At 28.9% G+C, this 72,089-nt stretch overlaps 1 long non-coding RNA gene across 1 annotated transcript; it reads right to left on the reverse strand.

Moving 5' to 3' along the window:
• Positions 1-30,186: 30,186 nt before the first annotated feature.
• LOC123301654 lies at positions 30,187-49,721 on the reverse strand. The gene is made up of 3 exons (XR_006535442.1): positions 49,710-49,721; positions 40,883-40,886; positions 30,187-30,245 (listed from the first exon to the last, which is right to left on the reverse strand). It is a non-coding gene; the product is annotated as an uncharacterized LOC123301654 (long non-coding RNA).
• Between the last annotated feature and the right edge of the window lie 22,368 nt (positions 49,722-72,089).

Genomic DNA, 72,089 nt, shown 5'->3' on the forward strand with positions numbered 1-72,089 from the left:
ATATCCTGGTTTTCGTGGGATAAATTTGTTTTAATTTTCATAGAGCAATGGATCGGCATGGTTTGGATTGATAGTGGTAGTTAGTGTTAGAAAAAGACATAGACTAAATTTTATCGATGCAAAATTCACGGTTCCTCTGGAATAGCATTCAGGAACCGTGCTTTTTAAAAAGTTTTGTAAAAGTTCGTGAAATGGATTTTTAGCGCATTTTTCTCAAGAAGGCTTGAATAACACCATTCTCTTTTAATCACGAGTAACATCGCGGGTTGCAGCAAGTATGCTATATGTGGCCCACGAAAATTTTAATAATAACATTCTTAGAAAAAGTAGTTTTGAGAAATCATTTAGAAATATTTTTAATAAACTGACTAATAAACTCAATATTAACGCGTTATTAATTGAATGAAATCATGCCAATTTTTCTGTCATGAACTCCTGCCAGGCATCTACCCATAATTTTAAAAAGAATAACGAAAAAATTGGGGTTCAAAATTTAAAAAATCAGTAATTTACATTATATTCATAATTTCTAAAAAATAATGCAATAAAGCTGCGTTTTACTGCGAAAGCAATTAATTTTTATAATAAAAATGTTTGTATATATGATTATAAATCATTTATCTTGAAATATTTTTTAAAAATGGAACATATTTTGCTACTTATTTGTAACAAACATCCTGTCAACATTGAAAATACATTAATTAGAACATTTGTCTATAATTAGTTTCAAGTGGATATTAGGTCATTTGAGATAAACAAAATGTGTTATTTAATACTCAGTAATAAATACCAGAGAAACATGTAAGCCAATTAATAAAATACATATTACTATATCCGGTAAATTCTATGATTACCAAAATTCACCGCAAACATAATTTTTTAATTATTGCGTTTACATATTTGCTTCTTCCACTCGGGATCAAAATCGAATAAGTTTATATATTTACAAGTTATATTGATAATTTTATCTTTTATACCTAAGTCGAATGTCAGATGTTAGTAGCACATTTTTGAACTGTGTTTTGTATCCGACATCGACTGACTGACACTTTCACAAGTTATTCTCTTGAAATCGTTTTATGGTTTCGAAGCCCGCTCCTCATGTGAAAGAATTTAATAATAAATAAATAAATAAAAATAAAAATACGACTTTTCGACAAAACCTCGCGCTCTGTTTTTTAAGTAATGAATTGCTTCAAGTATTTCCTTTTTTGCTTAACAACAGCTTTAAAAATATGATGACAAATTGTCCCGCACAAGAATAGAATCATTTTGCTTTTAAACAATAAAATTGAAATGAAAGCTTGGTCTTACTTTTCAAATTGTTTTTAGAGGTCGATAAAAAATTACGGTGTACGACACGGCGCATGAGTAAGTTCAACATATTAACTCATAAAACTTACGCGTTTCAAAAGTTTTATGACAAGCGTACCTAGATTTTTTACTGCATGCATTGAAATTTTTCCTGACTTTGAAATGAGTCACTTTTTTTTCAACATAATTCTCTCAATTTAATTTTGAAATACATAGTTAGTAATGAAGTTGTTTCAGAATTATTGTTAAGCATAAAAATAAATTTCAAAGGTTCAGTCATCATGTCAGCTGCTGTTTCATAATGCCTTCTCCACACTCTCCTCAGTTGTTAATTATGGTGTCTGCCCTGAAAATTTCTTTGAGTTCAATCTTTTCGCATATGTGCATAGCCTACGGAACATAAACGATACTTATTTCTAAAACTATATTTTAGTTTTTGAAAAAAAATTTGATTTATACATAAAGATAAAACATAAAAATTTAAAAAAGGTGACAACTTAATGTTGTAATTATAATTTTTAACATCAATGTCGTTTTTTAACAAATTATAATATACATAATATTTTTTGTTAAAAAAAATATATATATATTTATTTTAGTTAATAAATTTTATTAACAAAATTAAAAATATTTTTATATATTCATTTTATTTTATCACACTATTTTAATCTCAAACGTATCATAAAAATGAATGAAATATTTTAATAGTATTTTTGGAATTTTTTTGTTTATAGTTTAAGTGTGCGCATACCTAATATAAAAATGAAATATGATTTTCATTTATTTGGTATATTTATTTTGATTTATTATACGTATGTATGTCTTTGAGATGCTATGTAAAATTATCTTAAAAATTTACAGTTACTCATTCGTACCATATCTTATATTTTGTAGGTAATGTAACAGTTTAGTTCAGGCATGGGCGAGTTATCACCAAAGTCAAAGTGACCATTGTGATAAGTTTATTGCGTACCATAAACTTTATTGATTGTCTCTTTATCCAAATAGGCATTTCTCATAGAGGAGGAAGCGAGACAGATATATGATTCTTCTACCTATCTCAGTTTCTCTAATAGTAATGGGATAGGTAGAAAAAAAATGTTGTCTCTCTGTCTTACTCGTATTTTTGGTTGTCACTGGTTAGGTTATCACTGTCTTACTCGTATGTTAGTTACAGAAGTATGAGGGACTTCTGTAAGCCACGTTTGCCCATGCCTGGTTTAGTTCATTCTATAATTTAATTAGCCTTTTTATTGAAACCAATGCAAAGAATATGGAAAAAAACCGAAAAAATTTCATATTATTTGTTTCGATAAATTGTCAGGAGGAATTTTTTTAGTGGTAAGAAGGATGTGTAACTTAGAGAGAAAACATGCGTTTTCTTTTAACAAAAAGTACCCGGAAATTAAAAAAAATATTAAAAAATTGTTATGATCAACTATTGTAAAAATTAATTTAATAAAGGGTTAGGACCTAAATTATAGTTAAGTTGACTTTCTGCAACTTTACTAAAATTTTCTGAGTTTTTAATTCTCTCGTCAAACAATTTTTATGCGTTACTCGCGTCAGTTTTTTCCACACTTCTTGGTGTTACAACACAACGATTGGTGCAAATCGGAAATGGTTGTCACCTACCATTCACAATGAATCGTGAAATAAGAATTGTAGAAAATCGACTTGTAAGATTTATTTTACAGAAAGAAAGTGTTACACAGAATTTAAGTTAACACTTAAGTCAAAGTACAAAGTAAATTGCGTAGAAACCAATTATATAATGTAAGATGAATAAACTGTTGAAAGTGCTCCTTTTTTTCGCTTTTTCCTAAGAGTGGGATGAAACTTATATTAACTTTTGGCCAGAATGAGATAACATATCCATGAGGCTGGCATGCTAAAGTCAAAATTTTGTTTTTTTCTTTTCATAAAATCTACGATTTTGTAATCCTTATGGTTGATAAAGAATTTTTGGAAAACGATATACATAAAGGGTCACAAGTGGCATAAGGGTTGAATTAGGAACATTATTTTTCTAGAGAAACAATTTCTGTTTTAGAAGTTATTTAAAACTGTGCGGCCAGTCAATTGTAAGAAATATGAAACCGTAAGACCCAGTTAAATTTCCATAAGTTCAGTGACAAGTAACATTAAGGAGGATCTCAATAATGTCAAAATAAAATTTCTGTATGATATACACAATTCACATTAGTATTTTGATTCATTTTGGTAATAAACTCGAATACTTTTCAGCCTCTTAAGAGAGGTGAGATAATGAGACACTAAAATTGGGCAACATCTAACAGCTATGTTTTTTTATTTAATTCGAGTTTCCTCGAACATACTCGATTTGATCTGACCCAGTTGTTGTATTGTTAATTACGACAAAAATCTTTTAGCTTTAGTTTTAATTTTCATAAAGAAATGTCATAAATTTCCGGACAACTTTATTTAATAATTATTCATATGTGACACATATATTACTAAATCTCAACAAATATAATAATCAGAAAAATTATTCTACGAAATTCAGTTGGATTAATAATACAAATGTTATGTATTTATAAACTTAACACAGAAATGATTTACTATAGACTGCGACGTTTATTATACCAAGTGTTTAAGATATAACGTAATATGTATATATATAAATAACCACAAAAATTATCTGAGGAACTGTGGGCTAGCGGTAGGAACTACGATATTTTCGATATAATTTATGTATTTTGATTTGTTAAAACAATTTTTATTATTTGTAATTAAAAATTTTTATAAACAATCTATTGACGTGAATGGGTTTTGAACTGATGACCTACCTCAGAAGGAGCCGGAACTATAAATACCAGACCGTGGGTCCATTAATACTAGTATTAATATTTAAAAATAATATACTATAAAAAAGTCGGTCGGTGTTACACACTTTTACAAGTTTCTACAAGTCACACATTTGAAAAATCCTTACATATTAAATAAGTTATTAATCATCGGATCATAAAGTCATTTTGTCATCGGATATAATTTCTGTAAGTGTCGATTTCTCGTAGCAGAAATGAGCTAGCACTTATATGTACTTAACTTTATAAGAAAAACTAACTACGTTAAATTTGACGTACATTAATATCTCATTTTTAACGCTCGTGTGATCTCAGTTTAAGAAAAAATAATACGAGAAAATATGAACAAAATCAATCCATAATATTTATGTTAATTGTGAGAATATTTCATTCGTATAAAAAAGCTGAAGCCAAAATGAAAATTTACGCTTCATATACCTTACATGCTAATTAGGTTTGGTAATTTAGTTTGAAGCAACAGTAAACATTCTGTGTCATACCAATTACAAATTTGTATTTCTCATTAAATTTACAGCTAAAGGTTGATTCAAACTACGAGTACAATTCTCGTATTAATAACAATAATATTTTAGGATTATTCATGAAAAAGGAAGAAAATAAATGAAATTTTTTTTTAATTCCTCGCTTCTTAATTAACGGTTTATCAAGTATGACAAAACAAATAAAAAACTTGCCACATGAGAACAACTTTAAGGATGAAGGAAATATATCACTGATAAAGGATTTTTTCACGGATACCTGAAGAGGTACTGAGAATACCGTAGTCGCACTTCGTCAAAGATGTGTAGACATAATACTGCAGTGCTGAATAGAAAAAACTTGGGGATAAAATGATTTCTTCCTTCATTTAAATGACAGATGTGTCTTCGCATCGAACTTGCTCCGCCGTCGCGTAATAGACATGTGTAAATAGATCTTTATAAGCATCACTTGAATTCAAGACTAGCAATGTAAGTCTCTCAACTGTTATTACTAAACAAAATGTATTTTATTTAAACTGATTAAAATAATTTTGGTTTTTTTTTTTTGCTTCTGTAAGTTTTGAAATGTTGATAAATAAATCACTTGAACGAAATATTTATTAAATATAAAACATATCTGTTTGTATGTTTGTTATGATATAGTGCACCAAAATATTCAAACAGGAAGTTATTTTTAAAATTATTTTAATTGGAATTTTATTTACGACCAAAAAATATACAATTAGTGTCCTGTGTTAAATCCAATTTTTTGAGTGCCATTGGTGATCGAAAAATTTGATACACGTGTTAAATACAAATTAATTATTAAGATATGGATAGAACGAAGGTAAAACGAAAAATAATGTTTGCATTCTGCAAGTTTCTTATTGATTAATAATCAATAATAATGGATGAAGAATCTCAAGGTCTAATCTAGATGGTGGCAATTGAGACGCTAGAATAAAGATAGGAAAACAGGAAAAGCAGTTTATTTTATAGCGAAAATAATCCTGTTGATTAATCTTGGGCTTGGCAAAATAACGATACTTTATGTTTTTCACATCGGGTTATCACAATAGGGGCCTCCTTGGGTCTAATAGTCCAGATACGTACTATAGGTAAACCCGCACTCATTTATAGTCGGGTTCTGATATCATTCCTAATCTCATTATTAAGCCCATTTTCTACTCCTTTCGTAAAAAATTGTCTGCAATCGAGTTGAATGGAGGTAATAAAATATAATTATTTTGGTGATATCAATAGCAATCATGTGCGTCTTTTCGTAACTTCATAGACTAAAATTTTATCTCTTGAACAACCACTTACGCCTGTTCCGATGAAGCACGTACAGTACAAGTAAGTAGCTTTTTCATCTACTTATCCTAAGTTTTATAATTTTTACTGAGTGCTGTCACTGAACCACAAAAAGCTCCAGTTCACGGCAGTTTTAGGTGCAGCTATGAAGTTTTGCGCGAAGTTCTTGGAACCATAAAATCAAATTACACCCAATTTGATCAAATTATTTTTCTTCGGTGAAAACGAATAAATTTACTGAAAATAAATATTCTAACAAACTTAGATAATAAAATTTATACATAAATTAATGGTCGAAATATGACTTTAGTATATTTTGATCGTGGCAACTGGAGGGGATCCTAGTTTGGCTCGGAGATTCCATTTTTTGGTGAATTTTAATTTTTTTATTATAGTGTAAATAACTCAACGAACCATTAGCAGAATTGAAATATGCGTAAATGATAATTCGATCGTCAGTATAATCCTTTTTTCTTAATTTGGCGAAATTTCATTTAATAGTTTCATCGAATGAATTTCGTTGTTTCTGAAAGCTCTATGCTCAGTTTTAGAGATATACTCAAATATGCAGTGTCAAAAAATCTACCGATTGCTCTATTTCGTTCAGATTTAATTACGAGATCAACTTTTTTCAAAAAAAAAAAAAAATATTGCACCTTACTTTCTGCTCCTGTTTGTTAAATAACAGTCTTAAATTTTTTCTTTTTCAAATTGTATACTTGATTTTATATTTATAATAACGAATGTAACAGCGCTATGCAATCTTAAAACAGAATTACTGCTCAATAATTGAAGCATAAACGTAGTATTTTTTGTAAATTCTCTTATCTACCAAACACATCACTTCTATGTATACCAACATAAAAAAAAATAACAAAACAAAAGAAAAGAAAGTAATAAGGAAATAATGATTTTTGTAATTTATGGTTTTACATTAGGTACTTGTTTATGATTTTTAACTTTCTGATAGAAGGTTTTTGTTTCCATTCAATATTTTGTACATCATTTTTGCTGTGGTTACAAAAACGTAATAAAAAATAGAAATATATATCTCATCGTTTAGTTTTTTACGGACGAAAAGTAAATCACTAAGGCTCAGGTAAATTACAACAAAAAGAAGAAGAGGGGGGAAATACAAATATTTAAAAAAGAACAAATTTATTAGAATTATCAATTTTCAGTAACTGTCTTAATTTAAGTTAGACAGTTTCATCTAATCCTTATGGGGGATGGAAGTGTCCAATAGACAAATGCACAAAAAAGTAAACAAGTGAAATTTACAAAATTTAAAAAGCACCGACAAATGTTTCGCGTACGGAAAATTCGTAAATTTGTACTTGAAACATTGCTAAGAACACTCTCCATTACACTATATTTCAAACAAATCATAAAAAATCCAAATCGATTCATCCGTTTTACAGACACAACACACACATAAAGCGGTTAAAGTGGTTAACATCTCCCTTTTTGATTCGGGGATTAAAAAATAATTTCAACAAGTGAAAACAAACAATTGACAGAGTTAATTGTTGAAATACCATGTATAGAAAGTGCAATCGTTTTTTTTTTTACGTCATGTAAGTAAAGAAAGATAGTCACTCATAGATAGCTACAGTTGTGTAAATATAGCACGACTGTGGTGTCACACACATATAACTGATATTCCCATATAATGTTCTAACCTAATTTTCACGAGTAAACGGTGATGCTTACGAAAAAAAGCTTCAAACAAAAGTTGTTAACTTTAGTTCTATCTCTAACGGTTTACAAAATGAGTCTACGGACCCAAGATCCAATTGAACTAACTATGTTGCTTATTTAAAACTTCAATCTCACTTTTTACATCCTGAAATTAACTCTTTGGAAAACCAGAAATAGACTCTTTAGGGGATGTTATGAACAGCTATACCTATAAGTAGTATGAAAGCCGGCACCGATTGAGTGATATGTTGATGAGTGTGTAAATAAAACGTAAGCTGTTCTCCAACATATTCGCGTACAGATACGCATCCCATAATCTAAATCTAGAATAAATTTAAGTGCGTTGCTTTGCGTATGAGATCCATAAAAATAATTGTCGTATTTTTAGGAATAAATTTTCCGACCATAAATTAAAATTTTCAAACCATAAACTATTTTGAATATTACTTTACAACCTCCGTAAATATGAGTCGTCCGTAACACAAAATTTTTCTTCGATGTAATAAATATTATTAGATAATATATTACCATACTTACAAAGGCTTTGTTAGAATAATGATGCAATACAAACACCTACGCTTCTTTTTAATTTTGGTTAATCCATAGATTAAAAAGAATGTTAATCCTAAATTCTAATCAGTTAAAAGATTTATTTGACGATAGAGCAAATAGTTTTCACACCCACACCCACACCCACACCTTCACCCACACCCACACCTTCACCCACTCCCACTCCCACTCTCACTCTCACTCTCACTCTCACTCTCACTCTCACTCTCACTCTCACTCTCACTCTCACTCCCACTCCCACTCCCACTCCCACTCCCACTCCCACTCCCACTCCCACACCCACTCCCACTCCCACACCCACACCCACACCCACTCCAACACCCACACCCACACCCACACCCACACCCACACCCACACCCACACCCACACCCACAACCACACCCACTCCCACACCCACACCCACACCCACACCCACACCCACACCCACACCCACACCCATACCCATACCCATACCCGCACCCACAACCAACCCAACCCAGCCTAACCCAGCCTAACCCAGCCTAACCCAGCCTAACCCAACGTAACCCAGCCTAACCCAGCCTAACCCAACCCAACCCAACCTAACCCAACCCAACCCAACCCAACCCAACCCAACCTAACCAAAAATTACAAAAATTGTGTTTTTTTGAATTTTTTATGATTTTTTCGATTTTTACAAATTGCAAAAAGTGTAAAAAAGTTTTTGTTTCCGATTTCGATAAAACTAAGTTTATAAGGTAATTTTGACCCGAAAATTACAAAAATCGTGTTTATTTGACCATTAAATGAGTAATTTTCGAGATATTTTATGAAATTGTATTGAATTAAGCGATATCTTAAAATTTATTTGCTCTATCGTCAAATAAAACTTGAATATTTGGGGTCAAATAAGCCTTATAAACTAAGTAGGGTTCGTATTACAAGGCTAACTTTGGACTTGATTTTATAGGAAATAAAAGCTGATTCACAATCCAAGCCTTGGTAAACCTGGTAAACCTGGTAAACTTTGGCAAAAAAAAAAGGTCTAGTCTTGATTCCTTCGTCAGAATTACCAAATCTTGTAATGGGTATGTTCACATATGTATTTGCATCGTAATAACCGATTTCGTTGTAAGCCTTTGTGTTGTATTGTAGGTAATATTACATTTGACACATATATAACTGATAATCAAGTAAAGTACATATTATAAAATTTCCGCCTAATTGGCGCCCTCACGGGTAAACAGTGATGTTTACGAAAAAATGTTTCAAACAAAAGTTGTTTAATTTTTGATAAGGAACATTTTTTACATTTAAACTTTTGTTCTAACGGTTGGTTTGTTCAAACGGTTTACAAGATGGGTCCTACGGACCCAAGATCCAATTGACCTATGATGCTCATTTTCGAACTTGACCTCACTTTTTACGTCCTGAGTACGCTGTAAAAATCAGCTCGATATCTTTTTTCGTTTTTGAGTTATCGTGTCCACAGACTTACGGACGGACGGACGGACAACCGGAAATGGACTAATTAGGTGATTTTATGAACACCTATGGCAAAATTTTTTTCCTAGCATCATTATTTTTAATCGTTACAAACTTGGGACTAAACTTAATATACTATGTATATTTCATATATACATGGTATAATAATAATTAAATTTCTTGTGAGCAATTACGTTTTGAAGTCGACGTCTTTTTTAAAGCGTAATTGCTCTCAAGAAAATTATTCTTTACTATTTTGTTCTAGGCTGGTTCTATTTAAGGAAAGGGAGTATAATAAAAACTTGATTTTTATGAGTAATTACCAGAAAGTTACCGGAATAGCTCCCAAAGTCTACATTCACCACATCTCGTTTTTTTTTGTTCGTTGATATGTTTGCTTACCTTGGTATATATGTACATTGTCAATAGCAAATGTCGAATATAAACGATCGAACATATAATAATAATATATTCACTGTGAAATATGTCAAGATTCATTACAATCGATGTAACCATGTTCAAAACTCCAGTATATAGCTATACAGACTCTTTGTGCATCATTTTCAATCAATCAAAGATAAACTGACATTGATGAAGTAACTTACATGTCATTTTAAGCGCTTATGTTACATTGTAAATTTTGTTAGCTATATATACATACACAACATATACATATAGGGTAATGTGTAGTATTGTACTCCGAATAGAATGTACCTTGACTTACCCTATAGTTTCTTGACTGTACAAAAAACTGAGATAATGATTAAACAAGTGAATTTGTTTTTAATTACAATTTAAATAATGCAGTTTTTATTCATTTCCAAGTAAAAACATTTGCTTTACCCTTCTTTATTTGGAAAAAAACTATTATTCTTTGTGTTCACTGTAGGGTATTTGATGGGTGGGTATTTTGATATGCCCTATTTCAGTTTAAAAAAAAATAACGTAAAATCTTGAGGAGGTAAAGTTAGAGAAGAAGATGTCTCTAAGAGATACTTTAGGTTTTTTAATGTTTCAATTGCATACATTATTTAAAGCTGTTATCTAGAGAAAATTTCTTAGATTATGGTACGAAAATGTGTCTTCTGATACATTATGATAATACATCATTGGCCTCAAAGCTTGAACCGTGAATCACAGGTTCTTATCAACAGTTGCTTATCATTCATATTCTGAAAAAAATAATTGTATAACCATAGGAAGAATCTGTACGCTTTAAGGAAAGACTATTTCCATTGTTTAATCTAAAAAACGGTTAAAAGAAAACATTAATAACTGGTACTGCAGTCTCCCCTAAAGTATGTGTGCTCATAATGTAACTGTTAAGTTTATGTGTATCTGTACATATATTAATAGGGTTAGTATCCCCAAATATAACAAGTTAAAAACTTTTATATTATAATGTGAGATTATTAAAAAAATAGGCACTATTGAATTTACTGTATACTCAATGTATACTCAACTCTATTTAATGTATACTCAATGTCACAAAAAATGCTCGTTTTAAAACATTCTAAGTGTTACTATTATAACATAACATATAATGAGTACGCTTAGAATGTTTTAACTGTGGCACTTTTTCTGACAGTGAGTGTACAATAATCTATGAAATTACTTGATACTTTTTATAATTTATCGGAACATGTGTCTTGTCTAAAACACATCTTGTCTAGACTCAATGTAGTTTGTTTGTTTCATCCAACTTTGAAATAACAAACTAATATTTAATAAAATAACCAAAGATAAAGCATAATTTTTATAATACTGCATTCAGTGATTCTAGACTAAGAAGAAAGTTTTCATAAAAGTGGTTTTCTAAAGGCTTTAGACTATTTTTCTACTTAAAATAGAAATACCATTATAAATAGAATGATCTCATAAGAGTTAAGTTAAAATCACCTATAAAACCAGTTACTCTTCAAGACTAAATTAATACAAGAAAAAAAAATTGAATGATTAATGTTTAAATGTCAAAAAATTCTTCGCAAATGAAATCGTTCGAAAATAAACAACTATCGTAAAGATATTCAGCCTATAAAGTGTGTATATATTACTAGTTCACCCGTGTGGAAGTCCACAGTGATGACCAAATCGTTTTGTGGGGCATTCCATTCTTTTAAAAGTTGGGAGAAACACCATTCTTCAAGTCGATTCGTGTCAAAATATCAACAGCAATTTACTTGCTTTTTACTGCGTTTAGGCAATTTTATTACAAATATGATATAAAAATTACATAATTAACAATATTATAACTTAATAAACAAATCGGTGCGCCCCAAATCAGCGCGGTACATTTTAAGACCGCGTGCGCAATTATTCATCGATTAGCTTTAAAATGAGAGGTAAATCATGGAAATTGATAATGGAATGAGAAAAATATGCTAGACAAATAATATAAACGAAAACCACAAAGCAATTTTTTCGTAATTAATAATCCACCAATCATTGAATTTAACAATAAAACCGACTTTATTTTCAGACAAAACTATTCTAAAATTTATTTTATTCTAACAATAAAGTAACTTTTTTTCTTTAAGAATATTTTTGCCCAAGGATATTTTTTGCAAGGTTGTATTTGCACAATCTATCTTGATACCACAATCAAATCATTCCCTTTGAACCTTTTTGTAAAGAATTTGTACCCACGTAGACGTGTAGTTCGGCTATGCATGGCTTTAGTACTTTTTTGTAATTATTTGTTTTATTGATACTATACTGCCGGTAGCAATGGATTTTTCTTATTCAATTTCAATCGTAAAACTCATAGATTGCGTATGTCATGAAATTTTTTTTCTTCACATATTATAGTCGAAGCCCGATAAACGGAATTTCTTGGTAATTTAATTTATTCCAAATAGTTCTTGTTTTAGATGCTGAAAGACTTGGAATAAAATAAGTAAAGACAAGCAAATGAAAAACATTAAGAATTATTGGAGTATATATAACTGTATTATTTATAAAAACTGATGCCAAAGGCGTTTGGTGTTCCCACCCGTTTTTCGTGGTAAGAACTGGGCTATTATTGTTCATTTCAGTTCCAACACTTTTTTCTGGATAAGGACATGTAAACGCGTAAATCCAGTTATCTTACTAACTTTATCAGTGATAGTTTTCTATTTTCCCGGCTTCTTCTTGATCAATAATGTTTTCGAATTCTATGTTTTCACATTATCTGTACAATTTTCCACCAATTTTATTGCTTTCTATAAATCCATACTATAAAACTGATGATATGAAGGATTCCATTTTATAAATGTGTTTATAATAGAATACCATTATTGTTGAGCTTACATGTATAAATTTGTATACATGTAGAACGGTAACGGTGACAATATAAGCATCTTTATTGTGTACATAAGGTATACAACATGTGCATATATTACACAATAGTGAGGAGTTTGGTACGATCTTCAAAATACTGTAATATGTCTGCTTATATTTTTTGTGATATCATGTAGTTATTTCTTTTTATAAATATGAAGTTCATTGCTGAATTTATCGATAGGTCGAGCGGAAAAATTATAAATTGAGACGGCACTGCACGGTAGATAACCAATGGGGTTCACTTCTACTGAAAAATTCCTGAATGTAATACTGATAAAATGGATAAATTATTTTAAATTAAAATACTCATACACTTTCATTCCTTCCACCTACATTGTGATATCAGATGTCATTTGAAGTAACAAAATTTATTCAACCCAAGTTGGAAACTCGCTTTATATAATCATGTGTTTAAAATCTTGAAATTTTTCATTATAATGGAGAAAATAACACGGACTTCTTCAAATTTTACCATCCAAACATTTTACGCCCCAACAAATGCAAAGTTGAAATATGTTAATTTAATGACATGAATGGATATTTCGCTCAAGTGAGCATGTTTTGCAAACTTTTGATATGTAAAACTTGCTCAACATATTTAACATTTCAAAATCCAAAGAATTCTATAGGTAATAAAAATTTTTCAACAAAAATTGTAAAATTTTAGAGGGCCATAATATTATATTTACCCTATGTTATAAACTTTATGACTAGGAAAATTTTTCACCACATATATACATTCTTATAAGGCCATATAAATGTTACCCTATATAATAATTTTGAATATTAGTAATGTAATTTGGATCCCTTGAGATGCTCGGGAGGGTTTGAATGATTTGTATAAGAAGAAACATATTCTAAGCTCTCTAGGGTGTGTTGCATATGAGTTATTTAAGAGACATCAAATATCCCCTGTAACATTCAGAAAATGTAATAACAAGTATATTTGTTTTCAGGTTAATTTTAATGTTTCTAGATATATTATATAAGGAAAGAGCAGAAAAAACTTATTGGAAAATTTCTATTCAATTACCTGTAATTAAAAAAAACTAAGAAAAGTATAAAAATACAAAACAAATTATAGACTGGGAGTTCGTGACAACTATTATTACTAGCTAAACTAAAAAGTGTCACACTATAATTGAGTAGAGCCGCTGTCCATTGAAGTATTTTTCATAAGAAGCCAGACAAAAGAAATAAAAATTTTGATATGCCTGAAATTTAAACTTATATTCATAGATAAGATAGCAGAGTCATATGGTATCTATTTTGGGTTCTTGAGATCCACTCATTCAAATCAGTCACCAAAAAGAAAAATTGTTAAAGATTTTTCGTCCTTACTATAGCCTTATTTGAAGCTGGCACACTGACATACCGATACAAATTCTAAAGAACTTCTAGACGTGCAAGAAAGATACAGTTTTCGGCATTCGACCAGGAAAACTATCGGAAACTGCTTTTTTCTGTTTTACACTTATTAGAAAGGTTGGATTTCTACCAGCCGGCACGAAATAAAGTCAAATTAACAGAAAAGTTCAAAAAATCACACTTTTCACACTCATCTCCGGCGAAAATGGGATAAAACCCCAAAATTTCGTTTTTCAGTTCTATACATACTAGACAGATGGGATTTTCGGCATCAGAAATAATTTTATTTTTAAGAGAGAATGTGAGGGGGGGGGTTGATAAAATTTGTTTGGAGGGATTATTATGGTAGAGCAAATTTGGATGTGAGTTTTGAGCTGGGGATTTTTAGGAATAAATTTTTTGAGGAGGAAAAATTTTGATGGGCGGAATTTTTTTTGGGGATATATTTTTTAACAGGGGGAAACATTTTTGGAGAGAGCATTTTTAACTAGATTTAAAAACAAGAAATGGCATTTTCTTTGACGCGGAGCTAATGCTACGGGGATCAAGCAAAGCAAGTTCATTTTATATTGTTACATTTTGGAAAGCTTTTAATGCAAAATACCCCAGCCTAGTTTCCTCCCTGACTCTTGAAAAGATCTTGAATCTGTATGCAATTCTTTCCAGCCGACATTCAACTTCTCACAGTCGATTTTATGTACCGTTTGGTTAGATAGGATTTAATTCATTCTTTGGCAAGATTGTATATTTTGATATCATAGTTTCCCAGGCTAATACTAAATACACGATTACCGTACTATATTTACTTAAAAAACTTTGTAAGAAAAATGTTTTAAGAAAATTTATTTTAAAAACTTTGCTTTTTTAGAGAGAGAATATATAGTTTTCGGTAGGTAGGTATATGAAAATTGAAACGAACTTTTCTATAACAAAGTTATATCTATTTTGTTGTTTTTGTCGTTGTTTTTTTACTTAAAAAATGATGCAAAATTTTAAGTAATTTTTGTAATTTTTCAATAAATTCACGTAGATATATGAGAATATTTGAAATAATTTTGCAATGTCAGCAAAAAATTATTTAAATTTAATGCATTCAGTATAATCATTATTGGTTGTTTAGTTCAAATAAAGTTTATTATATAACGTTATGAGCATTTATATAAATATTTGAAGTTCAGTGTATGAAGATGATAATGACAATAATCAATGATGTAAACCTACAATATTGTAAAAAAGTTTTTTGCACGGTTCATATATATAAACCAAATATATGCTTTGTAGTGAAGTAATGAGTTATTTTTGGCTTTACTATACCATAGAACTACAAAAATATATAATATATTGTGTGCAAGTGATGCTTATAAATTTGGTAATATAGATATCGCTCTTCAATCATTAATACTCTAACAATTGTCGATTTTGTTCATCAAATAATGGATTTCGATAAATTCATAATTAAATTAAAATTTTGTTTTTATATTATCGGCAACCTTATATTTTTATAGTATTATTATAAACTACAAGATTGTATTATTATAAACTACACTTTTTAGATTTTTTGATATAGAAATATCCAATTAAAAAGGATAACCTATATGATTCATCATTTTTTAAGCCAACTATAAACGATAAAATAATAATATGCCGGTGACCTAGGAATTTTTTGTGATTTTTTTTTTGGAAACTTTGTTAATCAACAAATGTATTTATATAGTTTTATTGAAATCCCTATTTTTACCCAATCCTTGCATATCTTCTTAAAGAATATAGGTGTTTGGTAGTTCGATGGCCATCTTAAAAGATCGCTTATACTAGAGCTCATTTGCTACAAATTCTAATGATGGTTTGATGTAGTGAGTAAAAAAACATTATAGCATTGGCCTTTCGAAAAAAAAGTTGCAAACACTCTGTAATAACATGAATTCCAGAGTGAATTTAAAATTAAAATATATTTTCAAATTTTTACATAATAATGATTTTAAAGTATTTTGACATGTTTGATTGATCAATAATAATTTCTCACTATGTGGTACATACGATACAATCGATTAAGAGATTTATCAATATAATCGTTTTATTCATCAATTTATTATAATTCTTTTTATTTTTTTTTTTTATATTTTACTAAACATCACTCAAAATCAACAATTAGTATTTATGGATTTTTGTGTCTCATAGGAAAATAAATATTTATACTCCAACAATCACTATTAATTTCTATTTTCTATGACGGTATTATTATAGTTCATAACATATTACATCTATATACAGACTATAACGTAGTGCTGATGGGTATGAAATTTTTGTTGCTTGTAGTCCGATCCCAAGATGACCTAACAATCTTGGTCTAGGGTGCTGACAAATTTTATATTACACTGCTAGCTTTAAATTGATGAATATCTGCTTTTTTCCATAATTAACTTTCCAGCACTGTCGACTTCGGTGCGGCACTCAACAAAGGGTCTCTAGACCCTAAAATTTGAAATTTAAGTATCAGACACGGTTTCCAGTGTTGAAAAGTCGATTTGAAACTAATATTTTAACGTTTTCAAGAACTTTATACAACGCAATGCAAGGTAGTGATAAGAGTATCTTAGTGGGTTATGTTCTTCGTTGTTGGTCGTATAAGCCCGTTAAATTTATATTTTAGAATTATTTGTATATAGAAGTATAACAGAGTTTTTTTGTTTGACTTGAAGTATACCATAGTTTGCTGAAAGTATAGTTGAGAGAAGGTTTATATAATTGACAACTGGTTACCAACGAACTGAAAGAATTAAGTTAAACAAATCTTGTATGTCTTTACTTTCCAAATAATTTCAATTATTTGTAAAGATTAGTTTATTAAAAAAATAGAAAGAAATAAAGAAATTGCACAATAGTCTGGAATCGGTCTGAGTGCTTATATATTACAGGCAAACCAGTTAACACTACTCATATAAATGATACAAACTTCATATTTATTATGAAACTAAGAATATGTTTCTTTAAAATTTGTATCTACTTTTTACATATGTTAACAAATTTTAATTTGGGTTCATAATAAGAATATCAATATCAAAATTATTCATTATTGAGGATCTGTCTTGAAGTCAACCAAAGCGGCTTGATGCCACCTTGAATCCTATAAAAATGCTACTTTTATTATGATCACAAATGAAGGAAAAGGAACAGAAAAGTAAAGTACAAGAAATATATTAAACTTTAAATAAACATTCTATATTATAAAAAGAATTATGATATTTTTAAATATCAATTTATCGGTTGTAACAGTATTTAAAGTCACCTGTCTGCATTTACTAACTAAAATAAAAATATTATTTCTCAAGTTGATAAACACACCGGATGGATCATCATTTATTTCCGTGTGTTCGAACGTATAAACATATAGTCAGTTACAACACAAAATATATAATATCCCATCTATGTAACACTCATAAAACTTTTATCGAGATATGTTTTTTTCATAATATTTACGTAAAAAAAATGACTTATAGTTATTTTTAGTATATGTCATATAACTGTATTCAATCCCATAGACTTGTAAATCAAAACGGTCAAGTTCGTGTGTAGATTGAGACACAGAATTCCTATGGATGGAAGTGAAAAGTTTCACACTCGAGTACTAGGAGCGGAACATTTTCAATTAAAATCAATCCAGCTAATCTAGTAATGAATAAGAATAAAATGGTTGCAGTTGTGCACATTGTCTTTCACAAGTTCCACGAATTGAAAGCCAGGAGCCGGTTGTGAACAACTCGTATTCTGCGTACCAAACTCTGTTCTTTGACGTAATAAATATGGCATGGCTCAAAAAATATTTACTTGTAAAAGGAATATCAAAAGCCCAGTAAACAAGTTCACTTTAATCCAGTAATTTGTTGGAACTATGTTCCTTGTTGAGAGGTAAAATCAAAAAATGTGTAACAATTTAAAACGACCCCCAAATCCGACAATTTTACCCCGCAAACTTTTTTATTCGGTTCAGCTTGTCGTCAATTTAGAGAATATTTTGAAAATAATTAACAATCTGTCAATTTTTTGTCCAAAGTTTATGTTTTAATACAAAAAGATGAGTTGTAAGTTATCAGAAGAAGTTAAACATAATAGAGACTTAAAGATAATTTAAAGTAAGAACAAGAATATTTGAAACAATAGACAGAAGAAAAAAGCACAAATATCAAAGAAAATCTGAGTAAAAAAGTAAGCGCTACATTTATATTACACGAAGATACGATAGGAACATAGTTTCAACCGGGTGTTCCATGACACCTCTCTTTTTTTTAAATGTATAAAAGAAATTAAGCTAGCTAACAAAAAAAAATAATCTTGCGAAAATATACTAAAGCAACTCTGATTGAATCGCCTAAGCTCCATTCTAGTATATTACTATGAAATCAATGATATTAAAATTCTATAATTTTATAGACCATCATAGGTAATAATAGTTATACTATAGGTAGCAAGTTTATATGTACGTTACATAATGCATACAATATCGACGCCTGTTAGCCGCGACGCATCTGTCACTGAAGGGTGGCGGCAATGGCGCCCTGTCAGATACTCATGGATATCTATCTATCTCTCCATATCTTCTACTCATTCATATATAATAATAATATACACATATATATGTTCATATTCAGTTGTCAATTACGTGTTTTAAATTGTTGTTATTATTATTATATTATGTTCGATTAGAATTAAAGAATGGAATTTAATACCAACAACACATATTAAATATGTGTGTGATATGCTCAGTTTTTGAGTTCAGTCGCCAGCAGAACTTGTTAAGGGAATGGGGAAATCACGGATTTTTCTAGTTGAAATAAGCTTGTACAAGTTTTAAAGCTTTTAGCGGAGGTTTGTCTTCGAAGTAAGTCAAAAATTATAAGCACGTTACGCAACGCCACTTCTTAACCGACTTCAAAAAAGGAGAAGATTCTCAATTCGTCTGTATATTTTTATGTTGTTGTTACCTCAGAACTTACGACTGAGTGAACCGATTGTGGTGATTTTTCGTGCTTCCAGTGTGGTTCCATTTCAATTTGGTTCAGTTCTGACAATGGCATCCTTGAGAAATCCATATGTCTTATATTTGCATTAAGTATGTGCGCGACAAATGGACGAATAACTTAATATCTCGCCAACCGATTTCGATGATTCTTTTTTTAGTATAAAATGAGTGAGTTTACTTATAAAAAAAATTATTCCAAAACAAATTAATATGCACTAAAAAGTAAAAAATAACCATAATATAATGCATAGTAATATGGATAGTGCAAAACAAATTTTCCCCATTTTGTTAGCCATTTTTTCTCAAGATTTAATAATTACAAAAATGTCTAGCTTCTTAGCTTTTAAGTTTTAAAATTAGCTTAGCTTTTAAGTATTAAAATGAATAAATACATCGATTTGAAAGCATCTGTTTGACTTTTCGATATCGAATACGGTCTATAAAAGATCGTAACGATTTAGTACTGGTGGAAAAAACAAATAGACATTGGTTGACCCATTCAAGCTTATATTAATTAGCAAAATGTGGTACCCATATTTTAGATGTTGTATTCCTTCCACCGCACCGTCTCGCCTATATGTGCTATAATAATTATAGTATTATTACTTTTAATTTAGGTCAGTAATAGAGAGCATCTACTATTGATATCGTTGATGTGTGACATTGTTTGAAATAAATATAATGGTAATTGTTATTCGAATATTTGTGGCGTCTTATTTAATCAAAAATGTACATCTTACTTATTCTAGAATATGAAAAAAAGTATTCATTGTACTTGATATTTTTCTACTAGAATAAGAATGGCTCCAAAAATAAGTACCTAAAAACAATAACACGATTATTTGTTGTTTTTAGTTTCCGACGAAAAAATATATTTAATGTGATGGGGATTTATCAGGATCTTGAACAGTGAATAAAAACAAATGTTAAATTGTCAAATATTGAAACGTTTCACTGCTATTTACAACTTCATCTGGCAATATTTGAGGGTAACACTTACGTAAAAATTAAAAATAAACTTGTCTGAAAAACTTCATTATTTTTGTTTAACGATGAAGTTTTTCAAACAAGTTTATTTTTAATTTTTACGTAAATGTTAACCTCAAATATTGCCTAATGAAGTTGTACATAACAACGAAACGTTTCAAAATTTGACAATTTAACATTTGTTTTTATTCACTGTCCAAGCTCGTGATAAAGCCCTATTACAATCAGTTAATATCATGGATGAAAGTAATTTTTCCAATATATTTAATGCGCTTTATGCCTGTTTGTTTAAGGATTGGTTTGATGAGAAAGGTTTATTAGGAATGGTTAGAAGTTTGTTTGATTAACTATGATGAATGACTAAATATGATGAATGATCCAGACATCTGTAAAGTTTATAATTTGAAACACTCAACTGCAGGAGGCTTTGCGATTCACGCTTGGTCTAAAAATAAGGTATATATGCTTCTCTCTCTTAATTATGAAATTGTATATAGCTAAAATTATTTTAGTTTACATCACAACGAAGTTTGTCCACTAACTTGCTTCTCTATAACAGAGACTTACATACAGTTCTGAAGTAGATACACAGATTTTTAGGTATTACGAAGTTCTCTCAATAAAAAACATGAGTGGCGTTGTTTGTTCATTTAGGCTTGCTTGTTTTAACTTCCATTGGGAAAGGATCAAAGTGCTTAATATTAAAATTTGTTAATATTGGCAGATTGGACGAAAAAATTCAAAAAAGGAAGAACACAAAGATTGTTCTTGAAAACTTCATTGCGAATTTCGCATACTTTTTATGTATATTATAATATAGAGAATACACAAAACACTTACATAAGGAATCAACCCCCTTAAACAACACTACGTAAGAATCGTTTTTCGCCTTTAAAATATATAAGAATCGTTTTGTTCCCTCTTTTGTGTATAGAAAGACGTAAAGTATGAATAATATGTTATATAGTTCTATTCTGCTTTACCCTGTGCATTCATACTGCATGCATACATGAGCCTAACTATTCTAGTCGAATTGTAGAAAACAAGGTGACATTATCTGGATGGGTAATTTTGAAATAGCACATTACAATACTTTGTACAACGAGCTCTTATACTTAGATGAAATAGATGTCTTCGTACTGTAAAGCATGCAACGCTACTTTCTTTCACTGAAGCGATACCATTGCAATGCATTTATGTTTAAATAGTTTTATATTTGAATATAGTTGAGTCAACATTTTTTTATTTCTTCAAAGATACATTAAGATTAAATTATCGATCCGTCCTGACAGCCGTAGTTTATATTATATGTTCTCCAAATTTATTTTACCAATAATATAAAAATTTGGGCATCTTAGTCTTTTCAATATCTGTGACGTCTTCCTTCCAAATAGAGCTTGGAAGGTTCATATTCGGTTTTTCCAATGGCAGAAAATCATTGTCTCATTTGTTTCCTTATTTAATGCTATAATTTTGGATAATAATTTACATTTTCTTTTACACGAAAACCTACTTGGATATTAAAAACGCCTTCGTTAGTGGTTATCCATGAACAATTACTATTGTTCAACCATAACGACTGCATTAAAAAACGAAGTTAAATACGAATTTTAATTAGTTTTAGTATATTAGAATTATGAACAGTAAGAGCTTTGTCTTGCAAATAATAAGGTAAGACTTTGACTTGCCACTTATATAGGCTTAATTTTATTGATTAAGCCTAAGTTTTGAAACCAATGTGATTCACTGTATCCCATTTGCTTGACCACCGTAAAAGAAATTGAGTAGTATCGACAAACGTTATGAAATCTCTTCGCCACACTTTATTAGCGAAATGCCGAAGGAAATGGAGCTATTGCTTTTATACTGATGATGAAATTTTGTAAAAATTTCTTCAAATTTTCATCTTTGATATTTGAAAGGTTAATGAGAAAAATTGACGGATAAATAAGGGAAGAAGGATACGCAAAGTAAAAAATTTTGAATTTTTTTCAAAATAAAAAATGTGTTTTTTTTTTTTTTTTTATCAGTTTTAAGCAAAACAGTACCTACTCTTAGTTTTCGAAATAAAAATTAAAAATGCAATAATGCATATTTACTCAATATACAGGTTTCAACTTTCCTACCTTCAAGCCAAAATATGAAGGCAGACTTCCAAAAAAATCGGAATAATTCAAATATTTGTTATTTCATATAACTCTCGCTTGGTCTAATAATTCTGACTAAGTTGTATGCCTTGTGAATATTTGATACAAATTAGATAACCAGAAGACACATTTTATTTATTTCGATTTAGAAATTAAATTTTCGGATATGAACTATTTTTTTCTACTATTACAATATTGAGCTTGGATCTTCTATTAAACATTTACAAACCCAATGTCTATTTAACATGAATAAATAGGACATCTTGTAGAATTTTGTGGTGAATACAGAATTCATGTGTAAATATTTATGCGTTTTGAAGTGAATAATATAAAATGAATACGTATGCATAAGGGTTCTTCAAGTGTTAAAATGTTGAAAGACTATGTATATATTATATATACCGCCAATATTTACCACATCGCGTAAATGTTTTCTTTTCAATTCATTCATTTTATATGTCATTTCATCCACAGACATCCATACATACATACATACATACATACATACATACGTGTATAAGAGTGTGGGTGGACTTTGTATGTTGTTTTTTTGCTTTATACATGATGTTATTTTTGAGGGGAATAATAATAACTTAGGGGTTTGTTCAAGCGAAATAACATTATACTCATGTTTTTTTTCTACTTCTTTTGTGTGTCTTTTATTTGAATAAATAGTTAATTTTTGTTTATTTGTGTTTTGAATGTGAAGTAAATAGGATGTGCATCACTATTTTTCGTGGTGGTTTTGACTCCCTTAAAATAATTATTTACATTAAAACATCTAAACATTGTTTTAAACAATACAATTTCAATTTCATTGTTTTCGTTCCTTGTTTGGTCTCTATAAGGGCAGTTTTACGTCACCTCGATGTATATATGGATCACCACATCAATTGGTACCTACTTTAAACTGTTGATTATCTTAAAATTGATTGATTGGTTACTCGAAGACGAGAGGCTCATATATAGCCAGTATGAAAATTAACAAAGTGGACGTTACATATTCTTGTGATCGATTTCGATAATAATCATTGTTTAGGTAATTTTGACCCAACGAAAACAAAAATGTGGTTTAAATTAATGCCAGAGTTGTAGTTTTTGAGATAATGCTTCCTATGTTACCTGCCGAATGCAGAAATGTGGATTCGAAATGAATTATTCAAATTATTTTGAAAATGATTAATATAATCAACTTTTTAAGTGTATTTTCTTGATTTATAAGTGAAAATCATCCAAAAACATGATTTCTGACAAAATAGGATACAAAATAATTTTTTCGATTTTCTCGATTTTTTTAAAGGGTACCCCTTGGAAATATTGACAAAAATCGCAAAAATTCGATTTTCATCGATTTCGTTAATAATCATTTTTTAAGGTAATTTGGACCCAAAGAAAACAAAAATGTTATTTAAATGAATACCAGAGCTGTAGTTTTTGAGCTAACGCTTCTATGTTACCTGCCGAATCGAGAAATGTGGATTCGAGATGAATTAGTTCAAATTATTTTAAAAATTATTAATAGAATCAACTTTTTAAGAGTATTTTCTTGATTTATGGATGAAAATGATCCAGAAACATGATATTTGACAAAATAGGAGATATTTGATAAATTTTTCAATTTTCTCGATTTTGTTAAAGGAGTACCCCTTGGAAAAATTGAGCTCATAAATTTTTTATTTTTGATACTACACTATCACGTATACTTTTATAAGCCTATATAATAATTTTTCAATTACAATAAAAATATATTTAATTAAACTAATTAAAATCCAAAATTTTTCATTCATAACGTATTCAGTACAATCAAATTTAATGAGCATCAAAGGTAGGAGATTTTAAACATATTAAAATTAATAAAAGCTTTTTATTTTTGGAATTCCGATAAATATTTATCAATAGTATATAAAAACGTTTACTAAATTTTATCGTTAATTAATATTTCTAATTTCGTTTTTAATTTTGAAAATGCACATTAACAATAGTCAAATCATTTTTCTGTTTTAAATTTTGAAATTATTTTTTAGTATGCCACTAAAATTGTTTATACTATAGTTTGAACACTGTGAAACAGAGACCTGAAAATATAAATCGATTCTAGATTAACTCTAATATCACACAAGAAACATTAAATTTTACAAATGGCTTTTTAAACTGCTCGAAGTGGAAGTAAATATTTACATTTAAATAAAAGTAAAATTTTTGATACGAACAAATCCGAACTCCGATTTAAAGTAACTAAGCACGTCACAAGAACATATAACTCAGGACAAAGTTAGATCTTTGGCTATACGAGGCACAAATATTAAAATTTTTAATTTAAGACTAAAAAAATGTATTTATATAAAATATGGTAGAAGCGATGGGAAAATCGGGACGGCGCAAAAAAAAAATTTGAATCAATTTCATTGGTTGAAGATATCTACTTCAAAATTGAGTTCAAAGAATCCACCGTAACATACATATATACATTGCAAATTAAATAAAAACTCTTAAAAAGAAGTCGGTACGTCACATTAAACGATATGTCTTTGGAAGCATAGATTACTAATGAGAAAACTAAGCTTTATTATAATTTTGGTATTTCGTTGAATTAAAATTCGTACCTCTAACGCCAAAGCCAAATGAGAAAACTGAGTTTGGTTAAAATTATTTGATCGTATAAATTGAACTTAACTAAATGTTTACATCGTCATTTAAACGAAGAAAATATTTTACTTTTCTAAAGAAATAATATTTTCATTAAGCTTATGTATCTATGGATGAGAATTTTAACAGTCAACAAACATTATTATTATCACTCTAAAATTATGGGGTGATGTTAAGCATACACAAATACGTATTTTCGTTAGAATATTCAATAGAAACAGAATTGGTTTGAATAATTTTGAAAAGAAAAATATTTTTGAAAGTCATTTACTAAATACACACTTTATTGTTTCCTTTATCAAAATAATAATAATAATAATAATAATAATAAGTTCCAATTGAAAAAATAATTAATTAATATTATTTTTCTTATAAAGATGAGTTTTCTTGCAATTATTCTTAGAAATCGTTTTGCAAGTTGTTTACAATAAATTATTATTCATTTCTTTTATATTATTCACTTCGTTTGGAGATGAGTTAATTTCGCTTGGGTTTTTGATCTGTTAATAAAATTTTCTAAATAGTTTTATCGCAGTAGTATCGTTATATCCCTATATTCTTATTTCTATATATATTATAAATGTGAGAGTAAGGTTGTTTGTTTGTTTGTTACGCTTTCGCGCAAAAACTACTGAATGGATTTGATTGAAACTATACAATAATATAGCTCATACATCAGACTAACACATGAGATATAATTTATAAAGATTTATTAAAAAAATTAAAATAAAATATAAATAAGACGCCATTTTCCTGCGCCATCTTTGAGAATCATTTTGAACCATAAATTAGAGATTTTTATCATAATCGAAACGAAATGCAATTCATGGCCATCGTTTTTAATATACATAGGTACTCATTGAATTATGGCTATTTTACATTTAAAAAATTGAAAACTGCATGTATATTTTACCTGTGTAATCTGTTCCCCTATTTCAAGAATTATGGAAGGGAAATAAATGAGAGCAAGGCAGGTGGATGCATTAACGCGGGGATCTTTACCAATCTTTACTTAAGGGCGGGTATCAAACTAGTATAGCCATAAATTTTTAGTAAATTAATTATTTTTAGTATATAATTGTAACGAAGGGAATATAGTTCCTACCGAGTGTCTCACGAAACCTTTCACTCTTTTTAGTGGTTTTAAATTATTCTGGAGTCTTACAAAATCGAAAACAAATGTTTCTTGTGTAAGTTAATGTTTGCTTCGAATTGAAACGACCTCAAAGTACAAAAGTAGTTTGTTCGGTTTGTATATATTTATTTATATATTTACTAAATAGGTTTACCGCTCAATGACACGACATATGAATTTGTAGTATACTGATGTAAACGAAAATCTTACAATACAACAACAACACTTCCTTTATAACATGTAATAAAAGGTACTAGAATCTCATTTAAAATTCGTATACATACATTTTATATACGATTGGGTTGATACTGTTCTGGTTGTGACGACATTATAGGAAATATTCACCCTATTCGTACCTATACATAGTTTTTCTTATTGAAAATGTTTTAACTCTACACATATATTGATAAAACTGAGTAGATCCTATAAATGTTACACGGGAAGTTTGAATTTTTATTTTCAATTACGAGGTCCGAATTCTTACAAGTTGTCAAACATCATTCATTTCACTTCGGATTAAAATTGCATACAAATTCTCATTAACCTCATTAACAGACTATATTTAAACATCAAAACGTTAAAAATTTTCGACTCAATTGTTACAATGTTGAACGTATATATTGCAATTTACAAATGAATATTCAGAAAACTAAGAGCAGCTAGACATGCAGATGATAGTGTCATACAAACTGAGATTTTCGAGCTACTTTTAAATATTTGCAATAAATAGTATGGGCTTTGGCAACAATGAGTACGTCACGAAAAAATTCTTCCATTATTTATTAAAAAAACGCCCTATTAGCTCAGTTGGTTAAGGCGTAACCAATTCCGTACGTGGTGTGATTAGGGTAGCGGGTTCGATTCCCGCCGTCGCAACAAAATTAATTTAATTAATAGTTGTGACGGGCTAGTGTAGTGCATGGTATAAACATGAAGGAGGTGCACTCAGCCTCTGAAATTGAAGAGCTGATAAATGAAATTATCAGCGAAAAGTTGGTAAAACACATATATGTTATCCAATGGGCTCTATAGTCTAACTGTGTCCTTCGCGGACAGCCAATATAACCTTATTGGCTGTCCACCTTTGACCTAACGTATGAAAAAAAAAAACAACAAAACAAAAAAAAAACGAGGTATCACTAACGACACCTACAAAAATAGTGTTTTTTTGAAGTGAAAGCTTCTATGGGCGAGTTAGAAGACTTTTGGTAGGGTAAAATCTTATCGATTCGCATCAGCAATTCTACGTCATCTTCATCAACATCGTCGTCAGTATCATACTGTAAATGTAGCTAACAGATAAATTACCGTATCGTAGAAAACGACAACTCTTTAAAAATCTATGTAATAATAATTAAAGTTGTACAATTAACTATTAACTAGGTGATTCTAATCTTTAGTAACTTCTGATTACTTTTATAATAATTAATAAAAACACAGATATTCCATAGTTTTTATGTCTGTCTCCAAGATGTTTCTTTAAAAAATAAATGTGATACTTGGCTTTGAAGCTCAGCCCTTCGAGATGGGGTTGCACTAGCAGACAAGCTGCCTTAACTTTATTATTTCCACAAATAATTGTTCAATAATAAAGCACCTATATCACCCTTAAATTTGTTAGAAAAAAGATAGGATTTTGGAAAACCAAAGTTCTGGTTAAAGGCTGGTTTATTGTGCATGTCAATTTAGATTCGTGGTTCCATTTCCATTGGGTTGAGAAACGGTTCAATAAAAAAAATCACACTGTACCCATTGAAAACTAAAATAATAATATTATTTATTTTAATAAATTTATTTGTCTGGTTATATTCTTCTTTCAAATGAGTAATTTTATTTGTATACCACTATAAATATATGTTGTTAGTATTACCTATATAATACCTTATTGTAAAAGTTTCCAGACAATTTCATACATAAAATTTTCGATTCTATATACTATCATTTGTTATTATATTTTTGATAATAACAATAAATCGATATTATGGAACGAAAATATCGTTGAATTCTATACGATGAAAGAAGAAAAATATTACTGTATTTTGTATAAAAAGTTTTTAAACAAATAAGAAATAAAACGTCCGTTAGAGTTAATTGATTAAGTACCCTGTAGAACTAAGAAACGCCATCAATTTTAAGCGAACTTCTATCTGTGTATCTGTCTTTATGGACCAGCAGCTATTTAAAGAAATTCCGTACCAATCGAATCCTGTGGCCTTAAGGATTTTTATTATTTAATAGATATTCATTGATAATTAAGACACTTTTTGGACCAAAATCATATCTTGTATTCTTAGATTTTGTTACTTTTGTTGAAAATATGTAAGTTTGCACCATTTCTTCTTATCGATTTATCTTCTTCTGTTCTGGTTTCAAAGTTGTTGAATTGTTTCTTTGTATTCTGAATTTTGTTTTTTGGATCATATTCTTGATTATTTTTGGATCAAATCCGTTGTATATTGCAACTTGGCGGATTTGCTTTAATTCTTTGAAAAAGTTTGCAGTCCGCCACCAAATTAGCAAAGAGTAACATTCATAATAAGAGTAATCACTAGCTAATTCTTACTGATGATGACTACTTGGTAGTCGAAAATACGTATTTTAAAAATACAAAAAACTGATCTTGGAAATTGGGACAAAAATCGAAATTTATTTCGATATATCCTAGAGTTCTCATTTATTATCTTCGATAATATTTATATTAATACTAGTGGGAAATTTGACTTTTGATAACAAATGTTAATTTTGATGATTTTTTCCTTTTATTCATCATATACACCTTTTGTGATAACTTGTTTATTAATTTGTTACTCATTTTTTCAATCTCTAATCACACTTTATACACAAAACATAAACCACAAACATAAATGGTCTTGTAATAAAAGCTGTTGGTTGGAAAAACTGGGAAAAAGAAGTTTTTAAACAGCAGTTGCTTGTCATCATAAATTTGTAAAACATTAAAAAAAATTTTGTTTAATAACGCATAACAAAAAAAAAAAAAGTTTTAAGAATGCTTGATTTTGGCAACAACGATTTACTTGGTCATTATGTGATGTTTCTATTCAATATGTATATAATGTCTCCGAATAAATACGTATATGTAAAAACTTATTAACGCCATAACGCTAAAATATGTAATATAAAAAATATTTAGCTGCATCGGTGTGAGTTGATCCTTATATTTCAGTCTGCACCTCCGCCACACTGGCTCTTACACCAAAAAATAATTTTTTTAAATGCTTACAAAACTTTTACTTTAGTTACAGAACCCCTAAAACAGGAAATATTTAATTTGTGTGTTTTGCTACAAAGGTACAAACTTTACCACTGACAAAATGAATACATTTCTCTGTACTACTTTATCAACATTTACCAACATAATTTGTAAATTTTTAAACAAATGATTAAAAATTAAATTACCTAACTTGTATGTGTATGATGTATACGTGTAGGTATATCTGAAATACTTTTTTTTTTTCATCTTCATCTTTTTTAGGTCTTGTTTTTATATTTTTCTTTCCATTTTGTCTCCACATTTTTCATTTTACATTTGATTTATACTTCTGTTTTTTCTTATTCTCTCTATTCGGTGTTCAGACAGATCATGATACGGAAATCTCCCCTGATGATATTTTATTATTTATATATAAAACACATTTTCTTTTCTGTGTATCAAACACTGAAATAGATGTATCTGAATACATATCGGGTGTTCAAAACCACTCGCACACCCTTCATCTAATAGAATATGCGCGAAAAATTAAAATTATTTTAGATAATTAATTAAGTTGAATTAGCGACCTCGCGTTGGCGAAAAAAGATATCAAAAGGCAAACAAAGTGCGAAAAATGGAATTGAATATCGATATTACCAAAGACTATATGATAGAAGAAAAGAATTGCATTTGGTAATTTGTGTCCTGTAAATACTACTGTATTTACAACAGAATCAGTACATGTTATTACGATATTACTACACAGAGCAAAATGGGGCAGTGGAAGCGTGCACAGATCCTAAAACAAAAATTATAGAGTTGAAGAGCGTTTATGACTGGACCCAACCACAGAAGGCGTTGAAATTCGTATACTTTTTTTTAACATTGCTAGTAATGAAAGCCTGTTCCTATATCTTATGCTCTTTGGATAATACTAAACAAACACTCGCCTCAAGACACATAGGCGTCCACAATAAGCCAACGATGCGATATGGACTACAGACACGAGGTACAAATTGAAGAACAGATTACCTCTCGATGAAAAAATGACTTGGAAGATACAATGGAACACTGTTATAACCATTTAACAGATACGTTGGTAACTGTTGTATGAAATGGATTAATTCGATTTCACCAAACATAAATGTTAAACATTTGGTGGAATTTAAATGCAAAATTTTTACATTATTTTTGAACATGAGTCAAAATCAGGGAATTTAGGTGGGAATAGAATGCAAAAACTCCTCCATAATTGACATAATTTAAGAAAACAGTTGTTTCAAATGTTGGCTTGATGTTTTTAGTTACACGGTATACTCTACACCTAAAAATATATACCTATTTGTTTATGTTATACATAAACATTACTGAATGTAATAAAATATTTTTTGGTCTATTCATCCGTAACATAAAACATAAAATGATGGGGACAAACAGTCATAAAAATCGATGATTATCGTTTTTGTCTTTGTCTATAATCCATCTTATTAAATCCAATGAATTACACCGTACCATATTCACATTTAGGAATTAAATTACTGTCTTAAAGAAAGATTACACACACTCGGGATTTCACAGGCAAAGGATGGGCATTGATTAAAAAAATTTGAGTTGTTGATATTATCCATGCTCTTCGTTTTAACAAGTGAATGGTATTGGAAAACTTTGGTGGTGTGATATATCGCAAACCTCGAACGTAGGTCTAAAAGTAACTAAATCAAACAATCGGTTGGGAAAAGGGTATGTGTATCCAAGAAAGCCAATGAACGAACATATTTTAAATCTTTAATGATCTGATATATTTTTAAGCGTTTCTCTTGTTTAAGATTTCTCAGTGAATGTTCTGACTATTGTCGTAGTGAAAATATGAGAAAAATGTGAGATTTCTAAGCAAAATTCTTGTGCGTGTGACTCTTATGGTCCACATATTTTACTTCCCAGATGATGAAAATAACTTTAGATTTTTCGATTACTATCTGAAACACTTTATAGTTAATTATTCTACTGAAACAAAGACGTGTAGCTTAGTAATACTCATGGAAAAATATAATTTTTTTTTGTTATGTTAGAATAGTTACTTTTTGTTAATATTAATTTTACAGAAAAAATGACCAGAAAATCAATAATTGATTGTTTAACTGATTGATTGTCTATAACTTTACAAGTTTCTATAATAAATACTTTTCTTGTTAAACCTGGATATTAGATTTGAATTTTCAAAAATAGTTTGATTACCTACACTAATAGGCAAAAATAAAATGATATTTAAAAGCATCTCATGTTACAATCAAAAGAACCGAATTATCTTCTTCAATGACCGAAAAAATTATCTTATCCATTATGTTCAGATGCTTTGCATAGCAACATAGAAGGAAGTATAATTGTATAGTATAATAAAATTGCGAATAATAATTCAGTTTAGTTCATTGTTCATTTTAAAAGAATACTACCAAACAAATTAAATTGAAATTCATTGAATTAGAAAGCAAGAAAACAATATATTATATTTAAAATATTACTTAAGTAAACAAATAAGTTTTATGTTCTGTCAACGTAAATAAAATACTGGAGTAATGAAAAAATAACGTACGTTTTAGAAATTTCAATTAGTGAATAGTCATCGTGAATTAACAACATAACATGAAGGAACAATATAATGCATACAATAATTTAAAAATAATTTGCTCATAATTATCTTTATTTATTTATGGGTACTATTGAGTGTATAAGAATACTAAATATTTTGGTATTCTGAATTCATTTTTTCTTCCGGGAAGAAAGTGTCGCCTTTCGTCCCAATGTGCTAAACTCGGGAGCAAGTAAAGAATTCCTCAGATCTCATGTTTGAGGCATTTGTGCATATAATTTAAAATTACACATATAATTTACGTACTTTATCTCCCAGAAAACATTAGCTAACCTAAAATGAGTGTTCAGTAAGGACTGTTCGTATCAATGAGGGCATCTCATCGGCAAATTTAATTTTCGTTAACCTTGAACGATAGTTGAGGTCAACTAATTTTATTAAAAGATAAGAGATAGAAGACCACTTGAAATTAGAAAGATTTTCTTTATATAAAAATATATGTTTTGTTTGAATTTGTTGAAAATGTGACAACTATGTGATCTATTCAGAAAAAAGTCTTCGAATTTTGAAACTCTGTTTATTCATGCGATTAAGTTTTTGGAGTACCTACATTTTTACTTACTTTTCACTGTCCAATTAACTGGAAAATTTGCATCCGTATCAAAATAATATAAATTATAGTGAAAAAACTAAAAAGCACGCTTTATTGCACTAAAAAGTGGATAATAATTTTAATTGTCATGTAAAATTCAAGGCGTAGGGTGGTTGATATCTGCCAACTCAGCGTATTTAAAGAATGAATGTAGGGAACATGCTTTTAATTTTAAATTACAATTAAAGATTTGGTCCACTTCATAGTGAAATAGAGCGTGTTTGTTAGTGTTTGAAATTATGAACTATTTTAAACTCAATTTCTGACGAATATATTCATATTTCGAAAAATGTTCGGAACAAAAAATTGTCGTGTTTTATAAGGAACAACTTTCTCATTTAAAGTGATATTATATCTCTTACTCATAACAAAAACGAGATAACATTTACTGATTTTGAAGATCAATGTCAATTCAAACTGTGTATGAAATGCTTCCCATTAAAGCGAGCAGTAACTTTTGTTTAAAACATTCATAACTTCTGAAACTTATTGCATATTAAAAATGATGAAATGAAATGGAAAAAGAGATCGAAAAAATATGTTTGAATGTGTGTGAATGACTGGAAAATATTAATGGTCAAGATAAGAAAATATGTTCTGGAAAGATGATAAAATCCTGTAGAATAACATCATCATATCATTCCTATAAAATCTAATCTAGTTTTCTCAATGATTTGTTGTTTACTTTATTTCATTAACTTTTCTTTGATCGTTACGTTTATCTTGATCATATAATTTTACTTTAACTTATTGCATTTGCTATAAAAGGAATGTCTTTATTTTAAAGTAATATTGAAATTATTTTTAATCCCCGAACTAAAAAAGTTATGTTATAAGTTTGACAAGCAGGTGTGTCTGTGTGTGTGTGTGTGTCTGTCCATGGCATCGTACCACCAAAGCGGATGAACTGATTTAGCGAATTTAACGCAGAGTGTTCCAAGCTATGCTTCAAGTCCCACTTTAGGGCCCCGTACCCAAAAAAACTAAAAAATTGGCAACGATCTTCAAAATGCTTTGAAAATTTTGAATACTAAGGGAGATGATACGAATATTCCGCAAAACTCGATGTTTGGCCTACTGTGTTACTGTTTTTTACTCTGTTAAAAACATTTTTTCGCTGTCATACAAGCAATAATACTTACGTTGAATTTTTTACTTTGGCATACTTTGGCTATTTTTGGCATCCCCTATTAGACTTGTAAATATTGACCATTTATTTTGATAGCTCCAGTACAGAAGACAAGTGACGAGGAATGGAATAAAAAACAATTGGGCAAAATGTTCTCCTACCAAAATTTTGATTCTACAATCAATACTTCTACGTGTTACAAGCAAATTTAATATGCCCCTATTGCATTACATATATATGTAGAGTATAAAAAAAATCAACTTCACAGTAACTGTAGGATGATATACTCTCAGATTAAAGTATAATACAAATAATTCTTGTTCATGAAATAAAACCCATTTTTACACAATACGTGTGTGTGTACATTTATACCTTTGACTGATAGACTATAAACAGTATCAAAACAACCTACCATATTTTCCTTCTACCTTTAGATTATTCTATATAAGAAAGATAGAATCACTTAGCTACCATCAACGTACGTGTAACAATATTGTATCTTACTTGTTTTTCGAGTATATTGGGAATTACTTTATAAGGATGCTATCAAATCGAGAGATATATGTTATATAATAAACATGTTTTATTAGTTCAGAACAAATCACACACCTAAAATCATTTTGTATATTGATATTATCTATAAATATCATTTCGTAAAAATGTTCCATCTTGAATTAAACGAAATATTTATATTTTTACTAGATTAAAAAAAGTCATATTGTTAAGTTCATATTGTTACGAAGATAAGCAGACAAAGATACGCAAATTATCAAATATTTAAGTTGGAGAACATTACGATCAAATACAAGAAGTCGAAGAGGTTCGAGTGATCGCATCCTACTCCACTACGATAGCATCGTAGAACTGCTGATTATGATTTGTAGAGTATTAATTGGGATTGAATTATTAGAAAAATGAGTGAAATTTATAAAATTTAAAAAACCCTTGCCAAGTTTTTCGGGTACGGAACGCTAAACTCGCACTTAAAACATAGCAAAGAACGTTCTCCATTTTGTCTCAGGAGATACGATGGCAATAATCGACAGAAAAGACAGAATTTATAAAACCAATCTGTTTAGTTTGGGGGCTCATATATTAAAATTTGATTGAAAACAATTAACTTTTGCATCCTGAAACGACCATAATATTTCGTGTTAAATGCGACTATGTTTGAAGCTAGCTTGATAATAAATCTTGAACCAATATGATATATAATATTTCACAGTTTTCAGCTTTTATAAGAACGAACCATGTTCTGCACCAACTGGTATTTCATGTGTAAATTAATACAAAATAGACATATAGACATCGCATTAGCTAACAAGGTTTTTTTTTGAATAAATACAAATCCAAATGTTATACTTTTTAATGGTTGATTGGTTTTTAAAGAGCATCAAAATAAACAAACATAACAAACAACACAAAAGATAAACCCTCCTCCCCTCCACACATACACTCGAACCTACCTATTAAACAGACGGAAATTAACAAAAATCCAATTAACATTAACTTTGATTAAATTTTAACAACTAATTGTTTATTTATAATATTAAAATAAGGGTTTTAAATAATACATATCCTACCTACCATGTATGTTCGTACAATGATAAACGTAACCAACCTAAAACATTTTTGTAGGGAGTGGGGGTTATTATAGAGTTTATTACAATCCACATAATTTTGCATAGACATATTACATTATAAATAATAAATTTATCCATTTGTAGATGATGCACTTACAGAGTAGGTAACTATATACGAATAGATATCAACACACCCTAAAAATAAGGGTGCATAAAATATTATTTGGTTTTTCTCTCTATTAATCTAGATAAATAATTGTATTAGATTTTGTTTTTTTTTTTTTTTTTGCAAAATGGTGGAATAAAAATTGCATCATAAAAATAATAAAAATTCGTGGTTAATGCATCGTGGTACTACCATGATGATAAATCTATACCTCTTATCTTTCGCTGAAATTGTAGAAATCGTCAAACATAGACTCTGGCTTCTTTTACTCTGTTATATAAAACTGTCCAACGAATAACAAACACTACGATCAACCAAACTAGCTTTCAATCAAAAATTTTGCGACTCTTGAGTATTAGACCCATGTTATCCTAGCCCCCCCCCCCTTAAACAAGGTTTCTTACAGCACATAAATAGCAACTAATTTTCATATATTCTCTTTCTGGATTTGTGCAGCCTTAACGAATGGGGAACAAGCAACTTCCCACCTTTAATCGTTAATTTCTGCTAAACATATAGAGCAACAACATCGGGGATAGAGCAAATAATTAGCACATGAATAGCACTAAATTTTTGAGGCAGAACCTATTGAGTCTGTGATGTACGGGCGCCTAGGGAGACATGGGTATATTTAGGATATGGATTGGATCATTTGCATTTAGCTTCAGTCTCATATAGCTAATGTTCAAGGATATGTCATGGATTTTTTTTTTTTAAATAAAAGCAGTGAAACTTGAGCTTCCTGAGCTGAATCTTCTTATGGTTTGATTGAAATGTGGACTCAAAAGTACCAAAAACATTTTATAGTGAGGAATATATATGTAAATGTTATGTTGGTTTGTGTACGCAAACTCAAAAAGTTCTGCATCGATTCAGCTCAAATTTTTACACGATATACAATCCGCTTAGAGAATGGTTTTAATCTATTTTTACCCTCGGCACAAGTGGGCTATGGAGGGAGAAGTGGGGATGAACAATCAATTATTTTCAAATATACTCAAGTAAGGTATCGAATAAAACAGCATGAAGTGTACATTACCTACATAACTATAACCCCCGACGCAAGGGGATACGGGAGTGGAATGGAAGTGGGGATGAACAATCTGAACTCTTTTATCGGGAGGTTGTCAAATTTTATAAAATTTACAAGCTGTTAAACTTATCTATTTTCATGCAATCATAATGTGCCACAGCGAAGCGTGAAAGGGTACAGCTAGTGTTTTATAAAGATTTAAAACTCGTTGTATTATTCGTAATAAAATTGTATTTTTATGGAAGTAGAAGTATAAAATTGTGGTTCATCCATAAAAATATATAACTACATAAGGGTTATGTACAATATTTCTTAATTTTAAAAGCATAATAATATAAAGCCCCTATCGACATAAAAAGACGACCACTAAACACATCCAATATTGATGAATCTTGTGGTAAATTGACATTTTCAGATTTATGGATGTTATACGATATTAATGGACTTATCGTTTTAAGTGATCATCCAATTTATTTAAGTAACGTTAGTTAAAATTTATGGTAAGTAATAAGGTATTCATGATAATTTTAATATTTTAATCTAATATGGTTGAAACGTTTGGATATTACCAATTTATTAAATGTTTGTGTGAAAATGTCAAATCCATTCATGAAAGGAAATTATTTCAAAATAACTAAGCAAATAAATAGAATAAATTGTGAAATTTCGAGAACGGTTTCTTATTTCAATTTACTTAAACATAAAATTCTTGAGCAGGTGTGCTTCTGGTTATAGTTGATTATTTTAGAGTCATCGGTAAGCGCAGTGAAGTTTGAACGCATAGGTGCCCATAAAATCTACTAATTTACCAATTTTAGAATAAGTCAAGTAATAAACATTGGGATGGAACCTCCCCTTTTATTACAAAATTTGCCAAGATTTGTAGTTCGCAACGTAAGCGAAAAAAGTCATCGGTATTTCCTATTAAATTCCCTATATTTTAACTAGCCATTTTCACGACTTACACAACGTAAAATGTAAAATACCAAGATACTCTGCACACCTTTCATGCAGGTTTAATTATTTATCAGTGTTCTTCTCAATAAAATTAAGAAATAAAGACTTGCTGCATTCCTTTTAAATACGCATAGTGAAAATATATTTTTCAAGACTTTTCAATTCTTAAAACATAATAATCATTATTAAATATTATAAATATAAATGTATGAAAATTATTCATGTAGAGAGTAAATTAAAAGTAATCGTCAACTTTGAAGATAAATTTAATTTTACCAAATTTTAATAAAGAGATGAAAAGCAATTAGTATTTCTAATTTAAATTAATTGTTGTACAATGATTTACTCATTTTCATTTATAATACTTTGGCTTTTGATCCTTTATGAATCTCATACGTCTTATTGTTTATTTTATACAGAAATTAATTATGAAAAATCAGAAACAAAAAAATTAGCTGCGACTAGATACGTTATAGACAAGCAAAATTTACAAAATTACAAAACACCCTTGACAAATTTTCGTGTATGTAACCCTAAACTCGCATTTGAAACATATCAAAGAACACTCTCCATTAAATTGCCTTTTTCCATAAAATCTTTTCCAAACTGAGCCGACTTGGATGAATATCACCAACTATTAGTTTTTTCGACTAAAACGACTTTAGAAACCCTAAATCCGCGCTTGAAACTCTTCATTATAGCTTAGAATACTCTATGAAAAATAAAAATCAGTTCATCCGTTTAGGCGCTACGATGCCACAGACAGACACACACATATAGCGATCAAACTTATAACATCCTTTTAGTTTGGGGATTAAAACTAACACTCTTTATTGTTCATATTTAAAATGACAATTCCGATTCATTTTTAATGCTCCATCGGTGCCGATGACCACTGTGCAAATTATGCATTCGTCTATTTTCCAGGCTTTCTACTTCTAAAAGTTGCATTTGAAAATCAATGTTTTTCCTGGGGAGATAAAAATTGTGCGAGATATGTTAATTGGATCATAATTTGTAAAGTACTATAACAAACAACTGAAAAACTAGAAATACACGAATTACAAAAGTATTCAGAAAACTAAAGGCATACATAAAAAAGCATTTTAGTTTTCAATGTATAGGTATATTAATAACTTTTATTAAATTAAGAGCCTTTATTTTAACTTTTACTTTATAAAACCTATAGGCGCTACGTTTTAGGACATGGAACCATATCATCATTTAGGGAAGATAATTTTAAGTATACTCTTAATTTTGCTCAAAATCAGCTCTTTATTTTGTCCTCGAGGCTAACACCAATGCATTGTTTGTGTGCAGCTCAAAAATACTTGTAAATCACCTTAAAAGGTTAACAAAAAACATTCTATTTTGGTTTTTTTATGAACACCGGAGTTAATAGGACAAGCTTAACATCTCACTTTGTTGCAAGCTCACTCACAAAATGTAATTCTCTTACAAAAGTTTCAAACAATTTGGATGATAAAAAAGCATATTACATGCACAACTATGCATTGAGTTTCTTTTTAGTATATACAGTGAAATCTCGTTAATTTGAAACTTCAGCTCAGGATTCAAGTTTTATTATTCATAATTAATGTCTCAAAAGTAATTCTGATTTCGTAATTTTATTTTGATTAAGCGTCAAGTTATTATATATATTTAGAGATTCCAAGATATTGAAATCTTGCATCATTCCACATTACCTATTTACCTTAATTTTAATTTACACTGAACACGATAATTTTAAATATGGTCAATTTTTTGGTACGAACATGGAACTTTGAACTATGGAGGTAATAGCATTGGAATTAGAAATATAAAAGCTTTCAACGCAGATCTATTTCAAAACCATTTCTAAGCTTTTCGTTTAGTAATTGATTGAATCGATTTGGTTATCCTTCAATGGACGTTCATAGCTTAAAAAACAAAAGGGTGATTGATTGTGATTATTGCAGTGTTTGAGTGTATGTAACGAGCCTCGAGCCTTGAAGATGTAGAATCGAAACTTTATTTGAGAGCTTTTTCGGGACAAAGGTAACTTGGCAGAACAAAAATGATGAAATCAAGAAATTCGAAGAAATTCGCTTGATACGAGGTTAAACTGTATATACAATGTGTCTATTTGTTATAAAACAGTTCTTGACAATTTAATTCTAAAACAATTCCTTTTCTATTTTCCATTAACTATTCTGTTCCCCATTGAGAATAAGCCGCGGCGAACACAATTCATATTACATATACTGTTTTATACAAAAAGAATATATTACTTTATAGATGCACTAAAATACTTTAAAGCACATTTCACGGAATATGATAATAAAGGATTGTAACTTTCTACTTACCATACGATATTGTACGAAGCAATATGTAACACACTATATCTTATTGTAATAAAATTTGTCTCTCAATGTTATTAAAACCAAAGTGTATTTTAGTTAAATGAGTAATTATTATGAATGGCAAATTAAGCACTAATAAGTTATTATAATTAGCTCTGCGGGGTGTATCGGCTATATGTATACCAAAACATGAATTCCAACTGAGAAAGCGTATGTTGATAAGGTTTTTCTTAAGCTTTTAATAATTACTTATTTCTTTATTATATTTTTTAAGAAATTCAATGAAAAGCGTTTTTATACCAAGCATATATGAAATATACATAGTATATTAAGTTTAGTCCCAAGTTTAACAACACTGTTTACTCACGAAGGCACACTTAAGATGCAAATTTTATAGAATGTATTAATATGGGAATATCAGTTATATATGTGTGACATGTATGGGTATATATGTAATGTGATAGAGTAGTCAACACTGTCTATACATGGTGTTTCAACAATTAACCAAGTCAATTGTTTGTTTTCACTTCTTTCATTTAAAATCAAATGAATATTGCATGAGACAGTCATCGTCAAAGTTGGACCAATTCTTTTTCTTCTCTGAACCGACCGGTTCAAAAGGATATTAAATTACGTCCTAAATATTTACTTTATAGCGACTATAAAACTCATATTACATTAAATGAGGGTAGATTTTTGAAAAAGGTCCCTAGTTGTGTCTCTGCGAATGGAAAAACGAAGGCCCAAAACGCTTTAGGTTCAGTTCCTTTTTCAAGGCTAAATGAGGCAAGATTTGTCGTTGATTTTGTTATTGTTTTTCAATGCAATTTTCAGTAACCTCAATCACATATAAAATAGAAATACACTTCTTCTTTTAAATTGAAATATTTGAAAAATTTACCCGTTTAAAATGATAAAATCGTCCTTGAACTCATATTGAATTAACTTTTCTATTTTATAATGGCACTGTGTTGTATATAAATGAAATTTTCAAATTGCTTATAATAGGAAATTATAAAATTGTTTTATAAAATTATTGCATTATTCTTTTAGAATCGATGTATTGTTTGATCGAAAAATAGAAGATACTGCAAAAACAATTATTATATGAAAAAAGTGTCAAGGTTATCTCTTCTAATAATTTTATTGCTGGGTTGTATATGTGAATTGTTTTTTGAACAAGGAATAAAGTGTTTCAAGAGAGATACTCAAACAAAAATTTATTTCTCATTCCGGCCTTGATCCAAAGAAGACATATTTAAGAAAAAAACATATTTACGTCGATGACATTCAAAAAAAAAGTCATCCGATTATCACAATAAGTATACAAATAGTATTAATACTTTTATGACACGATTTAAAAAATTAATAAATTTTGAAGGGTCAAAAGAAATAATTATGTTATTTTTGCTCAGATCACAAAAAATATGCATTAAAATACGAAACACCTACAAAAAATATATATATGTTTCCACCAATATTTTAACAAAATAAATATGCATTTGGAATTCATCGACTTTCAAATTGTTAAACTTTCGTTTGAAACTATTTTCTGTATCTGACTTATTTTTTTTGCTAATAAAAGTTAAAAAAGACACCGTGTACAAAAAATGTTAACTTTTCAAAGACAAACAACTTTTGTTTGAAACTTCTTTCAAATATTTAACAGTTACTCCCTCAGCCTGCGTAGAGTTAATGGAGGAAAGTAAATTGATTAACTATTTATCATAAAAATAATAAAAGTTTCCAGCAAATATAATTTGAAGTTTTCTGTTAATGTAGGTACACAGGAAATTGAAATCTCAGGTTTGCCGTTTTATGCGGAAAGTGGAACCATGTTATGCTTGTTTTCATTTTAGAATTGACTTCTTGAGCTTGATTAGTACTTTTTATGTTAATATTTAATGTATTCGAATTATTACCAGTTTTTTTGTTTCAATTTTTCATATTTTCATTTAGATCTTTTCAGTGCGGTATCAAGTTTTTGTAACTACTTGTAATTAAACCTTTTTTAGAAGATGTCTTCAATTCTAGGCTACTATTATTTTATACATAAGTACTTCTATAAGTTTCGTCTATTGTTGACAAACAAAATGATATAATAATTAAATATTTTAGTTAAAATCTAATTACTTTCATCAAATAATACTCACAGATATTGCTCTATATATTCTTATATTACATACAGTGCAGTAGAAATGACAAAAAAACACACAATACACTAAAGAAAGAAATAATCCAAGTTCACACTGCAGTATGCAATATTCGTTATACAATACTCAAAACATAAAATGGTTAAACATTTTGGAAAAACATGTTACCATAATTATAATTATTGCTATTAGTTTTAATAAATTTAATTAATAAAAATACAAATAAAAACGCAATTATCACATAAGGCTTACTTAAGAGAATTCCGGTGAGTTTTTAAATAATTTACTTGCCTTTTTGGAGAGAGACCTTTCTATAAAATTATCAAAGACAATTAATGAGAAGTCTAGGTAATTTATATTTCGTTAAAAATGGGGAAGGCCCAACTAGTATCCTGAAAAATCAGTCACCTATATTTAATAACAAGTAATATATCACTCAGGGGAATAATTTTGGTTCGAAAATTTAAACTGACGATATATATATTGCATTGGAGTCATGGCAATGGGACGAATTTTAAATTCTGTCTCACTATGAAGAATTTTCACTTTTTGACAATGATTATTATTTTTTCGGTGTCCGTGAGTGCCATTTTTTTCGGACTATTAAAAATATCCCCAAATTGTTAGATATTCACACAATTAAGTATACTATCGTGTCCTCTTTTTCATATCTTTCCCCGTTTTTGTTATAATAGCCAAAAGTTTGTGACGTTAAGAAATATCCCTGGTAAAAACCACTAAAAATTGTTGTAAAACTACTCCCTTTTACATTGTAAAATCGTACTATTACTCTCTTTTCGCCTGTCTTAGTGCCCAACTTGAATGCGTGATGAGATGGCTTATTGGGATTTTTAGAGGGTGTTTAATGCAATATTTGAAATTTCAACGTTTCTGATCGAACAAAATGGGTTCTGGAACAACAGAATCTCAAATAATTTTATTTCAAAGTCATGAATTTAAGTCCAATAGAATCGCATAATTAGAAATAAATTTCTTAAAAATTAAGATAATTATTCTCAAATGTTTGCTGAGTATCTAAATATTTCACGTGTTTTGCGTCTTTTTGTTATTGCCATAGAAACTTGGACTACAATGACAAAAAAACACACATAGTATATACTAGAAAGAAAGAAGTATAATAATACTGAAACACTAAAACAGTAACAAAATTAATTACATTTTAGTTTATATAAAATGTAGAACATTTTATATTATAACATAGAAAATTCTAACTAAAATTATAAAAGAAAACTAACTCTTGCATTGCACAAATAGGTCATACACTTACTTTGAAATCACAACAATTATGTGAATAATACAATATTATTTTAAAATTCTTAATTGTTATTTCTTCAAATTTAACATAACCATTTTTAATTGGTTATAGAAAATGTTATTTCAATATTTATTAAAAAAAAAGTATTTTAAAAGAATAGATTTTGTGGAAAATAATATTTAAAATTATTGGAAAATACATAAAAATTATGGAAATGAATGGACAAATAAACCTGGCTTTTTTAAAAGTGAAATGGTAAAAAAATTAAGTAATTCAAAACAATAATTCAATTTCAATTAAAATATATTTCCAAAAATTTGTCCCAAAAAATGATAGCTCTTTAAGCATCCTTTTTATCTTATCTGATGTACTTGACCATCACTTTGATACTGATTTAAGAAGAAGTGTTACAAGTTTAACGTGCGTCTGTGTGTTTCTCAGTATCATCGTAGTCACATTAATTCCTATACAAGGAATAAATCATATTTGTCGGGGGTTTTTTATATTTTGTTAATTTCACTTGTTTCCAACTTTTTTAATAACAGCTCATTGCACACCTGACTGGATTTTGTTTTTCGCAATACTAAACATATCCCAGAATCTAGTGCAATTACTTGATATTATAATTTGACATTTCAATGTCTTACTTAGGTACAAAAATAAAGTAAACAAAAATAATTTGTAAATTAGAGTAAGAAAATTACAATTTGAAAATTTCATATATATTAAATTGAGTCACGATTTAAAGATTTTATAAATTTTTAAAATTTTACAAATGAGTAGAAGAATTGGAGTTTTACTTGTATGTTTACTTGAAAAATGTATGGGAATTTGTTTATAATTCAATGTAACATGTATCATACACAGGGTGTTTCAGGATTTCACGGCATTATTTTAGGTATGTGTTCTCTGCGTAAAAGTTAATACAAACATTTATCTCTGAACCAGTAATCACGATCGACCGATTGATCGCCGTTAGATTATTTTATGTGAGTCAAGATATAGTGTTTGACGTATTTTCCGTCTTTTCGGACCGTGAAAGAACATCAACAGTTATTTTAAAATTTGATAGTCTTGAACCTAGGTAAAAAAGAAACTTATATTTTTATGTAACTTTTGTTTATTTTGTGAAGCTTTAATGCATAATAATGTAAAAGATAATTTTAAAGTAAATAATCCTATCTGTTATTTCTTTGTTAGGAATTGCGTTTTCAAACAATAAATTTCTCTGTTGGTCTACAATTTTTGGTTGAAATTTATTTAGAACCAACCCTGAAAGTAAAACTTATATAAAAGATAAAGAATCATAAAGTCACTCCATTATTAGCGGAGATATCGCGTAGTACACATACTATAAAAGATACAGTTGTAATTGATAACCTTATTTTTCGTCGATTAAATAGTTTCTTGGAGTTCTGGAACATTCTATACACGTATGGTATATGTTGTACCTTCAATTCTTCTAACTTCTTGCATAATGTAGAATATTGTTGTAGTTTCTCACTGTTTTCCGTACAATAATTCTTTTTTATTCTAGTCAATTTTTATTTACAACATTGTTTTGTATGTAAGTTTGTGCGCACCCAAAGTTGTTGAAGGTGAATTAATTTTTTACAGAAAAACAAGATTTGTAACAAGAAAAATAAGAATTTATCTTAGCAGTTACTTCTAGATAAGCCCTTTAAAACATGTGTAAAGTAGGCCATTGATGCCTGTTAATAAAAAAAAATATCGGATCGAATTTTGGCAGTACTAAAAACTCAACTCTACAAAGTCCAATGCAGGCACTAGAGATACGTTGGAGTTAAGCTACCGTTTTCAAAGTATATTTTTTTGTACCTCAAGATCTTTGCTATTTATTTAAGGGCAAAAATTCGGGCAAATTCGCGGGTAAAACTAGTATATTATAAGAGAGGGCGATATAAAAATGGGTGGAATAATGAATCTAATCATATTCACTGCCAGTTTTGCCCACTTAACAATACATGTTTAATAAATCAATTTGCTTCTTGATGTAAATTAAATTGTAAAAGCAAGCATCTAGTTTTATTGGTGACTTTTGGGTCATGTAAACCTATAAAAATGACGTACAACACAAAGAAAACCTAAATAAACTTTAAAAAAATAAAAATTCACTTATTTGTCATAAAGTATCCATAGGTATACCTATCACATAACTCAAGCAAGCTTCTACAGTAGATCCTTGAAAAACAGTTATAAAATTTTACTACATACATACACATGTTTCTATGATGTTGCTACTACAGTAAGAAACAAACATATTTTCTACAGACATCACGTGCGGTCAGTCCAGTATAGCATATAGAAAGTTATTCGGTAGTAATACTATTTGAAAATTTCACTACATATATCATTCTAGTTGCAATGTGTCCACCATTTAGAGAGGTGATAGTATTCTCAAGGGATGAATAACTATTGTAGTATGAGTTGGAAATAAATATTTTCCTCTTTTTATTTCTTTATCGAAAGTAATTGTATTCACCACGAAAACTGGAACAAAAATCATATGAAGGATTAGAGGTGTCTTAAGCACAAACTTAAAGTATATTCCATAAACATGTATGTCAATTACTTTAATAAAATTTTTGTTTTTGCCAATTTTGAACACCCGAGCTGAAATAAAGGGGTGTTATAAGTTTGAACGCTATGCGTGTATGCCTGTCTCTGTGTCTCCGTGTCTCTGTGTCTGTTTGTCTGTTTGTCTGTTTGTCTGTCTGTTTGTCTGTGGCACCGTAGTGTCTAAACGGATGAATGAATTCTGATTTTTTTATGTTTTGTTTGAAAGGTAATTTAATGGAGAGTGTCCTTAGATATGTTTGAAAAGCGAATATAGGGTTCCGTATCCTAAAATATTTCTGTAAGAACTTAAAATCGAAATTAAAAGACAGCATCGAAACGAGAAAGTTTAAGAAAATATAAATTAACAAAGAATACACTTTTACCTAAATGGAAAATTATTGTTGAGGCTTCTAAGGATAATACCCATTACGGGTTGTTATTCAACAACAACACACTCCTTTTCTACGATGCACAACCTACTGCTTTAGTTTATTCTTTAGTTGTTTTATTTCTATTTTGTTTTTTTCTTAGTTAAATTTCATTTTCATAAATTATATTATTTGGTCAGTTAGAGATGCTTTATTATATCTACCAACGCTATATATAAATTTTTCACCTGTCATAAATGTTTTCGGTTTTGTTTATGTTATATTTAGACGTATGCGTAGGGACATACTGCATAGAAGCTTATAAAGTGTAATGGTCACTCTTTTCTTTTTCCTAGGTATATTAGTTTCTTTTAGAATACCTATTTCCAATTCAATATAGTTTCAATAAATAATTTTTTTTTAAATATGACTCCGTATCAGTGCTGCCTTGTCTAAATGAAAAAATGAAGAATATTAGCAATTTTCTAAATCATAATCAGTTATCATGGCAATTATAGTTTTAATTTTGTGACAGTTGTAATAATTTGTAAGACTAATAAATGCAAAAATTGTTTTTTCATTTTTATTTTAAGATTACATTTCGAGGCAAGCTACTTGGTCAATTGATTATAAAAATTTCTAACTTAATATTTCTAATTCTAAGCTTTTTTGTCAATGTTTGGGAAAACTTTAGTCCGATTGAGTAGGGGGGGGGGGTTTGCGATGTCGAGATTTTCATGTATTTCGTTTTTATTCCTGATCATTTTCAACAATTAGACACATAATTTACTATCGATTTTTAGTCAAGTGCAAACCTTGATTGTATTTGTTATATTATTGCTATTGATATTCTTTTTGATCCATCAGTATATGTTCTAATCTTATAACATAACGTTTTTGGTTTTTAATAAGAAAAAAATCTGTTGAAAATACATGTTTAACTAATTAAGACATGAAGAAATGAAATAAAAAACTTATCATTTCATTATCATGTTTGTCTAGTCTAGTATTATTAATTAAAATATTTGAGTTTCACCTTTCAAATAAAACTTCTTAAGAGAGTTGACTGTTAAATATTGTAGAAAAAAACCGAAAAAAGCAAACTTGCGAGCAGTAGAGTTATGTCACTAAGGGCATATTTTCCCCTCATGTGGTGCTGATTACGTATTATTAAATTATTTTCATTGAAATTTTTTATATTATCTAGATTTTTAACTATACCAGTTTTTTCCAATTGAAAAAAAATTTATATGAAAGGGCGAGGAGGGGAGCTGGAATGTCTACTATAAAAAGGCACATCTTAAACAATAAAACAATAACTTGATCCACATGGACACTTTGAATCCTAAGCTCACTTTGGAAAAACCAAGAAAAACCAGTAAAATTCGATAGAAAAAGGGATTGGGAGGGATGTGGCTGACAGCCTCTAGCTATATGTGGAGGAGCTTTGAAGATTATCAAAGGTATAAAAATATCCGAAAACGGAATTTTAATAACATTGAATAACCTTTCTTGTCGAAATATTATGTTTTTTAACAGTTCTTTCAAACTTAATGCTCTCCTACAGCTGCACTAAATTGAGCAAGACGGTTGGAAAAACGTATTGAAAATCTGTTAATAATATTCTTAGGATTTAACAAGTGAAAACAAACAATTGACTGAGCTAATTGCTGAAATACCATGTACAGACAGTGTTGATGACACAATCATTTGTTTTACGTAACGTTAACGTGACGTAAGGTAAGTAATGAAAGATATCCACTTTTAGATAGCCACACATTCATAACTGATATTCCCATATCAATTTGCACCTAATTTGCGCCCCCATGAGTAAACAGTTGTTTACAAAAAAATATTTCAAGCAAAAGTTGTTTATGTATTCTATCTCTAACGGTTTATAAGAAGGGTACTACGGACCCAAGACCCATTTGACCTATGTTGTTTTTACGAACTCGACCTCGCGTTTTACGTCCTAAGTACGTTTTAAAACTTTCATTTTGATACTTCCTTTCTTTTTTGAGTTATCGTGCTTACGGACAGACACCTGGAATTTGACTAATTAGATGATTCTATGAACACGCATACCAAAACTTTGTTGGTAGCATCAATATTTTTAATCGTTACAAACTAGGGACTAAACTTAATATACTATGATATATTTCATATATGCATGGTATAAAAACGTTCTTGTATCACACTCAAACCTCTCGCCCTGGACAGTGCACGAGTCTATATTTTCAGAGAGTTTAAGTGCACATATAGAACAAAAGTATATTAGACGACAAAAATAAATTGCATATATAGATAATATATAAATTCCACACAAAAATAGAAAAAAAAGTAATACATGATGTATCGTTAAAATTCATTCTTTCTTCATATAAATTAAAAAATATACATAAATTAATAGAAAGACTATAAGGTTGTTATACTTTTTCTGCTTTAGTCCTCTATCTGTACATCATATCATACAGTACAAAGTACAAAGAAATGCATGCATGAAAGAACAAAGTGAAAATTTATATAATTTAAAATTTTGTTAGAGTTTATTAATAAAGAAGTGGTTTAAAATGGGAAATAGAAGTGTATCTCTGTATCTCCATCCACTGTGGCTGTAACGAGACTATAATATTATATATATACGTATAAAATGAATACATACACCCACCATACCAGTTGGAAAGCTCTAAAACGATGACATTCTTTTTTTATTTTATTATTATATTTCTTCTCAAATTGTTCTTTGGCACTCACACATCTTCTTATCTTGTCTTTTTATTTATTAATTATTTAAGGGATGGTAACAATAATGACGTGATGAAATTTGACTTATTTAGTTCAGTGAATTGCTAGGCAATTTTTAAAACTGAACAAATTACTGTGATATAACATCTTTTTCTACTACTTACACATGAGCGTAATAACAACATGTTCTGTGCACAATTATATCTGTAGGTTGTTTTTCGGCCAAGCGTAAGATCTTCCTTATTCTCTTATTTAAAAAAAAAGCGTTTCCCTTAAAACGTTTGATTTAGTTGATAAACTTGTTATTGTTTATTTTAAAATGTATGTATTTTTGTCTGTTCCCTCCGAGCTTTTAAGGCTACATATCATAATTCGACAAAGGAAGAATCGTTTAATGCGTCTTGACCGTCCGCTGATTCCCACGACTGTAATGACGATTTTACTGATAATATTTTCTTGTTTTCATACTTTTAAAAGTAAGATTTTTTAAGAGAGTCGGGGTTTTAGTTTTCGAACTTTATTATATCGCCTACAGTCAAACGTTGTGGTATTTTGCAGTGTGTTCACAAAATAAGTGCAATTCACACAGTTAACTTGAAGAATGGGCACAAATGATACCTCAAAACATGAAGTTTTTTGTAAAAGGTAAACTACAAAACAGAGGAACTTGATCAGTTGTCCATAAAACATAAAATATTGAGCAAATGTATATATGGTAAAGCAATAACCAAAAGTTTCTCTGTGGTTGCAATTGGAAACTTGCCCTTATTGTAATAAATGTATATTTATTAAGAGTTATACAAATTGAGGAACGAACAATGAATTTTAAATAAAATATTATAATTATTTGTCATTTTATTATGTACTTCTACAAATTATTACTTAAGTAAAAATATACTACTTAATTATCATTATATTGTTGATACTGTAATTAATATTTTATCTTCCTTTATAGAAGTCATAATTAAAATGGGTCTCGATGATGAATTACTACTGGAGGTGAACGTTCTGGGATTATTATTTCTTAACACAAGAATATCACAAGTTTTAGGGCACGTGGAACTGATCATTCAAATTTCAAATATTAGTAAGAAAGTTGCAGGTTTTGTTGTGCTTTCTAACGACTTGATGAAAGGCAGACGAATGTGTTCTGACGGCACAGTGCTGGGTGTATGAATACTAGATAGATCTGGGAAGAGCATATTCTGAAAGAATTTACTAGACAACGAAGATCTGCTCCAAGATTAAAAAAAGATCTTAAAGCATGTAACAGAAAAAAAATTATAGAAATTTAACATTTCTAGAAATACAAGCTCGTATATATTCATATGATGACTTTCAACGTACAGCTCCACAGGCTACCAATGCTATATTATTAGTCTATAAATAAATAAACCAATCCATTATATCTAATGACGTATAGACACTTAAGAAAATTAGCTGGATATTTTATCAATTTTAATGATTTATATAATTTTTATTTTTTCTAAGTTAAATTGAAGAATATATACAGCAAAAATAGAAAAACATTATTTTGTTTTTAGGTCATCCGTCGTGCAATCATAAAATGATCATTTAATTGCAATAAAAATTTATTAATCAACTTTGTATTTATTTAGTTGAGTTTTGTTCACGATCAAGAAATAAACACCATGAAAGTATTATAACGTAGACCGATAGACTCACGGTGTTTTTAAAAATTTTACATTTTCGTCTCTGTAGACAAAGAAAAGTATTTTAATCAGTCAATTATTTTTAGTCATAATATTTTGTGGGCAAATTTTCATTGCTTGGAGAAGGTAATATTCATATCTTAGAAAGGCCCATTCTTCGTTAGTAAATTACGCATCGCGCCATCATACACAATCTTTCACAATGTGGTAGGTAGTTGGCCGATATCGATTTTGACATATTACCCAACAATTTTACAAATGTAAAAACACATTAATTCCATAACAAAATTTGAAAGTGAAATTAAAATTAGATAAAAAACGAAGACGCTGTTGTCCCATCTCCGTATTATGTCCCATCTCCGTAAGAGTATTATATGTAATTTCTATGGTGATACCGGTCAATAACATCACTAAACTAAATCATTCTCTTTGTTTAATTAGGAAATTTAATCGTTCATATGTTGCATACTACTTACGTTGTTCAAAAACCGACTTTACTTATCTGCAAATCGAGTAAGAATTCTTCACCTGAACTTATTTAAAAAAAAGTCAACATGCCTATTGTACTAAATTTTTAAAAGGCAATTATTTTCATTCAAGGTCCAAACGTTTTGGTATAGTAATGTACTGCTCCTAACAAAATTTCTTAAACTTTTTTAGCTATATTTCTTTTCTTTTCTAAATGGTCGAGCGGTCTAAGGCGTTAGTCTCAGACCGTTTAACTACTTAGTCGCTTGGATAAGAACGAATTAACCGATTCTACCCACATCATAATGTAATTGTAAAAATTAATGTAATTTAATAAATAAATAATAACAAATAATGATGTGAGTGGCCTCTGTGATAAGGCATATGTCAGACAACGGTGGTTAAACCCCATTATTATTATTATTTAATAATTTCAATTTCAAGTCTTAAAATATGTACCCACTTTGTTACGTCACTGAAAACTGGGTGGGGCTGCCTTTTGTTCTGTCTTTTGTTTGATTGGTTTCATTATCTGAAAATAATTTAAAGCGCAAAGAATGTTTAGGTATACTCTAAAACCCAGCTTAAAAAAAAAAAAAAACTGTAGACATAATTTTAACAATAGTAGTTAATTACATACAAACAGTAGCTAGATCTGTTAACGGATTATAATACGAAATCGTTTAGGTTTCAGCGTAGTTAATCCACGATAAAATATTTCATTTGCACTCTAGTTTTATACGGTAATATATTTTTTTCTATAACTATTATTTTATTCATTCCTGAATTAAATTCAATTAAAAACTAATTTTCTGAGAAAGTTTTTACCATTGAAAGCTAACAGTCAGTACCTATAACAATTACACCAACACCAACGAACCAAGTCGTACTTAATGCAAGTATATGTATGTATGCATGTATGTATGTGATAAACCTGTTGGTAATAGTGCCAGTAGAATGGAAAGTATTAAAAACTTGTCGTAAAGTTCTTTTTTTTATAGTGCTCCTTTTATTAAGCAAACATATTATTTTCCAGGCTATTTTTTTTTTACTATATGCTTGAAATAATAATTTAAAAAATGGTTTGTATGTATAGGCATTATAGTCCAAGTTCCCACAATCATCATATATTTTTATTGAAAAATATACCTCTAGAAGTTGGCGTTTGGCCTAATTATGTTTAGTCGAATAACTTGTTTATTTACGAAAATTAATATATGTGGATGTTTTCTTTCACTCGGCTCGTAAACTTTTTAATCGCACGGACGAACTTCCATTTGACGTATACTCGTTATTATGTTTTTTTTTTATTAGGAAGGTGATTAAATAATAAATTCAGAAACCGTTTTATTAGACATTTAATTAAAGTCGATGTCCGTTTTCCAACCACACGATTATCCACATTTTTTTATTTATCAGCCAAGAATGACCACTATTTATTTAATAAAAAGGGATATATTTATATCGAATCGAACTATTTTTGGATTTATTATTCTTATTAAAAGAATAACTAAAAAACGAACATGCGTCTAACATGTGAAACTCCCAAAATTTTTCTTGTTGATACAAATGTTGTTAAGCAAATTTTTAATTTCGTGTATTAACACTGACAATGCAAGGTGGTGAGCCCCTGTACTATTATGCATATAATATTTTCAAATGAGAAAAAAAAATTAACGAAGTTTTATTGCCATGGAGAATAAGTTCCGATTCTATGATATTTAAATATTCCAAAAATAGAAAAAATCTATTAGAAGAAAAAATTTTTTTAAATAGTAAAAATCTAAGTAATAAAAAATTGTTTTTAAATCCAATTTAAAAATAATCAAAAAAAGATGTCGCCTACGTTAGCTGTATCTGCTATAATGATAAAGGCCCCAGAGTTAAAAATTTCAATGTCTATTTGCTCAAATTTACTTTTTATACCTTTTTTGTTTTGCTTATAGTCTCCTGGCAACAACTTCACGTTGTTGATAAATGTAGCATTAGCTCAGATCGCTTATGGCACTAGCGAAAAAGAAAATGTGACTCTGGGCAGGCGATAAATCGGTAAAAATAATGCTAAGGTCATATTAAAGTTTTTAATTAAATATATATAGGTACTTCTTTTCGTCTAGCTATTGAACATGCGATAATGAACTTCGTTCCTAAAACTTCCCGTAGTCTGGACATAGGACCGGAAACAATAGATGTAAACAGGTATAATAAACAAAAATAATTCGTACAGAATAATAATAAAACACAAAATATTATATTATTTATATGACCGTGGTATAGTTTTATATTTCTAGCAATGAAATATTATTAATATTATGTTTGGTGTTTAGGTGGAGTGCACTGGGTTCACATATGCAGGATGATTTTTTGTTAAAAAGTATCAAGTCTTTTATAACGGAACGGGAAGTGAAAAAACAAGAAAACACATATAGGCTTATTCAGTGGCGAAAAAATTAAGTATTCAGTACTTTTAACTTCGCCCTCATTGCTAAATAGGCATCGGCCTATTTAGCAATAAAGGGATCGGCCTCTTTAGCAAAAGTATTGAGCCGTTAAAAAATAAAACCAGGTATCGGAAATTGCGATTTAAAATAAAAATAGGCATAGTTTATTGAATTTTCTTTCCACGAAATATAAGGATGAAACGTTTTCTCAATCATCCTGTATATGCATCAAGTACATGCCAATGAGAAAATATTGTACTAGTATTAGAAACAAAATGTCAACATGTCAATGAAAAAATATTTCTTCCAATGGCTAAAAATCGGAAAAAGTGAAATGTTAAATTTAAATTTGAAAGTTAAATCAGGAAAAGACATAACTCATTAAATGACAAAAAACTCGGAAAGGACCAAAATATTTGCCACGGAAACGGAAACAGTTAGCTATAGGAAAGTTGATGGTATTTGATAAATAATTACATTTAACATCTGCTGTTTACAAAAGATACAGGTTGTCTATTTAAGTTAAACAAGTTATTACCGTTTAAAACTTAAAATTTTTTAATCAAAATTTTAAGGCAGCCTGGTACAAAATTCAATTATTCACAATTACAACACAAAACTAAATTTTTTAGTGGACAAATAAGCTATAAAGAGCTCCCAGGTTAATTTATTAATTAATTTAGTAAAAATCTAAGAGCTGGTTCATAACAGCGACCTCATAATAGCGGTGACCGATTAGTATTTAGTTTTTTGCTTTTATTTCGGAAGGAGTTGAAAAATATTTTAGTAGTTAATGAAATGACGAACATTTTGTAAGCTTATTTTGTTAGTTGTTTAAAATCCCCTGTTTTAATTTTTGGGAGTTTTTTGACCATTTCTAAGCATTATGACAAAATTTAGGTTTCACAATATCCAGATACATAGTTTCCATTAGCAAAAGAAAAAATTTCCCGATTTCTTACTAAATTTATTTCAATAACACCAAATCTCTCAGATTGTTAAAAAACTTGGTTGAATTATTTTTCGACCGACTGTTCGTATCGTAATACACATAAAAAATTGAACACTTTTTTGTGTTCAAACATTGATACTTCAGGTTGATATATTCTTTATATCTACGTATGGTGAGAGTGTGTAATAAAAACATGATAAAAATATTTTTCAATAAGTACATGATATACAGTCTTTAAATTTAAAAAAATAAGAAAAACTGTATGTACCTTTAAAGATATGAGATATTATCTGTATAAGAAGTAATATTTTCTATATAAATTTAATATATCTTTTATTGATATTAACGACCGTAAAATTTTATGGATACTTTTACAGAGATATGGGTTAATAGTCTATATGTTTTCTGGTATTTTATTCCATTTTTTGTGTGTTCGAAAGGTAGTTTATCAACGAACATGAACTCTATAGATTATGTAGAATTGTATTATAATTTATAAGTGTTATAAATCTTGGTAGAAAAATGTTCACTGTTAAAAATGAATTAAAAGTTTGGAACTGTTTTAATTAGGTATTTCTTGTTTTATGCAAATCCAATTTGAGCTATTCAGCGCTCATATCTTTTAAGCTCCTAATAAATATGTGGAAACGAATAAAAGAGTGGAAGATATTAAATTCTACTTTGTTTATTTTAAAATTTTTGTCCCGGTTTTCTATTAAACCAACTGTAATGGCCATTACATTGCCAGGCTTCAAAAAGTTTGCAAAAAGTTGCTCTATTGTTTTTTTTCGACACTAGTTCTTGTTTTGATTTTGTTTGTTCGTTTACCCGAACAAACAAAATCGGGTTGTTTCGGGTTCCGTACCCGAAGAGCCTAAAAAATTGGCGATCATTATCAAAATTGGCTCAGATTGGCTTAAAGGAAAAAGGTAATTTGATGGAGAGTGTTCTTTGACATGTTTCAAATGAGAGTTTAAGGTTGTAAATCAAATTTTGTATTTAACGCAAAGCGGTTTAATTTGAAAACAATACGTTTTATTGCACTAAAAACTGGATATAAACTTTCATGGTAATGAGAAATTCAAAGCGTGGTAGTACGGGTAGGGCTCTACATTGAGTTTCGAACTGAAGAATTTCCACATAAGAAATACTTTCTTCACATGCATGTAATTATTTTAACAGTTTACTCTGTGCAAATCTGTATAAAATGCTGTATAATCGATATTGTTTATATTATTTATAAGCAATTAAAAATCAAATTGATAAAATGAACAAATTAATTACCCACAATAAAAAAACGGTATGTAATACATATGGGTGGTATAAATTATTTTAAATTTTTTAATAGTTTCATTTTTGTATAATTTATATTTATTTATTTGTTAATACAATAATGTTCTTTAAAAGTTGTTATATACAATAATACAATATTATACGTACACAATATTTTATTATAATACCAGTATTATTTCATTGCCTTTTTTTACCTCTATATGCTAACTACAAATAAGACATAAAGCACGGCCTTACATGGTCGGAAGTAAGAGGTTAACTAATCATATATAATAAGCTTTGGCTAGATTGCAAGGTTCGTATTCAGCTGTTTTTCCTTCGAAACTATTGAATGAGAAAATTAATATTTGGTGTATGTAAAGAGCATGCAAGGGAAATTTACAAAATTTAAAAAAAACTCCGACAAATTTTTCGGCAACAGACCCCTAATTGAGTCGATTTGGAAGATTATAGCCAATTTTAGTTTTTTCGGGTACGGAACTCTGAATTCGCACTTGAAACATAGTTAAGAACACTCTGCATTAAATAAACTCTCAAAAAAACTAATAAAATCAAAATCGGTTCATCCGCTTAGGCGCTATGATGGCACAGACAGGCAGACAAAAAATTCTGAAAAATCACACTTTGCCCAAGCAGCCTCGGTCAATCGCTTTTGGGAGACTCACAAGCATATATTAAGAAGGAGGATCGCAAAATATATCTAAGCATGCATACCTTGAAGTAAGCAAGTATGGACGTCTTGTAAGAATAAAGATGGTCCCTTTTTCTACCCGACTGGCAAGGAGTAGTATATGTTAGATTAGACATTAAGGTGAGAAGTGTACGGGCAAAAACAAATTAAAAATCTTAAACAATTATTCCTTTTTTAAAAACGACTACAAATAAAAAGCTTGTTGATAAAAAGCACACAAGTATAACTTCAATTAATTTCTCAAATTGGCGGTAATTGAATTAACGGGAAAACTAAAACCACGACCATAGGTACTTTGACTATTTAGAAACCTCTCTTCAATTAGTTAGGCAGTTATCAAGTTTGAACATTTTTTGATGCCACGGAATCTGATTATCATTATTTGTCGGAATAAAGGATCGTAGTTTTGTTAATACTCTGCTTAGTTCTACGCACAGAGGTTCTGATTTTTTTTTAAATTTAAAATAAAAATGGTGAAATGTGTCTGTGTCATGCTTGTATGTATAATAATGAGTGAAACGACTATTGATTTTATCAATTTGAACCATTACAAGAGTATTTTAAAGGTACAGTAAATCACACACATAATAACAGTTGTATCATTTCACTAAAATGTTATGTAATACAGTGGAATGTCGGTAGTTTAAGCCTTGACAATGTTTAAACCTCTATAAATAAATGATTTTTTATGTTTTTTTCCACTCGTGAGACTAAAACCTCTTTTTCGAAATTGCAAAGCTTCTATAACATAACAAATAATTCGCATAATTTCGGTATTGAACTTCAGCATCTAAATTTTTAAACAATAACACTTTCTAAGTATTTTTATGACATTTAGTACATATATTTTATACCATTTCTCGGTATATTATTGTCATTTTTTACACAAATAAAATTTTTTTACCAGTGGCTCGAGATTATGCTCTTAAATTTTTGCATTACTTTAGGAGAATAATACTTTGAATACTTTTCTTAATGAATAGAGCCCCATAATAAAAAAAAGCTTACATGTTCAAAGACGTAAACTGGAAAAAAAGGTTTTTTCTGAATATAATTTTATTTGCAATTGACACATTAACCGAGCTTTGTTAATTCTGGTTAGTTACAGTTTTACTTTTCCGAATTTTATTCTCATAAAAATGGATCTAGAATATGGTCTTTAATTTGTTCCAATGACTCAGGAAACCTTATTTCGATAACTTTCAGCTGATTCTGAATGTTGTTAATATTTATCTACCCTTATGGATTACACTTATTAATAACATTTTCAGTTTCTTAATATTAACAGAAAAGTTTACTCCGTAATTTCAACACACCCCTTTCAGCATATCTCGATGTTATTACGCAACGTTTGGCGCAAATTCACAAGAAATCGTGATATCCTTATTTAAAAAAAATTGAAATCGAAAGAACACATGAATAAAACTAAAAGTGGTGTTAATTGTCCTAACCTTGAAACTGAGAAATGTTAAACAAGAGAAAGGGAGGATGTAAGAATTGACATACACAATAGATTTAAATTTGATATGTTTTGTACTACAAGGCGAGAAGTGAGAGTTAGTTAACTGATGACATAGACCACTGCCTACAAATTGACGTTTTCGTTTGCATCTACATTGAATAAATTGTTTTTAATTGACGATAAATTGGTGGTAACGACTTTCAATAATGCAATTGATTTTTACTTTTTTATATATTTTACGGTATAATTAAACTTTTTCTGAATAAAAGTTTTTTTTTCTTTGAAATCTGTCAACAAATCATTCACTTGACTCCACAGTTGGAAACTATAAACATCCTTATCAATTTAACAATTTAGCAATACAAAAACGTCTGTTTTAAAATACAAATTCATACAAGTTAGATAAAATGGATTTCTTTTTCGTAAATTTTCGTTCTTTCAAACACCCTTCACTTTCAACCTTGGCTTTCAATCACTCCAAAAATAATTGCATTCAACGATGATAGTTAAAAATTGCAGATTTAAGAACGATAAAATTTAAATATAAAAATTTACAAATTTAAATATTTAGAAAAAGGGTCAGTCAAACTTATTTTTATCAATATTTTTTTTTTAAACTAAAGATGCCTGCGCTTAGAGATATAAAAGTGATTATTTATTTGTAGTTTTAATTTATGATCAAGGAAATATCTTGGACTCTATTTGAATCGAATTTTAGCTAACTTCACCGTATTCGATGGATGCAAGTGAGTTTTGATACAGTTTTCATGAATAATGATGACATAATAATAATATTTGAAAAAGGCTTCCCTTGAAATATGTTTTCCTTGCTTGATATTAATTTTCAAAGTTGTTTTTAGTTTGATTTTTTAGTGTAAAGCTAATGTATCGAAAACCATGATTTTATCGATCGAAAATAGTTTTGTTAGCAATTTTGCCAGAAAAATTGGATTATTTGTAAATTATTATGGGACGTAAATTACATGAATATTAATTGTAATCCTCGAGCAATTAATATTGTAAGATGTATAAATTTGAATAAACGGATAGGCGTGGACAATAATTGAATGAAGTTTGATTAAAAAAGTTTTATAATTATTGTTATTAATTAATCGAATAATATAATACTTCAAGAAATTCTTCAACCATAAACAATATATTTTACTCAAAAACAAAAAAAATCATTCCCATATATTGTAGCTTTGTCATTGGTCCTAACATCAAAGTAACACATAGAATCAAAGAAGAAACCAGTCAAAGAAAAAAAAATTTAGATCAGTAAATTGTGTAGACATACGATACAGAATACAGAAGTGTGAAACAAATGAAAATTCCAATGGTATGAAATCACAATATATATAATTTTAGAATATATATCCATCTATCTTAGAACACTTAAAAACATTGTACTAAATTCTATTAAGGAAGTTGGGGCTTTCAGTAATGTAACATCTGATCCAAAAATTCTTAGGACAATCGCAACTATAATAAAATAACATTTTATACAATTTTAGTATGCATATCCATGTACCAAATTCTTTTAAAGAAGTTGGGGTCTCAAGAAGTGTAAAATCGGAGCAAAAATAATCACACATATATAATCCTTCGTTATTATAATTATAGTACTAATTCCATGAAATTCAAAAAAAGGCCTTTTTCCTATATATTTAAGATATTGATCTACATGGGTTATCAGTTGCAAACAACACAAATTCGAAATGGATTGGGTTAAAAATAAATCTTATGAAATTGAAGATTTATCATTAAAGTTGCCAATGGTACAAAATACAAGCACTGGAGATGATACTTAAGACTTTTTAAGGCAAGAAGGCAAGAAATACTATAACTAATATACTATTTAAGGCAAATATAAAACTTTACAGGAAATTTATTCCAAATCAAATATATCAAGCAATGTGGTGCTGGTTTACTATGACTTTCACAGAATGTGTCACAAATACGATCAGGAGGCGGTCGATCGTATTCTACGCGAAAATTATGGTTGGTCACGTCTTAGAAGGTAATAATCAACTCGGAACGACTTATAAAACAATGGCTAGAGCAGTTCACTCTATACCTTTGTTGTTGCAAAGCATGGATATAGAAATACCAATGATTTAAAGAACCTTGACCATTCTGAATACGGTAGTGACTGGAAACAACTTATCTTAAGGAGGCGTTGCAACCATATCAGACTTAACTGTAAGTTTAATTTTCTTTGCCACGACATGATATATATATTTCTACAATTTTTTCTCAAAACTTTTTAAATCGTAGATAATTAATATCCCAACTTCCTTTAATGACTTTGGACCAAATTCTTTTAATATCTTGCTACTGCGTTGTATTTCTATATACAACTAAACACACGATGACAACAGCACACATATATAAAGGTTTTATACAGCATTTTTAAAAAGTTAGTGCAGTGAAGCGCAAATATGTGACGTCCAAATAACTAACTCCTTCTATATAATGGATTTTAACTGACAGTGTATATGTTCTTATGGATATATAGAGGATTGGATAGACATACCGCCGCATCGCGTACCTACTAACTTAAACAAGCCGTTCTTGTGAGTTCGACTTTTATGGTCCACACCATCAACTTTTTTTTAAAATGAAAATAAAATTTCATAAATACCCTAAACATTAAAATTTTACTTATTAAATTGTAAAAAAGTTAACGCGCATTCTGTAAATATTAGTTTTATAGAAAAAAGCGCCAGAGCCATATTTATTTAATTGATTTACTACACATTTACTAATGATCGAAATGTCTACTTTTCTTTTGTTTTCGTCTTAACACAGTTTTTGATATTCAAACGGAACGATTTTCGTAAGTTCAAGATCCTTATCGATTGTCATTAATGAGATATACGTACAGATGACGACCTCATAGTGGTTTCAATACATTGTCCTAACTTAGCAACGTTAAGATATGAGGAAAATTTCTTTTTGGATTTCCGGATCCATTAAAATAACTTTCATAAAATGGGACGTTTATAATAAAGTATGCATTACTTAGAATCAACACATAACAATCGAAAATAACAAACGATAGATAGAATTTGTTTTAAGTTGGTTCTTTATGCATAACAGATTAATATACTAGCACAAATCTTTTCTTCGGTAATCTAAAAGTAAAGTGATCTGTGAACCAAAACTAGTTTGTGATGTTTCTGCATAGTTTTTTAAATTACTTGTTAAGATAATTTAACACGAAGTTTTTACTTTTGTTAAATGTGAGAATTCCGTTCCCCGAATATAGCACATAGCCCAAGAAGCTCAAATCAGGAGGATATTGACCATCGAAAAATCAATATTACTTTAACAATGGAATCCGATGAATTATTTGAATACCATTATTTTGAAGATGAATCAAGCAACTTGGTAGCAAACGAATAACTATGCTTGCACCAAATCGAGTAGCTGCTTATAAGATATTAGATTTAGATAACATAACACAGACGATAAAAAATAAATATCAAAGATTAAGTTGTCTAAAAAGTTTGTATTTAAACCAGACATAATTTTTTTTGTTTTGTTTTAAAATGAATATATTATTTTATTTCAGTAGAAACAAATTGAATTTATTTTTATGCATTAATTTTATTCATAACTGACAGTCTTTATCTTGTTAACTCATTTGGAAGATTCTTATTTTTGACTATTTATAGCTGCCAGCACTAGTAACATCCAGTTTCACAAATTGAAAATGAACCAAAATCTAAAGAAATTTCGTTAAAGTTCAACGTCGTTACCATGTTACAATGAAATTTTAGAAAGGACCGCGCACATTTAACATTGGAATTGACTTTTCTTCTTCAAAATTTCTAGAAACCCTACAACAGTACAAATAAAAAACACAATATTTAAATGTACCCACACGAAGCTGTTCAAGGATATATCTTAAAAAATAACATTTTGCAATACTTTTGACTGAATTTTCATTTCTTATGGGTTCAAATTACCCAATTATTAGTTATATTATTAATTTAAATGATTTTTATCGCACATTTATATAATTTTATTAAAAAAATTATCGATAAATTTGTATAGTCTTATTGAAAAAATTCGTAGCTTAGTAGCTGCGTTAGCTAAGCGAATTTCCTTAGAGATTGAAAAAAATAACACATTTTTCTATCCAAGACATATTATTTCGAAAACTAAGTGTCTAGAGAAAAAATCACAAGATTCCTTTTTTCCTAAAAAATTTTTTATTTTGAAAAAATTCAAAATTGTATTTTACTTTTTTTACATTTTGTACTTTTGTATTTTGCCCTTGCTTATCTGTCGATTTTTCTCACTAATAAATTTGACCTTTCAAATACCAAAACCATTCTGGATACCAAATTTTACTCAAATCGGACCTATTGATACATACATATAAATTATATATGTATACAATTTTTAACGATGGTCATTTTTGACATCTATTAGGTAGGGTGAACAAATTTTTCCTAAAATTTCATCATCAGTAGAAAAGCAATAGCTCCTAGTGCTTATTTCTTTGATCCAGAATACTTAACTTTTATCCTGGTAATATTACGTATTGTAAATTTTTAATAAAGTCGTAGACAAAACGAAAAACAATACACATCAATTCTTTGTGCTTGTTTATTTCTTAAAGCAAATAGAAAAAAATCTTCTGACTATTCAATTTTTCATAAATAATCAATGTCTATGCTTGATAGCCATCCATGAATTTGGTAAACGAAGCAATGTAAATGGTGTGCTGATATTTATTTATTGTGCAGATAAATCCTTCGGTAATATGATTGCTGATGATGCGTGTGTAAATATGATATGACATGACATCTTCATAGTGTATCTGTATATCACATACATATATATAGTTGGCTCATTTTCTGATATATTTGAACGTTAGATCTCTTTTAGATGATTTTGTGGTGGATATCATCAACATCATTGTTTTTTATATACACATTTACTAGAAATTCATTGCTTTCACAAAATTTTCTATAGAATTATAAGTTCTTAATGGGTGTATATTTCTAAAATCAAAAACTTTCTTGATTTTTTTATGTGCAATCCTTTCCACCTCCATTGTTATTGCTTACCTGTTTATCATAATCAAGATGGTTAAAGAATGTCGGAAAAGTAAATTTGTTTAACAATTCAGTAATTTGGCTGTATCAAGACACGGTATAAGGTCGTTCTTCACCAATCTAAAGAAAAGGATCACCAGAAAAGAGACATTTTTTATGCAATTTTATTGCTTGATAATCACGCGTAAGGTAGCTTGATTATCGAAAAGTATTCGTGGATATTTAAAAATGAATTTTAATCAATAAATTATTTAAATTGGTTTTTTGCAAGCAAGCCTAATCCATAGTTTTCTTGTTCCGACTCATTATTTTGGTAGTGGGACAGTTTTTTGAATTGTATTTCTGAAAAATAATTGTATTTCTGCCCCGTAAAATGCAATCAATAGATATAAAAATGTATTTTCACCACTTGGTCTATTTTACAATAAGTTGTTTGTAGCTCTATTGTTTTTTTTGTCAAGCTTCTTTTGTTCTGACAGAAAAAACAAAAGAATGAAAAAAAAAATGAATTGAAAACCGAACATATTGAAAGGAATTGAAATAATACGCACAAAAAGATCACATGCATTTGCTTGATATAACAAAAATATATATGTGTGTTGATTTGTACATCAAAAAATTTCATTTTCGTTGTGAAAAAAAGAGCTTAAACGTTATCAAAATGGTATTTTTTTTCTATTAAATGAAAACTGATGAATCTTACTTGTGTCTTGTTCATTCGACTCATAAGTATATCTTTAATAAATGTATAACGTTATACCGAAATGTAACGAAATATCTTACAAAAAACCTGTCTCAAAAAAAATTGATCCCTGCTTTAATTTGAAGTGCAACATACGTACATATAATATTTCACAGAATCATGGAAGGTTTTGAGCAATTGGAAAATGAAAAAGAAAAACTTTTTTTTCAATTTCTTTACAGTTTTTCTTAAATAAATACAGGTACAAAGGAAATATACCAAATTTGGAAAAAGCTGAATATAAAACTGGAAGTCTTAGTACCACATTTTCTAATTGATTACTCAAGAAATTTTAATTTTCCTCTATTCCTAGCGTTTCCACTATTTTTGTTCGTTCCTTTTCGCAAAAGGATACTATTTCCAGGTATTTCGAAAATATATTTTTGTAGCATCTTTCGATGAAATTGAAATATTTTTTAAATTTGAATAAAAAAAAATTTTTTTCTCTCAAAGGAAATTGTGTTTTATTTTGAGGCTTTTTGACAATCAAGCATTGTTGTTAGCAAAGTATTTTGAAAATGTCAACCTTGAATCTTTTAGCAGGACCTAAACTAATTTGGGTTTTTTCTTTGATTTATTATTTTTTTCGCGTTGTAGCGTTTAGTAAGTGATCAAATTTACGATACAAATAAGTAACAAACAGTTGAAGACCATTAAATCAATATTCAGCGTAGAATTCAAGAAGATTTGTTTTTATTGAAAAATTAAGATATTGAAATTCATGCCTACAAAAAAAGCTGTGGTGGATATTTTTGTGTGCATGATCACAATATCTATGTCAATAAATTATGCACAATTTCTTTTGATACATTTTTGAGAACTTTCATTGAAAAATCCGATATAACCCGTGATGTGATCTCCCCTTTTTCATATATATTTTATAATAACATTTCATTAAAATTACGAATTTTGTGTACTTTTTAGTTTAATTTCTAATTAAGCGTGTTTTTCCGCGCCAATAAAATATTATAATTTCGAATTCCACTATGATACTAGGCAGATAGACCCATAAAATTGTATATTTGCCGTTTCCTTATAAGTCCGTCTAGTTTCAAATCATATAAACAGACCCAAAAGATGATGAAAGTTTAATTGAAAACTTCTATTTGTGTACAAACTAGATAAGAAAAAAAATCCATTTAAACAAATTAATTTAAAATGTACATAGAATAAATATTTTTTTAATAGTGCTAATAAACAATGATAATAAATAATTTATATTAATTTGCTGACCAATTACTAAAGTAAAGCTGCAATAGCAGTGTATTGGGACTCTAGAGCTAGTGAGTTTAAAGTAGTTATTTGTGAGCGTGTGGTAGCATATGCTGGTACCAACTGGAGCCAATATATTACTATATTATTTAAGTAACCAATAATATAAAATATAATAAACAGGGTGTTTTGAAAGTTATGTCTCTGAACCTTTCCTTATGAGTCTTAACAAATAGACACTTCCAGTAAATTCGATGTACTAAAAATACGTCGAATCGATTGTAGGACCAAAAAAATGATTCCTATAATAAAATATTTACAAAAAGTTTTTGCAAGAAATATACTCGCTTAAAAAATTGTGACATTAAAACACTCCAGATTCGTGCACCATGAATCATGACATCATCTGTTATGACAATTCATAAAATACCAAAGAGTTTATACCACTAGAGAACACCAGGACCCAAAATTTGCGGTATGATGAATGATAGAGAATACTGCAAGTGAGTTCCCCCGTATCCTTGTCTAACCAATATGTCATTGGCTACATATTGCTTACATTATTGCTATTAAGGAATATTATTTAATACATTGGAAAGTTATTCAAAAAGTATAAATATCAAAAGAAACTTTATTTACAGTTAAGAGAGCACCTTTATCACGGGATTATGATTATTAGTATCCGTAGCACGTATTATACAATTAAATCTGTTAACAGTAATTTATATTCTTCGATAATATAACTTGTGGATTGAGTTGGTGTTAATACCTAGTTGAAAATTGCTCAGCAAATATGTACAGAATATTTAAATAATATATTGTTCGTTGTTTTGTTAAAATGTTTATTTTGGGAGTAATTTATTTATTATTTTCAACCGACTTCAAAAAGGAGAAGGTTCTCATTTCGATTTTATTTTTTTTTAATGTTTGCTACCTCAGAACTATCGACTTGGCTTCTCGTGTGGTCCCATTTCAATTTGTTCCAATTCTGTCAATGGAATCCATGAGAAAACCGTATTAGTCTTAAATTTGCAATAAGTATGTGCGACACAAATAAACGAATAACTCAATATCACGCCAACCAATTTCGATTATTCTTTTTTAGTGACAAATTAGTAAGTCTACTTCAGATTCACTAAAAATCAAAAATATAAAAACTTTTAAAAAAAAAAAAAACGACTTCAAAACAAAACTATTCCAAAACAAATTAATATTCATTAAAAAGTAAAACAATAACGATAATATAATGAAGTTACAATTATTGTTATTTTTGGAGTCGGTGTCAGCCAAGGAAACAACTCTGATAGAACAGTTTGCTATATTAACTTGGCTGACACAGACTCCAAAAACAATAATAATTGTAACTATATAATATTATCGTTATTTTTTTACTTTTTAGAACATATTAATTTGTTTTGAAAAAGTTTTTTTTGTCGGTTGTTGTTGTTGTCTTTCTGTGGTTACTTTATTAAAATAAAATTAAATTAAATGCTCTAAATTTAAAACATAAATAATTGAACTTTAGTCAACACCCTTTACAATTATTAACTTTCATACACAAATAAAATAGGCTTGATAGATCATAATAATAACTTCACTATATATTATACATATATTCTATTCCTACTAGTAAATACTGAGTACTCATTTACAACGATTATTATTATTATTATGATTATTATGTATGGAAATATATTGAGAGATATTCATTCTCAAACTGTTTGTTATTATGAAAACAATTTGTTGTTGTTTAATAAACAAATGACAGCTACTATATACAATACTGCTGCTTGGACAATAGAATAATAATTTATGAATATGACTTATTGGGTTAATTACTTATTATTATTATTACTATGTATGTATGTATGTATGTACAGTTGAAATGCAATGTAATGTAATATCATAGACGTAAAAGAGAAAGAGAAAGATGGACGACTCCATAAACTCTGCAACTCTCAATGGAGATCATTTAGTTCTTCTTGTAGTACATATGTGGATATATGTTTTATATGTATAGTTTTATAACTTTGTTCTGTTTTAATAAAAGAAATTAAATTTTTCAATTTACCAAAGACTGTGATAATGGAACCGTATTATTAAACATACATTAGTAATAAAAAAGCTTTTAACAAAAAAAAAATTGGCTTCAAAAGAAAAAACTAATCCAAAACAAATTCATATGCACTAAAAAAGAAACAAATAACGAGAATATAATGTAGTTGCAATTATTGTTATTTTTGGAGTCGGTGTCAGCCACGGAAACAACTGTGACAGTACAATGCTACATTAACTACACTTTGCTACATTAACTTCGCTGACACCGACTCCAAAATTAACAATAAATGTAAACAAACTTGAAAATAAGTTTTTTTCTTTTTTTTTTTTTAAAAGTATTTTTATTGTGTGATTTTTAGTGAATCTGAAATACACTAACTAATTTGTCATTAAAAAAAGAATCTCGAAATCAGTTGGCGTGATATTGAGTTATTCGTACATTTGTCGCGCATTTACTTAATTCATTTTTAAGACTAATATGATTTTCTCATGGATTCCATTATCAGAACTGGACCAAATTGAAATGGGACCAAGCGGGAAGTACTAGCTTTCAAAGAATCATCAAAATCGGTTCACTCAATTGAAAGTTCTAAGGTAAAAAACATATAAAAAATACTTTCGATTCGAGAACCTCCTCCTTTTTTGAATTTGAAATCGCTTAAAAAGTATGTTTAATAACATGCTTCCATTGTTTTTATATATATTCTTCCAAAATTTCTGCTTTGAGTGAAGTAAGTATCGAAGATTGTTAAACAGTTACTCAACAATAAAACACAATTTGCATTACTATTTTTGCTTGCTGTTTTAGGGATTCATAAAGATTGATTTTTATAAGAAAGAAGAAGTTGGAAATTTTAATCGTGGTTTGAGTGTCCAATTGATGGAATTTTAAGTATATGTCGACCTTTCTATGTCTGCCGTAATTATTAAAAAAAAGGTATCGACAAAATTCAACTAGGTATTATTTGACGTGTTACACTATTTACAAATTTTGAAAAGCATTTAATCGGTAAAAATTGATATTTCTAAAGCCATTCATCCCAAAGCCACTGGGATTCTCCAATTGATCAGTCAGTTGTAGTACACCGAACTCGGCAATTTTTGACGTATCAAATTCTGTAGTTTTGATATAGATACGTAAACAGAACAGACTTAACAACAACGTTTATACAACTAAACATCTCGTTACAGAAATCTAAATTAATTGATTACTGTTATTACACTCCTAGTTTCAACAAAATTATAAATCATCATTTATCATTATGCCACAGTTGAAAAAAAAGTAATTAAAATTTATCCTTAAGGTTTAAAAATATATTTTTTAAAGTATATTTTTATTATTATGTTTTTATTTTTTTGTAGGTATGGATGGGGCTTTTTCGTAATTAATATAGGTATGGTTTAATTTAAAGTTATTCTAAAACCAACACCATTTGTCAGAGGAATTGAGATTTATAAAAAATATGTAATAATTTAGATTTATTTCTAGTGCTCCGAATCATACTGTGCTATTGATATATACCTCAAGAAATAATTGTGCCTAGTTATATCTAGCATAAAATTTGTTTCACGGGAAGTAAGGAAAATCTGTTATTGTATCGCAAGTGAACATATTAACATGTTTCTAATCAGTCACTTTTGTATGTCCGGGTGGCATTTTGTACTAACTTCCTGATGAGCTCGATACTTAAAATTTGGACCAAAGCTCAGAAGTAGATGGTCATGCATTCACAAAGACAGAATAAAAATAATAAATAGTGAGTAACTACACTCTTTATAGTTATGTATTGCATGCGCTCCATGTTTTTCGTTTCCAATCTTACAAGATAAACCCTCTTTAACAGAATTCACAACTGTTAAACGGCTGAACTGATTTTCAGTCATGCTCTTTTATTTGATACACCGCCACTTCAGTATATTTAAAAATATTCTATTTTGTTACTGGCTTTGAAGAACATGCGTGTCCATAACAGGAAAGAAAAATTAGTAGATATTTTATAGAACCGTAACTATTAGTAGTTCTGTATCCAATATTCATTCTTTGATTCGAAAACTTTTTAGACTGTATTTGCTTTAGAAGTCTCTTAAAAAATTCAAGTTTATATCTTCAATGATTTTTCAATTATTCTGTTGGTTCTAACTTTACATATTTATTATAGCTTTATAATCATTGTTTCAAATTTTACGTACAACGACAAAATATAGTTTCAGATTAATAAAGGGAACAACATACTGCTTGTGAGAATAATAACTAGAATTATCCTTTGTAAATGTTATAAAGAACATGAAAAAAAACAACAACAAAAAAAACACTAGTAATAAGACAGTTAGGTAAACGTTAATCTGTATATGTCTATAATATTATTTACATTGGTTTTCCATAACTCTTTCACCTTTGGGAGTTAATTATCCTCGTAGCTGTTTGTATATCGTGTAGAACATTGAGGTCAATCGATGCAGAACTTTTTGAGTCCAAGTGCAATACACAAACGAACATAACATTTGGATATTTATATAGATATAGAAAAACTCATCGTTATAATTTGGATACAATCTACTATAATATTTTACAATAATTCATTAAAATCGATTAAATATGATGGACCTATGTACATTAGGTACCTTCCTCCTTATGACTAAAATAGGCATAACATTTATGCAGGTAGGGCTCATGTCAATATTTGTTTATGCATACAGGATATTATTACCACTAAAATGTTCTCTTATACGTGTATATGATTTTGTTGATTATAATTAAATTCAATTCAATATGTAATCACAAATTTTGGTAAATATATATTAACAAAGTACACCATTGGCATGTTGTTACCACTCAAAGCACTATTCGATTAAATATTTTATCTATCACATATTAATAATTATGTTTATTTGTTATTAATTTGATATATGAGAAAAAACCCCCTTCCACCAATTTAAACATTATATTTGGCTTTTGGTTTCTTGAAAGTTTCGTGAAACCATAGTTACAGGTTGATATTATCATCCTGATCGCAAGTACGGATTTTGTATTTTTACTTCAGCTAGTTATAAAATCGTGTATTTTAGTTTTTTAAACCACTATTTTTGCTCTATGATACAGAAACTGCCTATGAACTGTATAAAATAACCAAGCAACATATTTTGAATCAAAAATAATAATTACACACATCAAATTTCAGTATTACCGACTGAAAGCTATTGTCTCAGTTAGGATCGCTTCTTCTCATCATAATACATTTGTAAAGTTTGACATGGTCACATACATCTGATTTGGCACATTATAAACTTGACTTTTCGATCAAGGAGTAAAAAAACATGGCTCTTCAATTTTCTCCTAGAAACTAGGCACATTATAGACAAACTTTATGACTATGACATCAACATTCCAATTTTGGTAAATAATCGACTTCCATAATTATCCAAAAATGTTGCAGATATTGACTATAGTTTTTTGAATAATTTGGCATCTTCCATACTTAAGCTCTAATAAATTTTACTTTGTAATTCTCATAGCTATAATATTAATGTATACAAATTCTCATCTATGCAAATATTGCATTAATAAAGGCAGAATGTATTGCTACAGTACAGGTATACATTTGCAGAAACAGAATTCATTTATCCATTCATACATTCGTGCATACATACATACATAACAAAGACATACTAATAGTCTCGATATGAGTATCATAACCTAAACGTAAAGGCTTTATTGTAACTACACAAGATATACCGAAAGTCATTAAACCGAAAATAGAAAGGCCAGTGTATGTAATACTGTATGAAGGTTCACCATACAAACATAGTTGATACATAATTAACGTCTTACAATTAGGACATAGCTATAATCTTAACTTGAACAGGTCGTTTATTTAATTATTGCAGGCTATTGCCAACAAATATTCACATAGCATTGTTAGAGCCTACTTCGATTCGAGCGTAATAAATATTAGGCTACTTTCTTTATATTATATTTCACGGTATTTATTATTAGCTAACATACATATTAAGGCAGAACAAATAGCCATATGAAATGGTTATAAAGCCAATTATTACCTATCAATTTTCGAAAATCATTTTTTCACCACCTTATACAATAAAAAGCATTCAGAAAATTATACTGACTTAGAAAAATTCGACAATGTCTGGAACGATTTGCTGGCTGCACCATTGTACGTGTGGCCTACGGTTTTGCTACATATTTTAATTAAAGTATTGAAATTTATAAATATAAACATACGACATGTTTATGAAATGAAATATCTATAAATCAATATAAACAAATTTATAATACCCGTATAAACAAGATATATATTTAAAAGTAACAACTATAAATTTTAAATACGATTTAATTTTAGAATGTTTAAAAAATATTATTTGGAATATATTATGTGGTATAATAACATAAAGATACTCACTCTTGTTCATTTAAAAAAATAGAAAAACCGGAGTATACGGGATGTAACAAAATAGAGCTTCCCCAAAATTTTAGCAAAAAAAGACGACAATTTTTAAGATTATTTTGATCTTGAGAATTTTAAAAGATAATTAATTCATTTTTTATATCGGAAATGGGCACAATTTTACGTCGAAACATATCTCGACTTCCCGAGGTAGCATTGAGTTTTAAGGTCGTAAAAATCAACTTCATGGGACTAAAAAACAATTAAAATTGATTTAAAAATCATCAGATACGTATATTTTGTATTTTTTAAATAATTTATTATTTCTAAACGAATTGTACATTTTTGATGTCGATTTTGTTTTGTTAAAAGGCCCTTAAAGTCAATTTTCAAGATCTCTTATAGTTAATCAAAGTTGTCCTAAAACATGTATTCGTTTTTGACGTAAAATTTGAAAAATGAGTGTTTCCCTTGATATTTTTAAGTATGATACTAATTAATCTTAAATATCAACTTTAATCATAAACAATAATTTTGAGGTTCTGATATTTTTTACATCCGGTA

Source organism: Chrysoperla carnea, chromosome 5 (assembly GCF_905475395.1).
Source record: "Chrysoperla carnea chromosome 5, inChrCarn1.1, whole genome shotgun sequence".
In the NCBI taxonomy this organism is placed as follows: domain Eukaryota; kingdom Metazoa; phylum Arthropoda; class Insecta; order Neuroptera; family Chrysopidae; genus Chrysoperla; species Chrysoperla carnea.